The 56,178-nt window shown below is 50.5% G+C and overlaps 2 protein-coding genes and 1 non-coding gene across 4 annotated transcripts; 2 read left to right on the top strand and 1 right to left on the bottom strand.

The window, feature by feature from the left end:
- Nucleotides 1–1,380: 1,380 nt before the first annotated feature.
- On the top strand, nt 1,381–41,082 carry KCNK5 (potassium two pore domain channel subfamily K member 5). Of its 2 annotated transcripts, none has more exons than XM_012464355.2 (5): nt 1,381–1,925; nt 34,105–34,216; nt 35,310–35,476; nt 35,721–35,889; nt 38,288–41,082. In XM_012464355.2, the coding sequence occupies exons 1-5, from the start codon at nt 1,740–1,742 to the stop codon at nt 39,157–39,159; spliced, it is 1,506 nt and encodes a 501-aa protein (XP_012319778.1). In that variant the 5' UTR covers nt 1,381–1,739; the 3' UTR covers nt 39,160–41,082. The 2 variants fall into 2 exon arrangements, with proteins under 2 accessions (XP_012319778.1, XP_012319779.1); XM_012464356.3 differs by lacking the exon at nt 1,381–1,925 and adding an exon at nt 26,691–26,812.
- Nucleotides 41,083–42,937: 1,855 nt separating this feature from the next.
- On the bottom strand, nt 42,938–43,576 carry LOC105725347 (large ribosomal subunit protein eL14-like). The gene has a single exon (XM_064360382.1). It carries the CDS (start codon nt 43,574–43,576, stop codon nt 42,938–42,940), a length of 639 nt encoding a protein of 212 aa, XP_064216452.1.
- Nucleotides 43,577–55,127: 11,551 nt separating this feature from the next.
- Nucleotides 55,128–55,268, top strand: LOC135268434 (U4 spliceosomal RNA). The gene has a single exon (XR_010336763.1). It is a non-coding gene; the product is annotated as a U4 spliceosomal RNA (small nuclear RNA).
- The last annotated feature ends 910 nt before the right edge of the window (nt 55,269–56,178 follow it).

A 56,178-nucleotide genomic window follows, 5' to 3' on the forward strand; every position in this document is an offset into this window, starting at 1 on the left:
CCCTAGTTCCTCCACTCCAGTTGGATTTGGAGATATTATAGCTACCCCTCTCCCCAAGCAAAAACTGTCCTAACTCTTGATGCCTTGGGGTTCAGGCCACAGCCTGGTTACAGGGTGGGTAGCAGTTGAGAAATGGCTCTCCTTCTTCCCAAGGGAAAGAAAAGGCCTTGGCCAGGGGACAGTGCTCAGGGATTCTGGCCACTCCAGTACCTTCCCCTAGAGAGGCCAGAGAAGGGTAAGGCGAGCCCCTGGAACAGAGCAATGGAAGGAGGGCTCCCCTCTAACTGACTGGTGCTAGTTGAGAGGCTGAACAAACTAACCCACTAAGCTTGTTTCCTCACTGCAAAGTGGGTCGAATGACAGGGTCTGCTTTCGATGCATGAAAAGTATGCAGTACTGCCTGGGGTTTACAAGCGCTCAGAGAATGGCAGCAAGGCAAGTGAGAAATAGAATTGATTCACTCCTTCATTGCACGCATGGTTATTGAGTGTCCACTATGTATGCAACAGGCACTGTGGATGCATCATTACACAAGCCAGATTCTCCATCTCCCCAGCAGGCATTTCCGTGAGTGTCTGTGTGTGGCGGGGAGGGGGCACAGTACAGAGTAAATAAGAAATAAAGTTATATAGCACAGCAGAAGGAATTTAGTTCTAGGAAGAACATAAAGCCAACGAGGGAGATAAGGAGGCGGGGTGGAATTTTAAATCAGCTGGAGCATGTGTATGAAGGAGGTCAAGTGTTTCCTGTAGAATTACTGTGTACTGGAGGGCGCACAGAGGTGTCGCGAATTGAGCTGCCTGCTCCTTCCAGATGCAGGGGTCTCACCAGGGTAGGTGAGAACGGGGTGAGAGGGAGGAATCACGTGTAAGTGGCTGGATTAGTTACTGATGTCCTCTGATTCCCTACAGCTTCTTCAGTCCCGCTCTAACACCCTTCCTCAGTCGTATAGGAAGGTATGTGGAAGAGAGACACAGAGAGACTGAGCATCAAACTTTTTTGGAAGAAACATCGGTAAATGAAAATGGAATTACAATAAAAATAACAAAAGCAATAAACTCCCGACCTCAGTCACAATCACTTTAGTTAACACGCCAGCCCTAATAACAAACACGAGTCCCAGAGACCGCAACCCCTCGGGCACCGCGGGGCGTGGAGGCCTGGGCGGGCGGCTCAGCCTCCCCTGGCGGCTGCCCCCGGGAGCTCCGGGAGCGCCAAGCCCCTTGCAGGGCGCACCTCGTGCTCGCTCCAGCTCTCGCCGGGCTGCCGGCGCGGGGAAGGGGCGGGGCCCGCCTGGGCTCCTCCCACTCCAGGACCCGGAGCGGGCGGGCAGAAAGCGCCTGGCTCTGGTTAAAGAGCCTTGCGGAGGCGGGCGCGGCACACACTGGTAGTGGCGCGCGGAGGAGCGGCGCTTGGGGAAGCGGGCCACGTGTCTGTCCAGAGTCAAGCCCTGTGTTCCTCCCGCTCCTCACGCTTCCGCGGTTCAGGGCGCCTCCTCGGCCCCCCTGGTGTTCGCCCACCCCGGGCCGCCTCAGTGGGGCCCCACGCAGCTCCTCGCGCTCCGTGGGCCAATTTGGCCGAGCAACTTTGTCCGGGGAGCGGCGCTTGCGGTGGGGACCGGGCACTGCGCATGCGGAGCTCCAAATTCAAACAGCTGTTTCCAGAGGCTGGAGGGCGAGCGGACTGGGAGCAGCTGGGGCTAGAGGAGGCTTTCTCTAGGAGGCGGCCGCTCGGGAGCCATGGTGGACCGAGGCCCTCTGCTCACCTCGGCCATCATCTTCTACCTGGCCATTGGGGCGGCGATCTTCGAAGTGCTGGAGGAGCCGCACTGGAAGGAGGCCAAGAAAAACTACTACACACAGAAGCTGCATCTACTCAAGGAGTTCCCGTGCCTGGGTCAGGAGGGCCTCGACAAGATCCTAGAGGTCAGTCGCTGCTTGTACCCCCATAGACCTGAAGCTGGCTTGATCTTTAGGGGCTCTGAAAGGAAGACCCCTTTACAACTTTGGGTGACCCTCAGTCCCTGTGGAATGTCCAGGGGGTGACGAGAGAGCATGTCCCATCATGGGTCAGGCTTCGAGGATCTGTCGCTCATCCGAGGGACACGGGGATCCCCCAGGCGCGGAGACCCTTTGGAACCTAGTTTGGCCGGAGATAAATTGGAGTTGATTCCCGGGTGAACTGGGCTCCGCTGTGTGGGTGGACGGTACCTCCCTCCTTGGAAGGAGGCTGTGGGGCGGATAAAGGCGTTTACCTTTCCCTGGAGACGCTCCTGGAGTCCGGGAGCCGAGCCTGGTGCCATCCCCTCGTGTCCCCACCTCCTCTCTCCGGGGCCAGTGCTGCGCCTGCCAGGCTTTTCTTAAGGAACATGAACCCGGCACAGTCATGGGAGGGTCCCCCCGCCCGAGCCTGAGCAAAATCTTCCTGCCCCCAGCAGGGTTCCGGAGAGGAGTGGGGGGCTCTGTGGGGCCCGCACCCACGGGATGAGGGCTAATGCCTGGAATGCTGGGGACGCGCTCAGGCTTCCGGGAAGGCTTATCTCGCAGAGACATCCTTCAAGGGCTTGGAGTTAAAACTTTGTGAAAGTAGCAGGTTGCACAAACGAATAAAACCGGCGTTGTCCCTTTGCGAGGGGGGCGGAGAATGTGCGCGGAATTAGGGTGGGCGGGGGACTTCCCTCCGTGCTGATTGGGAACCGCTTATCTTCTGGTGCACAGCCCTATGGGTGGCATTTACCTCACTTAGGATAAATGGGCTGCCCATCCTGTCTGGAGCCTTGGGGCCAATTTGAGCACCGAGGCCCTCTACCGCAGTTTCTTGAGGACTCAGCTTCATCCATCAACCCTTCTTGGCCTGCTCCCCCAGTGGAACGACCAGGACCGGGGTAAAAGTTCTAGATCGCAGGTAGGGAGTAGGGGTAGATTGTCCAAGGCGTTACATTGCTCTTAGGGTGAAAGATGCCAGAAAGGAGGTCCGATGAGGAGCAACATTTAGTCTACAGCAGCACCCCAATAAATACTATGAGCCTATCTAGCTGTCACTCATTTTCCCCATGTGAGAAATGGGAATGAGCCCATCTTCCTTATTTCTGCCGTGGACTGTTAGGTTGAAAGCATTTGGAAAACTTGAAAACTTGTCCCCAGATCAATGGACATTCACACAGATGAGCATATAGGTGTTTGCTGGCAGCCATGTGTGGGGAGACTTGTCTTTTAAGGAGGCCCGTGGAAGGGGAGTTTTAGTTCAGCAGGCTCAGTGATGGATTTTAGTGGAGGGTGTCTTGCCCTGTAGCAGTTTCCCCGGCTAGAGGCAGATGGGAGGTGATGGTGAGGAGGATGAGCTTCAGAAGGTGGCTGGTTGATTTACCCCCTTACAACAAGATTCCTGGCATAAAGCATCCACAGGGCTTCCTTCTGATGGGTGTCTACCCTAGGGAGGGGGCGTTGTGGGGAGGGAGTCGATTTATGATTTCCCTTGAGGAAACAATTCCTCTGGAGAACAAGTTTTTGTTTAGTTTGTTCCAGCGCTTTGTTTAGAGGGAGAAGAGGGCAGGCAGGGAATGATAAAGCCTTGAGCTGCCCTCGAAGTGTTTCCCTCTAAGCTGTTGCTCCATTACTGCAGGGGAAGGAAGGAAAGAATTCAAGGCTAAATGTGGGAAAATAAACTTCAAAACACAAGGAGAAGGGAAGAGGGGCGGTCCAGGGGTTAGGCAGCCGGGTGCAGCTGGTGGTCGTAGCTTTGGAGGCTAGACGGCTTCCTGAAGGTATTTGAACAAGCAAAATGCCTCTTATTTAGTGATCCTATTAAATCTATCAACATTTACCCCCCAGTCCCCCCAAAAAAATTATGGGCAGGTGATTTTTAGAAAAAGGATTTGGGCATCAAGCCAGTCTGCTTTGGAGACGATTATAGATAAGTTCTTGAACAAGGGCAGCCCCGTCTGCATCCCCTGCCAAAAGACCCCCAAACCAACCCCAACTGGGTGAGTCCCCTCCAGTGACAGGAAAAAACCCAAGAAATCAAAATGGACAAGTAGAAGCATTTGCTGGCATCAGTTTTAATCTGCAGAAATCTGCCTTGCTCTGCTTTCTGATGACTTGGGGTACTGCCTCAGGCCTCAGGATATTGGTTTAAGGAAAAATGAAAACTCAAAAATCTTCTTTCCCATCTGGCTGCTTGGGCATTTTCCACCTCAGGCTCTGTGTTTTAGCTGGTTCTGAATCACCTTTGAATCATGAAGGAGACCCTGGCTAGGAATTCCTGGGGTAGGAGCAGGGGTGGGGCAAGGATTGCTGAGAGAGAAGGGGTGCAGTCTGGGTTGCGGTCTCTCTTACCCTGGAAGTTGTGTGTGCTCTTTCAAATGTGTGAGAAAGGGAGTTCAGCTTTCTTTAGAAATACTCCCCAAATTGTCGGGTACTTCCTCCCCTCCGCTGTGGTTGAAGGGAGGTGCAGGCTGACTTTCAAGTGCTCAGTGACCCGCCAGTCTGGAACCACGTGATCGTCCTCTTTCCTGACTTCAGAACCATCTTGAACCCTTGCTCTCAAACAAGATCTTTTTGTGACTCATTCTCCCAACCTCCTCCTAAATTGCAGAGACTCTTACAAGGAAAATTAACATTTATGGCACACCTACTCTGTGTTGGGCATGGTGGGTGCTATTATCCTTATTTTATGAGAGAGGGCATAGGCTGGTTTTGCCATCTGGCTCGGCCATTTACCCATCAAGCCATGTAACTTAACATTGCCTTCCTTTCCTCATCTGCCAAGTGAATATTTGGTGAGCCTCCAATAAAATAGAAACATTAGGCAAGATGTCTATAAAAAGTCAACAGGTCTCCTGACCTTAGCATTTATTGAGGAAAGCAGCTTTACCTACCTGCCTTATTTCAGGCACTCTTTACAGTGTGTATTCAAGTAAGCAAGCTGAAGCCCAGAGAAGTCAGAATGGCCACAGGGACACCACAGGAGGCACAGCCTGTGGGGTGGGATGGGGAGGGGAAACCAGACAGTCTGCCCCAGGAGCTTGGGCCTATGAAGATTGTCGCTGTGTAACTGAGCTAAGGAAATTGGTTCAACTGGACCCTGATGTGCTGGGAAATTCTATTTTCTATTTCCTCTAGCACAGGTAATAGCATACAGGCGTCTCCTGTGTTGTTGCCTGGCTGACTCGGCACCTCTGTTACTGAAATAATACATCAGTCTACCCCTCTGCCCTTCTCATTTTGGAAGCCCCCAACCCCCGCCCCACCAAAAACAGAGGGGTTGGGATTGAAGGGGAGGAATGACAGCCTTAACCTTCTGCCTCTGGTGGGCAGTGATCAGAAGCAAGGAGGATTTGAGAGCCCACCATGTGCCAGACACTTTGAATAAGCACTTTGATTCTTGAAGACCACCCCATGAATGAGGAAAAGGTGATATAACTTGTCTGGGATCACATAGAGCAGAGTTGGTTTCAAATCTAAGTTTCATGTTTCAAAGTACGTGGAAATTAGCAAGCATTTATTAGCATCCACCATGTGCCAGGCACTGAGCAAGACTCTTGGAATACAAAGAATTGGACCAGGCTCGGAGCTGCTGGAGAAAAGGATACATAAACCCACTGGGAACAAGACAGTGGGTGTGGGCTATCATGGAGGATTTCAGGAGGGTCTCTTAAGGAGGGGCTGGTCCAGCCTGAGGGGTCAGGGAGGGATCTCAGGAGATGACCTCAAGCCAGAGTGGGGTCTTGGATTAGAAACAGCAGCTGGGAACTAGGGAGGTCAAAGCTGCAGTGAGCCTGGATTTCGCCACTGCACTCCAGCCTGGGCGACAGAGCAAGACCTTGTCTCGAAAAAGAAAAGAAAAGACCAGGCGTGGTGGCTCACACCTGTAATCTCTGCACTTTGGGAGGCCGAGGCAGGCGGATCGCCTGAGGTCAGGAGTTCAAGACCAGCCTGGCCAATATGGTGAAACCCTGTCTTTTTAAAAAAGAAAGAAAGAAAGAAAGAAAGAAAGAAAAGAAAAGAAAAACCTAACTGAGAAAGGAAAGGAGAAGAGAGTCCTAACAGAAGTCAGAGACTTGCCCTTTTTTCTAGCCTGGGGAACGCAGTCTGCAGGCTTCTCGCTACTGCTCTAGAGAGTCCCTTGTCTCCTGGGGGTGGGGTAGGGTCACCCCAGTTCCTGCCTTCTGTCTGGCATCTCAGACCAAAGTCCAGGTTTTGCTAGACTGCTCACGTAGCTGACCTGTTCCTGGAAGCTTCTTGGATCCCACTGGCCTCCTTCCTTCCTAAGCTCCAAAGTGCTTTCTTGTGTTCTGAGGTTTTCCACGTGTACCGCCTTTCATTTTCTGGACCCTTTGGACTGATCTATACACACTCCAGTCCTAAGTCGTAAGTCTAGTTACAATGTTGAGGTTCTGACACTCTTAACACCAATCCTGCTCCCCAGATTTGAAACATGAAACCATGGAATATATGACAAAATTACATCTGACCGAAATGCCTAGAATGGGGTACGTTGAATTTTTTGAAAAGCTAAGGGTTAATATGAACACCCTCTTTGTCTTGGGACTTGTTGGAAGTTGCAAAATGCGCTGGTCCACTTAACTGCCTTTGTAAGTAAAGGGAGCACAACAGCTCTTTTGGTTATGGAGGATCTTGGAGGCCTCCACATCCTTGGGTCCAAGCTTGAGTTCTTAATGGCTAGGACTGCAGAAGTGGAAAGTGGATAAGCTGGTTTTTTTTGAGAGGAAATTGAAGAGGTCCCTCTTAATGGCTTGTTTCTTATTTGTACTCCACTCAAAAGTTGAGGACAGCCAAAAAAAAAAAAAAAAAAAAGCCTTAGTCTGCCTTAGTTAACTGCTCTGGTTAGTTTTTTAACAGTGAAAGTGAATTTTTATTAAATTGCTTTGAAAGTTTTACTAGAGCCCTTAGGATGATTGCAGATGGCATAGTATTAGAGAATCATTGAGGGTGGAAATTAGCAAGTGTTGAAAGTTTCTAGTGGGGGTGGGGATGCAAGGGAGGTGATGATTGTTGCTTTTAAATATTTTCCTGGGGTTTTGCCCTATTTATAGTCTGGCGTTTGAAAGAAACACAATCCCCCGGTTTTGGATGCTGTGCTTGGCTGGCCCTGACCTCAGGCCAAAGGCTTTCATCTTGAACTTGGCTGTTTGCTGGCAGCTTGGGTTCAGCCTCTGAACTGTGTGTGTGGCTGGTAGGGGTGGGAGGAGGGAGAGAAGAGCAAGGCTTTAGGGAGCAGAGGAGCCGGGCCCCTGAGTGGAGCCTCCAAGACAGTCTCTGTACAAATTGGGATGCTATATTTGCATTGTGCTGCAAGAACCAGTAGCCAGAACCGGGATGGTTCAGAGAAGTGAGGCAGGTGACCATAGGAGAGCACATGAAATAGGTTTGCCCCCTTCTAATATTCCTTTTAGGGAGTGGAGAAGATGGAAGTGAATCTCTTTGAGATTTCATTGAGTCCCCAGTCCCCTTGCCTGTTCCGTTCTTCCCAAGGATGGCTGTATGTGGAGAGAGATGTGCTGCCCTCGGTAGGGATCTTTCTCCAGCTGCCACTGCAGGGCCTTAGTGGTGTTGCTGAAGCAGTCACCATCCAAGCAGTATGTCTGATGGTTGGAGCGGTGGCCTCTGAAGGCACACCATAGTTTGCTTAGAATAACGTGTTGTACATAGTAAATGCTCACTGTTAGCTGCCATTTCTGCTACACCTAGATATTCCTATGTTGCAATGGAGCGGTCCCTGCACAGGTGTGGTGTGCATCTAATTGGTATTGCAAAGAATCGGAAAGATCTTCCCAGGGCAGAGAGAATGTCAACTGAATTTTTTAAATGCAAAAAAACCACAGAAACATATAATTTGCCATTTTAACCACTTTTAAGAGCCCAGCTCAGTAGTGTTAAGTATATTTACAGTTATGAAACAGAGCTCCAGAACTTTTTCATTTTGCAAAACTGAAATTATATCCCATTCAACAACAATTCTCCCTCTCTACACAGCCCCTGGTAACCACCATTCTACTTTCTGTTTCTGTGAACTTAACTACTTTATATGTCTCATAAGTGGAGTCATACAGTATTTCTTTTGGTGTATACAGTGGTACAACCACTGCGGAAAACACTATGGAGTTTCCTCAATGAAAAATAGAACTACAGAGTAATGCAGTGATCCTACATCCGAGTGTGTACCAACCAAACTTATAAAGAACTAGAAAAGGGATGGGGATGGTGGCTGTTTCTTGCCCATAGCCCTTGGGGAGGCATTCGCAGGATGGACCCACCAGGCTGTACCCACAGGCCAGGGAGGTGAGGGTCACATGACTAAGCTCTTTGGGGTTGCCAAGGAATTTGAACTCCATCAAATTTTTGCAATTTTCAAGTAAGGGAGTGAACAACATTTCAGAAAGTTTCCTTTTCCTCCACAGCCATTTACAACATAAAAGAAATGGAACATTCAACTCTAAATTAACGACATTTCTGTGGGCTGATCCCCTCACTCTGTGGGTGTTCTGATAAGGATACCCCCTCCTTCCTTTCTCTCTTGCTGATGGGATGTAGTGTGGGTTTTTCCAGAAAGTCTGCAGATCCTACAGCTCCCAGAAGAACCCACTGACCTTCACACTTTAGTTCTCTTCCTACTATAAGCCCTTTGGAAGGTCCAGGTATGGGTCCCTGGCCCAGTCAAAGACATTCCCTCTCCTGTTTGGTGACCTTCCCAGATTGCATCTTAGCTGTCCCTTTATGTAGAAGTGGGGGTGGTGTGCTCCAGCTTTAGCTCTGTTCAGCTGCCTAAGGCCTCTAGTCTTCTGGTGAGCAGTTATCCCAATCTCTGGACCTCAGAGACCTGGATACAGTGGAGCTGGAAGAACAGAAGGGACCCTCCCTACTGGCTATCCTTTCTGTGTATGATGAAGCCTCAGATATTGGAGTTTTTAACCCTCTGGAGCTCAGCGTAGCTGAGGAGACATAATTGGGCTGCAGTGGTGAAATGAGAGGAAATACAGTCCAGAGTACTCAGTGGTGGGTTGGAGATGGAAGAGGCTGGAGGGATAGGCAAAGGTTGAAGGGGCTGGGAGGATTCATTTCCTGTTTCCTGATGCCTATAGCCAAACCCCTTGCCCTGTGGAAGATCTGGCTCCAAACAAAACACAGCCCCTGACCTCAGGGGGCCCCTAACACGGAGAAAGAATAAGGAGCTGTTACCAGATTGATGTTGGTAAGTGCACCTGGCAGGTGTGCACCAGGGAGAGAGATGAATTTTTACTCCTGCACTTAGAAGAAGGCAGGCTTAGAGGATGAGGGGCATGGGTAGTGTAGCCCTGTGGGCATTCTGTTGAGTGCCTACCAGGTGCCAGGCATTGGGCTGGGATGTTACCTGTGTCTCCTTGAACCAGTTCTATGGGCTAGGTATTGGTATTTCCATTAGACAGGAAACCAGAGGCCAGGTGACTTGCCTAGGTCTACACTGCTGGGTAGAGGACTGAGATTCAACTCCCCTTGTTGACTTGGAGCTTTCAGTCTTATCCATAAGTGGAGGTAGAGCTAGGGGCTGTGAGTGACAGGCTTTGGCAACCAGTAGTTACTAGGCACTTACATGGCCACAGAATGTGGGAGCCCTTGATATACATCATCTCTTTGAATCATGGCAGCCACCCTCTGCAGTAGGTGCCGTGATCAGCACAACCTCACAGAAGAAGCAACAGAATAGACCATAGAGGTTGAATAACTTGTCTGAGGCTGTGTGACTAGGAAGTGGAAGGACAGGGTTTTGAACCCAGAGCTCACACTCTGAACTATTCTCTTCTATGTGAGGCTACACTGAAGGTGGGAAAAACAGGGAGCAAAGCATAGAGGTGAGAAAGTGCAGGGCATATGTGGTGTCCTCAGAGTCTTACTTAGTGTGCATGGGGCTAACTGTGACCTCACTGAGCGAGCCATCATCTGTGAAATGGGATAATAGTACAGTATCTCCCTCATGCCCATAGAATCTGTTAACATGTTAGCATGTTTGGCACATGTAACAGGTGACCAGCTACGTGTTAGCTGCTGTTCCTGTACCCAGTTTCTCTGTGTACTCTGTCCCTGACACTTCCCTGCAGGACCCACCATGTAGTGAGCTCCTAATCTGGGGGATGGGAACAAGGGAAGATGATAAAACCCATCAAGTTTCTTCTAGTGGAGTCAGTCAGCCACTGTTTCCTATTTCCAGCAAATCAACCACCAAAAAGAATTAATGATCAACACCTAAAAATATGGATGATTTCCTTCTTTCTCTCTTCTAGCAGGGCTCTGCTCAGTCATGGCTTGTCCCAGGCCTTGGTTAAAGCTTTTCTGGAGAATTCCTGGGTCCAGATGGTCTCATGAGTATTCTCCCTGGATGATGGTTACCCAGGGCCTGGGATCAGAGCTGGGCCCTCACTCAGGGCAGACGCCACCCGCCTCCCCTCTCATCTTTGATTGGCTTTGAAATATGCATTCTTTTTCCTCTCTTCCATCTAAATATTTGGATTTCCTGCTGAACTATTTAGGCAGGGCTGTGTACTTCTGGCTCTTGTCACCTCCGTGCCCCACTGTAATCTGGCTGCAGCTGTTTGGCTGGGCCCCTCCTATGAAGCAGGATGCTTGCTCCTGAGTCTGAGAGAAAAGCTGTGCAGGGCAGCTGGTGGCAGGATGCGCTTTGCTCAATGGTGTAGGCTGGAGACTGGCCCTGAGGGCTGGCAGGGGCCTTCTTGGCCACATTTGGTGGGGAGGACACAGCAGAGCCCCCTTCCATTTGTCTGTGTGCTTCTGTGCTTAGCGCTGGGGATGAGGAACCCTAATCTGAACTGCTGTGTAGGAAAAAAAAACTGATTTTAACCTGGGTTCTACTTTTACCTGCAAACTGGTAATGCTGTGTGTCCCTGGCCAGATTTTCCCTCTCTGGACTTGTCCATTCATTCAAAAAAGCTTGGAGTGCTAGTTAGGTCCAGCTGGACCATTTGCAACCTTTGTGAGCAGTGACCATGTCTTCCCAGCCTTGGGCCTGTGTTGTCAGGCCTAGCTCTCAGAGATGCTCAGTGAGCATGTGGGTTTCAGTCTTGCTCAGTTTGTTGTGTCTGTCTGTCCAGCAGTGTGCTAAGCTCAGGGGGACGCCAAAAGCTGTGTGGCCCTTTTGGTTGGAAGTCTAGTCAGTGCAGTCAAGCCTTTTGCAAGGTCACAGCAGAGTGAATTAAGCCAGGTGCCCCAGGCCCAGACTCTGGTCCTTGGTCTCACAGGCTCTGAGTCATGGAAGTTGTAGGGGTGCCATTATTTTATTTTTATTTATTTATTTGAAACAGAGTCTTACTCTGTTGCCCGGGGTGGAGTTGAATGGCGCAATCTCGGCTCACTGCAACCTCTGCCTCCTGGATTTAAGCAATTCTCCTGCCTCAGCCTCTTGAGTAGCTGGGACTACAGGTGTGCACCGCCACACCTGGTTAATTTGTGTATTTTTAGTAGAGACAGGGTTTCACCATGTTGGCCAGGCTAGAGGGGTGACATTACGAAAATTACTTTCACATCCCCCTTCATGCCACTTTCAGTGACACCTGGTTAAGGACAAGTGTTCAAGTCACACCTGGGGTTTAATAGCATTTCTCTGCCTTTACAAATTGTGAGACCTTGAGCACATTGCATCATCTGAAAATGGAACTAATTATACCCACCTCGTAAGAGTAGTGAAGACAGCATGAGAAAATGCCTGTAAAGCTCGCTTAGTGCAGCTTCCAGTTCGAGGCAGCCTTTAAGACCAACCTGTTGTTAACTTTTCCCCTTTGATGGAGGGACTTTACAGAATAAACAGCTCTCCCTACCTGAGTCTTTTTATCTACAGGAGCCCCTTCTTCTGCTTCCCCTACTCCCATCCCATGTTCCATCAACTTTTCCCAAATTCCTGTCCCCTGTGAAATAAGGCCCAGGCAGCACAGGTCAGCAAGAGCACATTGAGCAGGTCTGCCCTTGGTGCTGGAGGGGAGCCGTGGTTTTTGCTTTCAAGGAACTTGAGATAGAGCAAACCATGCAGTTTCTCATTCAGCAGATATTTTACTAAGCACATACTGTGTGCCCAGACCTGTTCAAGGACTGCTGCAAGAGAATGATCCCTGGTCCCTGCCTCTCTGGAAACCAAGAAGACAAGAGGACAGCCTGGGCAGAAAAAAAAGCCACCCCCCTGCAGGGGCAGCCCTTTCTTGTGGAGACTTCTTTAATTTTCAGAGGCTTCTGAGAAGTGGAGTTGACCGGGAGGCCCACACTGTTTGCAGGGGAGAAGGACAGCTCTCTAGCTGGGGCACCTTTGGCATGACTGAAGCCTGCACTGGACTTTTTCCATTTTTTGGCCCACTCCAGGGGGAAGGAGCAGAAGTGTTTGCAGGGTGTTGCCAGCAGCACCAGGTACACCACCCAGTCCTCTAAGATGCTTGCAGCTACACAGACTGCTTGTGTGCACCCCCCACCTGCCCTTACCATCCTGAGTCTGGAAGGTCTGGCAGCCAAATGGATCCCATCCCATTGGCTAGATGGGAACACCAAGGCCTGGTGAGGATTAGCTGGGGGCAGAACAGTCTCTAAAACCAAGTTCAGATTACTTTAACAGCTCAGCCTATGCAGATCCAGGCAACAGGCCTTTCTCTTCTGGGCCATTCTCACCTTATTTCTAATCCCTTTTAAAATGGCCTTTAAGTCAAAAAAGCTCTTGGTGGTATTTTGGGGTGCAACCCACTTACTTATACTAAACTGGTCTACCTGATTTCCTAACCTGCCCCAACATACCCCTTCCTTTGACCTTTAGCACCAGCGTCCCCTCGCACTAGTTTTCCAGATAAGAGGCAAAAGTTGAAACTGTGTTGAACCCCAGGCTCAGAAAGGAGGATGTTTTTCTGGGCCAGCCGGGGCCTCAGGCAGAAAGGATCTGATGCCTCCCTGCTCCCCAGAGAGTCGCTCCAGCCCTGGACTTTGCTCCTCCTACGTCTGCGCCCAAGGAGCTGTTGGCTGGTTTCTCCAGCCTGTCTTGGAGGTTGGCAGGGGGTGGCTCATCCTCTGGGCACCTCTTGTGGCAGCAAATCATAAAATGTGAGGCTGGAGGGAGCTTAGTGTTTATTTAACTGGCCTCCAGCCTCCTGAGTCAAGGCCCAGACCTTGGGAGGTTATGTAACTTGCCCAAGGTTATTCTGCTCATGGAGGGGGGTGGGGGAAGTACAATAAAGGAGCAATTAGAGCTAAGTGGGGCAATTAGGGAAGGCTTCTTGGAAGCAGTGCCCCAAAGAGGTCAGTCAGAGGGTGATTATCACATCTCCTAGTAGGTCTCCCATCAGATCACTGCCCCACACAGTTAAGGATCCTGTTAGTGAGATCATGACCTCAAAAACTCAGAAAATCCTCCAGGATCTCCCCCTTCGTCCTCGGACTAAGCCAAAGCCGTGGCTGTGGCCAGAATGATTTGGACTCTGCTACTTGTATGATCTTGCCTCTTTCTGGATCCCTCCTGTAGATCCCAGTCAGCCGCACTACAGACAGGAAACCCCAGGGGCCAGCTCCTAGGCGAGGAGAGGCATTCTACACCTCTGCATACTAAAGCAGGTCTCAACTTTTACAAAGAACTCTACTTTTTTTTTTTTTTTTTTTTTTTGAGATGGAGTCTCACTCTGTCGCCCAGGCTGGAGTGCAGTGGTGCCATCTCGGCCCGCTGCAACCTCTGCCACCCAGGTTTAAGCGATTCTCCTGCCTCAGTCTCCCGAATAACTGGGATTACAGGCATCTGCCACCATGCCTGGCTAATTTTTGTAGTTTTAGTAGAGATGGGGTTTCACCATCTTGGCCAGACTGGTCTTGAACTCCTGACCACCCGCCTCGGCCTCCCAGAGTGCTGGGATTGCAGGCGTGAGCCACCGCGCCCGGCCAGAACTGGAAGTTCTTTCTTATCCACTGATAACAGAAAGGACTTTGGGAGGTGGTAGCAAGGAGAGTCACACCAGCCCCACATGTCAGCCCTAATGGGAGCTGCGTGGCCTACATCGTGTCCACTTCCCAACAATGATAAGTGACAGGCACTGTGGGAAACCTGATTTTGCATGGAGACAGAGGCAGAGGGTAAGTAACAGCTAGTTAGTGGCTTGAACCCAGGCCCTCTGAGTCCAGAGCCAGAGCTCTGCAGTCGCCTCTCATGTAGAGACTGTCATGTCCTAAATTGCTGCCAGTCTTACGAATCTTGCTAGGGTACAAGCTGCTCTTTGAGACTGGGTTTTCCACACACACCCTATCACTCCCAGCACCTAGGAAGTGCCTCGTGCATGTGTTAGCTGGCCCCTTTGCCGCCCAGCATTGCACTGTTCAGTCTTCTGGGTTCTGACACCAAAGTGCTGCTGTTTCCTGACCACATTGACCATATATAGTTTTTTTTTTCTTTTTTTGAGACAGAGTCTCACTCTGCTGCCCAGGCTGTGGTGCAGTGGTATGATCTCAGCTCCCTACAACCTCCGCCGCTCAGGTTCAAGCAATTCTCCAGTCTCTGCCTGAGCGGCTGGGATTACAGGTGTGCACCACCACGCCTGGCAATTTTTTTGTATTTTTAGTAGAGAAGGGGTTTCGCCATGTTGGCCAGGCCGGTCTCCAACTCCTGACCTCAGGTGATCCGCCCACCGTGGCCTCCCAACCTGCTGGGATTACAGGCGTGAGCCACCACGCCCGGACCCATATATAGTTTTGTTTGCCATTTTGGCTATGTAAGTGGATGCCACAGCTCAGAGGTGGGGCTGTTAACTCAATCCCCAGTCCCTCCCCGCAACACCTATCCTGACAGCCCTAATAGGCCCCTGACTTTTGTTTACTGCTTCTAACCCCTGCTGCTTGGCAGGCTTGTGGTCAGGGGACCCTGAAACTAAAACTGCCAAGAAAAAATCAGCTTGGGGAGATCTGATTGCCTCTAAACTGTGTTTCTGTCTGACCTCCCCGTCAGCTAAACCCATGCTGGTGTCACATCCACCCACTTGGTTTCCCTAGGGTTAACCTCTAGCTGGACTCTGGTCTGCACATTGGGAGGGAATAGCTTTAGTCTTGCCCGCATGGCTCGGAACAGGTTATTCTGTGGCATGCCAAGGGCGGGGCCCTTTATGGATGTTTATTTTGGCTTGGGTACCCTTTGTGTCTAATGCAAGGTTCTGCTCCTCTTATGCCCCCGTGCAGGATGGAGGTAGGCACCTATTCGCAGACTCTCTGGAGGAGAAAGACATCCATCCCATACCTTCCCTATCACTCCTGTTCAAATAAAATTCTCACCTCCCGGGCAGTGGAATGCATCCTGACACTGTTAGCTTTGGAAGGGTGCCCTTCTCTTCTCAGCATCCCTGCCCCCTTTGGAGCAGTGAGTGGAAGGGCTGCCTCTGGCCAAGGGGATAAGTGCTGAGTGGGCGAAGCGGGGCGAGCCGAGGCTATAGTGTCTTGTCAGCACCCCCCGGGCTAGCAGGAAAAGGGAGGGTGTCCTGATTAACAGCCTTTCAACACCCACCTCCCCCATCTCCCAGATTCTAGCCTCAGCCCTGCAGTCCACCGAATGCCTGGCCCAGAGAGTTGGACTCACCCACAGTTGGGGGACTAGGAGACAGCTGAGTCCTGGCCTGGCTCTGCCAACTTGCTGTGGGGCTAGGCTAGGTCATTGCACCTTCCTGAGCTAAGCACTTGTTCAATAAGGTCATTTCAACACTTAATGAGTGCCAGCTGCATGCCCAGTGCTGGATTAAGTGTTGTAGGAATGAAGTACCGGACATCATTTCTGTCTTTGAGGTTGGTGGGGCCGTACTATGGTGGGAGGGTGTCACCATGCAATGCCTTTTATGGATTGAGTGGGGTGGGGCATATTGTGAGGGCCTGTGCGCTTCAAGGTAGAAAAGTTCCTGTCGGCTTAGGCTGTCAACTTGGGCTATTGAGGTGGCTCCCGACCCTGACTTGGGGATGACCCTGGCTTGGGGGTGACCTGGCTTGGGGGGTGACCCTAGCCTGGGGATTGCCTCCTTTCTAGCTCCATCACTCTCTAGGCTCCCCTGCCCCATGTCAGAGGACATTGCTCGGAGAGTGTTGCCTGGTCTGCAGCCTCTCTGCCCTCCCTCCCCACAGGCCCTCGGCTTGTACCCCATTGGATCCAAAACCTAGCACCAAGCATGAGGGTAATTATTAATGAATGTCCTGAACTGTGAAGCTGTTTTTCTCGCTCTCCTTTGGCCTCTTCCAGCAGCCCCCAAACCCAGAGGCAGCACCGACAGAGCCCTCCTCTGCCCTTCAGCTGGGCCCAGCTCCTGGGAAACAATCTGGAAAACTGTCACTAGCCCCTGCAGTGGGCGTTCTGCCCGGCCAGATTCAACCCCCAGCCATTAGGCGTGCCAGTGCTGACCACACCCCTCTGCCCCTCATCCGTGCAGTGCCCTTCTAGCTGGGGACACTTCGCTCTGTTTGGACAGGTCGATAGGTTGCCTGGTGAAAGCGTATGTCAGCATTGCCCTGGGAGTGTCTAATCTGGACCCAGGGCAGGCTCCCACGATCGAGGCAGGGTACTTTGGGTCCTGTTCTGGAAGATTCCTGTTGCCACCAACCACACTGGAAATTCAGAGTTCACAGAACTCAGTTTTGGCACAGCCTCTCTTTTTGGAATGCTCCGAGACTAAGAGCTGCTCCATGTGGTCAAACCCTCCATCTCCACCCACCTTGGATTGGGATCATTGTGTACACATCTTAAAATTTCCCGTAGACTCTAAGCCTCCTGAAGCCGGCTGCCCACCTGTGTCCACACACTCTTACACGCCTCTTCCGCTGCTCTGCACACAATTTAATCAGTGCTTATTGAATTGGCGGACTCTGGCCTGTGGCATGGGAGACCCTTAGATAGGCAGGAACAGGGACCTGCTGCTTCCATTTGGTGTTTCTCAAAGTGGGCCTGAGGCATGAACCAGACTTCAAGTTATACAAAAACAAGATGCGGGGGGTGAGGAAAGCAGGGAGATGCAAGTTAAAGTGTGTGGTTCTCTCTGTTAGCATTGACTCATAGAAACTCAATTTAAAAACAGAAGCCAGGCAGGGCCCAGTTGGGGAGACAGGATTATTGATGACTTTTTCTTTCTCTGCCTCTCACACTTTCTGTAATGTGGTTGTATTGCTTTTATAACAAAGAACTCAATTTTTTAAGGGACAAAATATATGCATGTACCATTAGCCACTTCCATACTGGTTAATTTTAATGTACGAGGTATACAAACGTCGGGTTTTAGCAGAACGTACTCTGAAAACCAGTATCACTTCTGTAATCACTAACAGTGTATAGTTGACCCTTCGTATCTGTGAGCTCCAAGGGACTGACTGTGGGACTTGAGCATTGCAGATTTGGGTATCCACAGGGGGTCTTGGAACCAATCCCCCTTCAAGGATACCAACCTGGATCGGTTCCCAGGGACTGTATTGAACACCTGACTTGGAGATGCTCTGGTCCTAGTCCATTCATGTCTTTCGAGCCTAGCTCATTCTTATCTTTCAAATCTTTAAATTCAGCTAGCAGACTGCTAGCTTCCCGGGCAGCAGTGCTATGGAATGCTTTGAGGAGAAGGGTCTTGGACAAGAGAAACTAGATGAGCCTTTGGTCTGCAGACCAAGTTGGAGATTGCATACCAGGACAGAGAGTCACCAAGAAGAGAGTGTGGCAGGGCCAGGGACACCCATTCGGCTGTTCCCAGCGATGATCTGTGTCCCACACAAAGGTGGTGGTGGTGTGGTCCACAAGGGGAGTCCTGCAGAGGCCCATGGACAAGTGCAGCCTTGGACCCAGTGTGCTCTCAACTCTACCCAGTCCCATGGGGGCCCAAGAAGCCTTGCCCTGTCCTTCAGGTGAACTGAAAACACGTGCATAGACAAAACCAGAAACAGCACAAGACTGTATGTAATCCAAAGTCAGGCATGTGCTACGGACAGTGGCCCATGGCGTGGGTCATCCTGAGGGTCCAGGGGAGACAGGCTCTGCCTAGGGAGGTTGCAGGTAGGATGTGCTTGATATAGTCTTGGTACTAGTGTGGTAGTCACTACCCACATGCTGCTATGCAATTTTACCTTTTTGACTTGATATTACTAATCATTATGCCTACTTATTTATTTACTTTTTGGGACAGAATCTCTGTCTCCCAGGCTGGAGTGCAGTGGTGCCATCTCGGCTCACTGCAACCTCTGCTTCCTGGGTTCAAGCCATTCTTCTGCCTCAAGCCTCCCAGGTAGCTGAGATTACAGGCATGCACCACCACACCTGGCTAATTTTTGTATGTTTTTAGGGACAGAGTTTCACCATGTTGGCCAGGCTGGTCTTGAACTCCTGACCTCAAGTGATCTGCCCACCTCGGCTTCCCAAAATGCTAGGATTACAGGCCCAAGCCACTGTACCCAGCCTGCCTGCTTAATTTTTTTTTTTTTTTGGGGGGGGGACAGAATTTCGCTCTTGTTGCCCAGACTGGAGTACAATGGTGCAATCTCAGCTCACTGCAATCTCTGCCTCCTAGGTTCAAGCAATTCTCCTGCCTCAGCCTCTGGAGTAGCTGGGACTACAGGCATGCGCAACCACACCAGGCTAATTTTTGTATTTTTAGTAGGGATGGGTTTTCACCATGTTGGTCAGGTTAGTCTCGAACTCCTGACCTCAGGTGATCCACCTGCCTCAGCCTCCCAAAGTGCTGGGATTACAGGCCTGAACCACTGTTCCCGGCCTGCCTGCTTAATTTAAAATTAAAACTAATAAAATTCAATATTAGTTCTCCAGTCTGGCTACATTTCCAGTGCTCAGTAGCCATGAGGGACTGCACAGATACAGAGCATGTCCATCATCGGAGAGTTCTCTTGGGACAGTACTAGAATATTGGGTCAGAACCTGAAATTTCTAATGCCACACCTGGCCTCCCTCTGAGCCTTGTCAGCTTTCAGTCCTGCTCTGGTCCTGTCCACTGGAACACTTGTAAGCACAGCCGCGGCAAGCGCACCCCCGGTCCAGCTGACAGAAAGCACATGTTTGTGCAAGCCATGTGATTGCCTTGCCAGGTCAGTCCTTGTGGATTCAGATTGTTCAGCAGTGGCTCCACTGGAGGTAGACCAGGCTATAGAAAGAGAGTCCTTGTTCCTCAGAGTCTCCAGATTCCTTCTAATGGCCTGCTGCAGCTCAGCCTCTCAGCCTACCCACTCTGCAGGGAAGCACCAACTATCCCTCAGCCCTTATGGTTCACAGTGTACACTGATGAGGTGACTTGACCAGCTAAGCAGGTATTTCTCTCCTTAGGGATGAAAACTATGCATGTATCTTCCCATGACAAATCTAGAAAGAATGGAAGAAAGGGAAGGCTAAAATTTGCAGGAGTTTTCCAGGTTATTTCTAGGGCCCATGGTGGGGGTCCCGGGTCAGGGAAGGTGGAGTACTCCAGGGTCGGGGTAGGGGAAGGGTAGGAGGGGCGGGCACAGTTTCTAGAGTGGGTAGAACCTCTAACTGGGAGATTGCTCTGGTCCTGGTTCACATGTGTTTTGAGCCTCAGTTCCTCATCTGTGTTTGGACTTCTTGCCCTGCTTCATGCTCTGTTGCTTGGGCTTGAAAGGGGCATGGAGTGAGCCCCTGGAACTGTCCTGGTCTCACTGTTGGTTTGTTCACTGCTTTCTCTGCCATCTTCTGCTGTCATGTACTGTTTCCCTGACTCCCTACCTGTCTCTTGTTAAACTGTGAGATCCTCCTGGGCAGGGTCTGTGCCTTACATTTCCTTTATTTTGCCCAGTCCCTGGGCACATGGTTGGTGTTCAGCAAACACTTAATGAATCAGTTGACCCTGGTTTGAGCTGCATTGAACAAGGGAAGTTTGTCCATGACTCTGGTCCTATCTTTGTAGGGTAAAATAGGTTGAGTGGGTTGCCTTGTGCATGGGTTGGGGAGCTGGTGCCTGGCTAGATCTGGCATTTATAGCAGGTGTGCACAGCTACATTTTTGTGCCTCCAAAGTGGGGAATGGTCCAGGGGACCCTAGGGGGAGTGAAGGTGAAGAGAACCCCTTGTTCTACCACCTTGCTCTCCTAGTCCCCTACCCTTCCAGGGTAAAAGTAGCCAGGAGCCTAATTTTATACCTGGGGAGAGGGCCGAGGGGCATGAAGAGGGCAGGCCATGTCCTGGCAGTCCACTGCTTGGTCAGCTGTTTAACCCTCAGCATGGCAGGGATGAAGGGCTCTGCTTCAGCAGGCTTGAGGAGAGATCGACCTCCCTGGGCAAGTCTGAGAAGTGGCTGCCCCTGTTACCACTTACCGAAAACAGTTCCACAGGGGACAGGGTGCAGCTGTGTAAGGCATAGAGCCTGCTCCCTGCTGACTTAGAGACCTGGCGCATTACTTTCCCTTCTTTCATTATTCTCCCGGTCACATACAAAGAAAGCACTCTTACCCTACAACCTTGGGTGTTTGTAAACAAGAAGTTCATGCATCAGGAGCATCTCTAACTTGCCTGTGCACCAGCCTTCCTGCTCTCCATCGAGCCTTTTGATCCATAACCTTGAGGATTGATGAGGAGGTGGCATCATTCCCATTTTACAGATGAAGAAACCGCAGTCATGACTCCAGGCTGGGGAGTAGCCAATGCTCTACAGGCTCGTCTGTCAAATGTTCTTTCACTCCACTAGGAAGGCTGAGGCCTTGCCAGAGTCTGGTTGGGTGTTGGGGGTTAAACAGGCTTGGAAAAGTCCATGCTTAAAATCCTAGCCCTTGTGGAGGGGAGAAAGGATGTGTGTGTGTCTGAGGCATGGTCCTCGTTCCTTCTGCCTCTCTCATTTCACAATGGGGCTGTGTCTCAGAGTGAAGAGTTTCCATTTCCTGTTGCCTGGCTGTCTCTTGTCTTGGGCCCAGGTGAGGGGAGTTGGAGTTTTTCCAACCCCCACCCTATCCCTCACCTCAGCCTAGCCTCTGTGTCCTAGGAGGGCCTGGCAGTAATTTTCCATACCTTTAGCACAGAATGGCTCTGTGTTTCTTAATCCCAGTCACGTCCCACGCCCCAGTTGGCTGGGGATGGATGGTGGGCGGGGGCAGTGCATATAGGGCAGAAGGGGCAGAACAGCTGTGCCTGGCTGGCCTCGCTGCTTCCTAGCATACCTGGACAGTGAGGGCAGGGACAGTGCATGGTCAGGGGACACCAGCCACATATATTAGGCTCCCTCTTCTTTCCCACACTATTTGGGGATCGTCTTTTAACTGCAGCCAGGTGGCTTCCAAATGGGGGCCTTGGTGGCCAGAGCCCCTGGGAAAACTGATGTGGCCTGAGATCTGAGTCAGGGAGCCTGAACTTGAGGGTAATACTCCTTTAGCTTTTTTTTTTAATTTTTTTGATACAGAGTCTTGGTCTGACACCCAGGCTGGAGTACAGTGGCATGATCTGGGCTCACTGCAACCTTCACCTCCCAGGTTCAAGCAGTTCTCCCTGCCTCAGCCTCCTGAGTAGCTGGAACCACAGGCATTCACCACCACGCCTGGCTAATTTTTTGCATTTTTAGTAGAGATGGTGTTTCACCATGTTGGGCAGGCTGGTCTCAAACTCCTGATGTCAGGTGATCCACCTACCTCAACCTCCCAAAGTACTGAGATTATAGGCATGAGCCACCGCACCCAGCTTCCTTTTGCATCTTGCCCAGTGATTTTGAGCTTGCTGGACATCAAGGTCCTGCTCTTGTCTCTAATTGTGACTCAATCTTCTGGTGGGGTTTGAGTTCAGGATTTGGAGGTCATCATGGCAGAAAGCCCCCTCCCACCCCGCAAAGAATGCCATCCATTCCAAGATGTCTGTTTGCTGGTAGTTTCTTGTACAATTTATTCCAGGGAGGATGGAGGCCAGCTGTTGTCTGTCTCCAGACACAGACTGAACCAAAGGAAATGGGCTTGGACTGCAGCCGGAGGGATTTAGGTTAGAGTCAGACAATAAGGAAGGATTTTGGGACAGGTGGTTGGCTCTCAGAAGGATCCTGCAGGGGGCTTTGAGACGAAGGATGGGGGCAAGATCATGCTCAGAGGCCATGGGTGGATGAGAAGACCAACTCCTCGAATGAGCTCCTTGGGGGCCCGGTTTGGGTGGGAAGGGGAATGTTGTGTATTAAGCAGGCAGGGAGCTTACTTCATAGGGATAGAGAAACCCAGCAGCCCCACCCCTGGTAGACGATTAATCCCATCTCCTGGTTCCCCCTGGGCTCTTTTTTAATTAATGAAGAGGTTTACAGTTTAACCACTTGATCATCTTAAACAAATTATAATAAATGGGTAGGTTTAATAATCTCTTATCATCAGAACCTCAGCCCTTAAGGATGGCAGTTACTTATTACCCCAAGCTGCCAGCCACAGGTGCAGAGGGAGAGAGAGGAGGGGAGAGCAGGTGAGGAGGCCCCTGGGTTGGGGAATTTGCTAGGTTGTTAGGTACATTCTGAAAGGCAAGAGGTGGAATAGTGTCAGGCCATCTCTTTTCAAGGGTACAGGTATAACCTAGAGGGACAAATGTGGCATAGGGTCAGGAGCCACCTTCCTCCCAGGGAGGTAGGAGTCTGGCAATATTGGCAGTGGGGATACTTGTCCTTAGAGCCCCCAGCAAGGGGGCCCAGGGCAGGCAGATGTGTCCAGGGGAACAGGACTGGCAGCCAGCAGGACTAAGGAGCTTCATGGATCAGAGCATCCTTCCTGCTGCCGGGAGGACAGGAAAGCAGCAGCATGCATGGGGAGATCTACGGCCATCAGGCCTTCAACCACCTGACATACACTAGCTCCTCCCCACCCCTCCTCACCTGCCTGCCTCCTTCCTCTGGAATCCTGCCGGTTCCAAAGTCTGCTGGGGAACTGACTCACCAGGGCTAGGATCTCTGGGGGCTTAGCAGGAGTCAGGAGACCCGGGGCCTGGAAACAGTCATCAACCTGCATGGTGCCCGCACCTGTCTGGGCTCCCTGCCTTCTCCAGTGGAGCCAGAGCCCAGCTTCCTGCCCTGGAAAGCACACGTCTTGGAGACTCAGTCATTCATTTGGCAAATACTTGAGCGCGTACTCGAGCTAGGTTCTGTTCTGTGATTAAGGGATACATGGGTCTCTCCCTGAAGGGCTCGTGGCCTATTTAGGGTAGATAACCCAGAGGCCAGAGAAACAGATGAGTGCAGTGAAGTGAGGAGCGGGAGCAGGACAGGGGCTTAACATTTCAGGTGGCATGGCCTCTTTGAGGAGCAGTTGTTGAGATGAAGCCCAACTGAAGTGAGAGTGAGCTGCGGGAAGGCACCTGCAAAGGCACAGGGGCTTGGAGAACTGCTGAGCCGGAGGGACTGGCCCATGCCCAGGAGGTGGTAAATGGAAGGAGAGCATTGCTGTCAGTACCCAGCCCGGCTCCCCAGCTCTGGAGGCCGTGTGCGGCAGACACAGACCCTCAGATTGGAGGCATCCTCCCCAAGCTACTTGTTCTATTCACAGAGCAATAATAGTCACACTTGCTTTCCTTCCCAGCGCTCATGTCTGGAACATCCTCCATGTACCCGGCACTGAGCCGTTCATCATGTTTTGTAATCAACACCCCAACAGTGAGGTAGTGACACTCTTGTTTTCCAGATACAGAACATTAAGCTCAGAGAGGTGATAAGACATGCCTTGGGTAATCCACTAGTGGATGCTGGAGTCAGGATTTCGAACCCAGATGTGTCTGCTCCAAAGCTGGGCTTTTCCCCACTGCCCTCTCCCCTGTGCTGCGCACAGAGGACTCCACACTTGACATTTGCGTTGGAGAGACTGGGCAGCCCAGCTTGTGTGCCAGTGCAGACCTGGGTTGGGAGGAGGGGAAGCAGGCCAGCACGCGAGGGGCAGCTGGGCTGCCTGTGAACTCACCTCCCTCAGGTCATTGGCCTGGGATGGGTAGTTGGCGAGTCAGCAGTTCCCATGGCCGCCTTCATGGCCTGCTCCAAGGACTATCTTTAGAAACCTTGAGTGACTGGTGGCTTCCTGTGCTCCTTGGTCCCACCCTAAGGTCAGGATAAATCTGAGAGGCATCTACAGGGGAATGGGGTAGGGAGCGTAGGCACCAGCTTACCCTAAATCATACAGTCAGGTCAGATCTGTGGATGTGACCACACAGCACAGCCCGTTATCTTTGCTGCGTCACCAGTGTCCACCTGCACCTTCCCTGCTGTTCTGTTGGCGTTTCTCAGCCCAGTTCCAGGTGGGGAGTGGAGGGTGCGTTGTTCTGTGGACAGGGCCTCACCTGCTCTGTGCTCTGTCGCCAGCTTGCTGTGTGGCTTCACCATCTCTCTAGCCTCTCTGTAGATTCCTCATCTGCAGAATGGGAAAAGAATATCCATTTTGCCTGGTTTCCCTTCAGGGTCTATGTCTCAGATGAGCCTGTGGTGAAGAAGTTACGGTATGAGAGGTGCTTGATTAATGTGGGGTTTTGGTGGGGAGATGCTGACTCAGGCCCTCATTAACCGAGCCAGGGAGGAGTGAGCCAGGCCTGAGAGCACTGCAGGCTTCCCTGGAAAGAACAATGGGCCGGGGCCCAATCCAGCGGCAGAGGCTTGGATTAGAGCTCCCTAACCCCACATCAGAAGGAAGGCCTCTCCCTAGTGACCCACAGCCTTATTTTGGAATGAGGGGAGGCTGTTCTGCCCAGCTGGACAGGCTCAAGGGGTCCAAGCTGAAACTTACCTGTCCCTGCTCATACTGTTGTCTCACTAATTGGGAGACACCTCTTGGCATAGGTCAGGGCAGAGAGGTGTCAGACACCCCTGGGATCTGAACTCTGGGGGCTAAAGAAGGGGACAGAGTCACAAATCCAGGCCCCAGTGTCCCAGATAGCACAGAGACACCAGCACAGGACCATTGACCTGGGCCACAGCCACCCCGAGCAGGGCAGTGGCTGTGAATTGCAGGTAGAGAAGCTGCAGGTAGATGAAGGATGTCCTTCTTGTCATTCAAGCCTCCCTGGACACATCCCACCTTCTCAGAGAAGATGAGGTAGGGAAAGATTTTGAGAGCATGGCCTCAGAGGGTCATCAGGTACGTGTGTTTGGGAGGGAAAGGGCTCTTTCCTGCTCGCCATGGTTGTTCTCAGGCACACAGTGGTGCTGTGGGACCAGGAAGGGGCCCTTGAGGTCCCCTGCATCCGCACTCACAGGGATTTCCAGTGTCAGTCACTGGTCAGCTCAGCTCTCCAGGTGCCTGAGAACACATGCTGACATCCCATCCTGAGCCCCGGCCCCACCAGCCCTTCAACTGCTTGCCTTAGCCAAACCTGCAACCTCAGGTCAGCTCTGCCCTGGGCTTGCTCTCACAGGAGGGACGCCCAGCTGCCCCCTGCCCTGGGGGATTACCGTCCTAGCGGGAGAACAATGCGGGCAGGGTCACCTGTCTTGTTTTCTTTGTTCCTCCCAGTGAGGACAGGGCTCCCAGGCCTCTGAAAGTCGGAAGCCCAGAGGTTTCTGCTGAAAACCTGCTCCCATCTGGCAGGGGCTTGCCCTCCTGAGCGTGAGACCTAGCAGTGCTTCTGGACTCTGCAGAGGCTGCTGAGAGATGGCCCAGGAGGGCGGGGTGGGGAAACCCCAAAGGTGGACAAGAGGACAGTCGCGCCTGTGTGCATGCACAGCCCGCCCAGTGCTGACTTCGGGGCGGGGCCGCGCTCAAGCCCCTAACTAGGAGGGAGAATGGTTTGGGTCTAGGACAGTGCTTTTGAAACTTGGATCACCTGGGGGAGCTTTTAAGCATTCTGGTTCTCAGTTCAGCCCCCAGACTATTTCTATTGGCATCTCTAGGGGCAGGACCCAGGCAGGAGGATTTTTCCAAGCTCTCTCAGATGATCTGTGTGCACTCCGGGTTAAGAGGCAGTAGTATGGTGACCAGTGAGCTAAGTCCTGAGGATGGAAATAGATTTTCTTGAATGTGCTGTGGAGAAGTGGGTAGGGAAGGTATCATTTGCCCAGGCAGGGGAACTCCAATAGGCATAGTCCCACCTCCTCATTTTACAGAGAAGCGGGCAGGCAGAGCAAAGATTCTTGGAGGATCTCAAGGCAGAACTGGCAAAGCTGAGCTGAGCCTGGGTCTGTAGGCCCTGCCCTGACATCCTAGCACACCAAAGCCTCCAGCCATTGATTTGGCCCACCTGCCTTCTTCTCAAATGTGATAGATACTCCAGGTAGGTATCGGAACAAATCTGAGAAAACAGATAAGCAGCCACAAGTTAATGAAGTCCACTTTACAACAGCCCAGTTCTGGTCTGCAAGGAGATGGGTGCGGCCCTGCTGCCCCTGGTCCAGTATCTGCTCCTTCCCTGGAAGAGACAAAGCTCAGGCGAGCTGGGTTGGCTGCTGGTGCAGGAATCAGGGTGGCACCACTGGACCCTCGCCAATACCTTGCTGGTAAACTACAGCTGCCCTCCGAGCCACACCCTGGTCACCTGAGCTGGGGCGAGAGGCAGTAAAGAAAATACCAAGAATTCCTTCTCTCTGCCCTGCATACTCCTTTCTAGACAGGAAGGAAGGAAGATGGAAAAGGCCTGAGCCCTGCTCCCTCTGTCAGCTTCCACTAGGGCAGCCTCTGCATATCAGAATTACTTTTGGAGCTTTTTAAAAGCCATGCCAGGTCAACAGAATATCTGTGGCTGGGGACTAGGCATAGTATTTAACCTCCAAGGAGATTCCATTGGGCAGCCTGTGCCGAGAGCCACTGCTGATGTCTTGCTTCATTGTCAGGCTGGGTGAGGGCCGGGAGGGAGTCAGACTAGAGTTCAGAGAAGCCGCCATCTAAGAACTGGCCTCAGCCGCACCTGGAGAGGTACCGGGGGCTGCCTGGGGGGTATGGAGGGGTGGTGAGGATGGAGTGGGACCAGTGGTGGCATTTCTTTCCCTCAGCAGCCTGCTCAACTTGCTTGGTTGGTTGGGAAACTGGCCAGGGTAGCTGGGAGCCTCGGTGGGGAGCAGAGGCCAGGAGGGATGGGGCTTCTGAGGGATGGGGTGAGGCATCTTGGACTTGCCCATTTCCCCCCGCCCTGACCCCCAGCTGTCAGGTGGCCAGGGAATATCTCTGGAGCTACAGTCCCTTCCTCCACGTGGCCTAAAGGAGCTGATGGATCAGACTGAAAATCGACAGTTTTCTCTGTTAAAATGGGGAAACGGGAAGAGGTGGCAGTTGTGGGGAAGGTTAGGGACAGTGATCTCTCCCTTTCCTGTCCTCCAGGCACAGGGCTTGAAACCCCTTGTCCTTCTCTATGACTTGTCCAGGGCATGCCAGTCCCTCTGGTTCAGCTTTGCGGGTGAGCAGCTTTGCTCCTGGGTCTCATGTCTCTGCAGGGTCTTGTTCCTGACTGACACACATGTGAATCATATATTGATTGCAGGTACATTTATCTAGTGCCTACTGTGTCCCAGGTGCTTTTCGTATGTTCAGAGTAGGTGTTATTTTTCAGACAGAAACTAAGGCTGGGAGGCCAAGTTTTTTACCCAGAGACTTGCTGTCAGCCATCGAGAGATCCCTCTGATTCAAATCCAGGTTGGTTCCACCTTTTCCATGAGCACAGGTCTGTATTTGAAAGATGGCCCTGTGGCTTCCTAGGTAGAGCTTAGCCTGAGCTGCAGTGGCCTTGCTGCCAATGGGATTGATTGAGTGTCCTCAGAGAGGTGGGACTTTTCGATTCAGTAAGGAAAGTGGTCAACTGGAAGTAGATGTTCAATTCGTATTGAATATTCTGTTTCCTGCTCTCAGCACATCCACTGCCCTCGTGGAGTTTCCTGAGGGGACAGGCCTCCCTGCAGGAAGGACAGTCCCAGTCACCTGGGGGACCTCTCCCTCTCCACTCCTGACTACTCTCCCACCTTGAACCCTGTCCTCCAGGCTCTTGTCTGCCTCCCTCACCTTGCCCCTTCCCCAGCTCCTGGCCCCCTGCCCTCTCCCCCTCTGCAACCCAAGACCAGCTGGATGCTGGTGGTTTCAGCAGCCCCCGTGAGCCCTGCCGCCGCTGGGGTCTGTGCCTCTCCTTCCTGCCCTCTTGCTCTAAAGGTCTCCACCTTGTTTAACTGATGAATTTAGTTAAAAGGCAATTGCAGCACAATGTTGGAAGTGGTTGGGGATGGAGAGGCACTAGAGGACAAGTTAGTGGAGGCCAGGGTATATACCCTTATTTATTCAAATTTATTTATTCACTCATTCAACAAATATTTGTTGAACAGCTACTGTATGCCAGGCAGTGTCCTAAGTTTGGGGAATACAGCAGTGGAAAGGAAAACAAATAAAAATCCTGTCCCCATGAAGCTGACATTCTAGGGGAGTCTCTGCATGCCTGTGGATATTGCCTGGTGGGCCGTTTCACTTGTACCTAGAAGCCCGCCTGCGTGCCTTTCCCCCCATCTCTATCTAGTGCAGTGGTTAGGAGTCACCTGGGTTCTCATCCCAGCTCCGCAACGGACTAGCTCTGTGACCTTGGGCAAATGCTTCTGTTTCCTTATCTGTAAGAAAGAGTAGTAATAGTATCTACTTGAGAGGGTATTGACATTTTGTGAGATAAGTAAGTTGAAGTGCTTAGATTTAGGTGCCTATCTTCATAAGTGCTTAAATGTCAACATATTACTTATGAAATAAGGATGAATAAGCCACACTCATACCCCTTACAAGGTGGCTGGGAGGGGAGGTGAGAGGAATAAGTTTTTTCTGTACTACCAAGCACCATGCACACAAGAAGACTAGCTCTATTTTATCTTCCAGGGCCTGATTTTACCGTCCCTCCACAGGGCCAAGTGAGCTTTGACACAGTGAATTAAGAATTGATGCAGCCCGGAATGGTAAAGGAGGGTTGGCTCATGAACCACTGACAGTCTAGGAATCTAGCAAAGGCTGGAATTGACGAAGATTGTAAAGGCTGCATCCTGCACAGGAAGAAAGAATCCTGTGATCCTCCAGTGATGGTGGCTGTGGAGCTGGAGGCAGGGCCAGGAGTGGCTCTATGGGTGCCAGATAGCTGCGATCCCAACAGGCTAACATCTTGACTTTGGTTTCCCCCACCCCACCCCATAAAGGGGAAGCCCCACCTTGCCCTACCTGCCCATGTCTGAAGGTGGGCAGCATTTTCCAAAGCCCTGGGTGTGCCCACAGTCCAGAGCCCTCTCTCCAGGAAGGGGATGCCCTACCACTGCTGAGGGAAGCCTCAGATCCTTGGGGGATGAGGGGTGTCTGGGAATTCACAATACTCAGTCAGCACAGTGAGCACCTGGAAAGGTGGGGTCGGGGCAGCTGGACATCTGAAGCTCTGGGCAAGGGCACACATGGCTGTTTCCTCACTGGAGCAAAAGAATGAGGGCTGGATGAGGGCTGGATAAGGGCTGGTCAGAGTGGCTGGACTGGTTTTAGGGCACTGTTTTTTCAGCTGGTTGGAAGGGGCTGGGAGTATACACAAGCCTCTTTCCTGTGGCTTTTATGGGGACAGGGGATAGGAGAACAGCAGTTAGGACCCAGATGGACCTGGGTTCTAGTCCTGGCTCCATTGCTTTTAGCACTTTCTTAACCTCTCTAAGCCTCAAATCCTCAGTTGCAAAATGAAAAAAATTGTAGTATCTTTCCAGCAGGATTCTGTCCTCACTAAATGAGCTAAAGGCACGTAAAATGCTTAGCCCAACCCTTGGCACATAGTAAGCCCTCCGTAAATCACAGCTGCTTTATGATGATGGTGACGGAGGCAGGGAACTCTACTCCGTTCCCAAACAAGAGCTGGACCTGAGCTGTGTGCAGGCTCCCGTTTTCCCATCACTCTCCAGGCTTGTATGGAAAATGAAAATATTGTCTCGTGTGAATTTGGGAGCCAAGTTAAAGAATCCAGCCAGTGAACAGGGGCGGCCTCCTCCTGCGAAAGCTGTTTCCCTAACCCCGGGGACGGGACGCCTTGTCTAACAGGGTGTTTACCTGGCTCTCCCATGTCCCACCCCCTAACCCAGTGATGGCCTCAGTCCTGGGTCAGCTTTTCTGTTCTGGGAGATCGATTAAAGCTTCCTCTTCTTCCTGCATAATCCCAACCGTGATCAGTGAGGAGGCCACAGATACATACAGTGGGAATAGGGGGCCAGCACCCCAAATTCACATCTAGACCTCAGCCCCCTGAACCCAGCCTTCCTCCTCTGCCAAATGATGCCTGGCAGAATGACAGGAAGAGCTAGCTAGGTAAGGTGTGTAAAAGCCCCAGCGAGGGGTGTTTGGCATACAGCAGCACATACCGCTTCTCTCTACCAGCACTTGGGTGGAGCCGAGCTGATTCCCAGGCCACCTGCTTGGGAACCACCGTGGAAAAAGCAACACAAGGGACACTGGGGGAGCCCAGGGGCAGGCAGACCCAGGCAGAGGGAGGCGGGGAGGCTTGAAGTTGCAGACTGGAAACCAGACACTCCACAACCTAGCCCGGTTCTGCCAGGTAACCAACATCTCTCCACCCAGTGGGTATAATTGCCACCACTGGGCCTTTGCAAGGAATGAGTAGTGCTTGCAGCCCCGGGGAGTTGGGGGCTCTCTCCAGCATCTCCTTTGCCTGCCCCTTGCTGGGCAACCACAGAGTGATACTGGAGGTCATGCAGAAAGCACAAGATGCTGTGGCTGCCTGATAAGCCAGGGATTGAGGCTGCAAGCTGGTGCCCAAAGGGCACACCGTCAGTAGAGCGAAGGGTAGAAAGCCCAGCTCTTTCAGTAGGGTGAAGGGTAGAAAGCCCAGCTTTTCAGTAGGGTGAAGGGTAGAAAGCCCAGCTCTTTCACCTATCCCTGCTCCTAACCTTTATGCCTTCTTCAGCCACCCTGTTTTGCCAGTTCTTTTGTTTGATGTCTCCTTAGCACTTAATAAACGATTCCCAAATCATAGGTTACTTTTGGCAAGCTAGTATTTCCCAGGGGGAGCAGTGCTGGCCTTGTGGGTGGGGTTGTCCTGTGAATTGCAGGGCATTTAGCATCTCTGGTCCCCTGCCTACTCAATGCCAGAGCATCTCCCATCACCCATTAGAACAGACATGTGAGGAGGGCAGGGATTCTGTCCATTCACTGCAGTATCCTCACTGCCTAGAACAATGCCTGGCACATGGAACATTCCTCCTTAGAAAGCATTTCTTGACACTTCCAAAAGGCACTACCATCCCAGTGGAAGAACCGATGTTCCAGACATACCTTCAACAACACCCTTGATGGATACTGGCTACCCATGATCTAAATACTTTGCATTATCAGAAACTGATTACTACAAGGAGTAGCGCTTCATAGACTCATTATCCAAAAAAGCCACGCTATCTCCCCTTTGACTTTGGCCTGTTGGTTGGTATATCACGTGAAGTCTGATACCCCAATTGAAACAAGGTGCCCCATACATGGCCTGACCCTGCAAGGAGCAGTGGGCTTGTTACCTCCCAGCTGTGGAGAGACCTGGAGTTGACATAGCCTGATATTTCATGTACTTTTCTTGTGACAGCCACCCTAGTGTTTGTCGATTCATGGTCAGCTAACATCCAGGGACTTTTCCCTTCAGTCCTCTACCAGACTTTTCCAATCCGAAATATAAGACTTAAAAATATAAGTGGATACTTAGATGTTGTTGATTTGGGCCCCTATATCCAGCCAGATGATTTTGAATCTTGATACCGCCATTGCCGTGTGTTAGTTATCTTCCCATCCCATCCTTATCCCCAATTTTGCATCCACTACACATTATATTGGTAAGCCATGTCTGTCCTCACAGTGCTGTGGTTTAAAATATTGAAGAAAGCCAGGCCTTAAGCATGATGGTGGAGACTCAGTCTGGGTTGATAATGATCAACACCTCCTGGGGTTGTTTGTCCGCCTTTGAATGGACCCAATTAATCCTGGCTCCACTGACATTTCTGTGTCTTGTCCACATGAATTTATTTAAGCCCATCTGTTAGCTGCCTCGCTGATATCTAGATGGACTGCATTCCACAGAACTTCAAGGCTTTACAACCTCTTTGAAAAGGAGATGCACTTAGCTGAGCATGACTTGGTCTGGGTGAATCTGTTCTAGTTTCTAGTGCCCACCACTTCCTCTTCTGCATGTTCCAAACATTCTCTTCTCCCCATTTTGAAGTTTGCAAGAGTTCAGGTTTGTTTTCTGAGTTTCTAGAATCCACCCTTTTCCTTTTTGTGAAAAATAGGAACAGCTTGTCTTCTGACATCTTTCCTGTTCCCCACGATTCCATGGGGATGACCAGAGGTGGTGCTGCAGCGTCACCTCTGGTCAGTGATTCAATGATCATTCCAAGATGTTTTTGTATGTTCTGATATACTATTTTCTTGTAGGCCAGTTCAGTTGAAGATCGATATCTGAGATAACAAAGGTAGATGCCAAAGGAGAGCTGAGTGGGTCTGCTTTCTCTGCCATCTGTTTAACATAACATGGCCCTGGAACTTCCTCATTCCCTTGCTCCAAACAGATTTGATGTTTTCAGAAACCCAATTGGATGGTCCTTAGTATTTGTTTTAGCTCTCCTGTCGGTCTGTTAGTATCTAAATGTCCTTTAGCCGTTTCACATTGAAATGGTCTGGCCAGCTAGACAGAGAGCTCTCTGAGGGCAGGGGCTGCCTTGGCCAGAGTTTGATGCAATGGTCCCCACTTTCCACTTGGATGCTGCACAGCCTTCGCAGCCTCTGGGGAGATGCTCTGGAAATGCTGGAGGAGGCAGGGCAGCAAGCAGTGTGCTTTGATGGTCTGACAGACAAGCGTGCCGTCATGGAAAATTCTTTGCAGAATGTGCAGATCCATTTACACAGGCCTGCTTCTGCTTCTGCAAACTGCACATTCCTTCAGAACAATCCACCCATGCCCTTTTCTTCCCACCAAACCTCAGTCATGCCTTGGGTAGGTTAGAAACAAGGTTTTTCTGTCTCCCTCTGTTTCCATCTCTAGCTCTTCTGTCTCTTCTCTCTCACTCCTTGTCTTGGTTTTTATAGGGAATTTGGCTGAATGCCTAGATTCTGGTCTGGATGGCCCACCCATCTTCAGGCCCTCCTTGGGGACAGGACTTGAATCCCAGATTTAGAGCCCTTTTTATGAGGCTTCTGGAGTCCAGGCCTTGCCAGCTGATAGAGCCCCACGGATAGGTTGGGGCTGGTGGAGATGGGCAGAGTTAGGGCCTAGTCAGATGGAAACAGGTTTGCAGTTGTCAGTATTGCAGGAGTAGATAAGTTCCCCACACCCACCCCACCCCCTGCTGTCCCCTGCAGTCTTCAGGGGGACGTCCCATCCCCAGGTGGCCTCTCACCTGCTATCCACAGTTACTGGAAGCTCTTTGGGGATCGATAGCACAGTTATGAGTCACCCTGAAATGTATTCACCTTCTGATCTGTCCCTTCCCAGACAGTTGCTCAGCCTAAAGCAGAGAGAGAAAGGGCTACAGGGAGGGAGGGAAGTGAGAGCCTGTAGAGGAGAGAGTAGATTAGAGTCCTAGGCTGGGGGAAAGAAGGACCTGCTGATTCGCATGCCCTCAGAGGACAAGTCAACAGGGCACTGAGCTGACCTCAGCAGGTATCCTACAGTGGGCTGAAGGGTGTATGGGGGCCCCTTCCCAGCCAACCCTGAACAAGGACCTGGTCTCTGCAGGTAGAACACCCACCATGGAGGACTGGGTGGGGCACAGGGGACCTCCTGTGTGTGTTTGCCTTTGTGCTTTTTTTGAGAGGCAGAATAATCTAGTGCAGTGGTTCTCAAAGTGTGGTCCCTGTCCATGGCATCACCTGGGAATGTGTTTAGAAATGCTCTTTTTAGACCTCCTAAATCAGAAACTCAGGGTAGTAGGGCCCAGCAGTCTGTTGAACAAGATTTCCAGGTGATTCTGGTACATGCTAGTAAGTTAGAGAAGCATTGACACAGTGAAAGAATGAACTTTGGAGCCAGATTGCCTGGGTTCATATCTTTACCCTGGGCAAAACAGGTAACCTCTCTGATCCTCTATACAATGTTTCATCTGTAACATGGAGACACTGCCACCTTGTTATAGGATGATTAAATGAGAATGTTTACAAAGAGTGTAGTGCAGTTCTGTCATTCGGCATCTGTTAAGTGTGGCCTCAGCTCTGACCTTTACTGTTTCTCATTTTAGGTGGTATCTGATGCTGCAGGACAGGGTGTGGCCATAACAGGGAACCAGACCTTCAACAATTGGAACTGGCCCAATGCAATGATTTTTGCAGCAACTGTCATCACCACCATTGGTAAGTCTGGGACCTGTAGGACACCCACATCCATGCCCTAGCTCCTCAGAACCTTTCTAGAAACCCAGCTCTGGTCACTCAGTCTTGTTGGGGGTATAATCAGGCCAGTTGCAGGCTATCCTTTTGATACTTTCTTAGGCATTTAGTAAGTCCTTGATAGCTGATCATGCATGGGAAGGTTTCCATGAGTCTCAACCTGGGCCCTTTGAGCAGAAACAATGATACAGCCTCATTGCCAGAGCCATGCAAGAGATTAAGCAGGTTGCTCATTGCACAAACCCAGATCATGACTACTTACCAAGCTGGGTGTCCAACCAGTCCAGAAGTTTGGCTCAAAACACAGCTTGTGTTTCACCATTCTGTGGGTTGACTGGGTTCAGCTGGCCGGTTCTTGCTTGGGCTCCCCATTGCAGTGGCCGTCAAACAATGGCTCGGCTGGAGTCTTCTTCTGAAAGCCCAACTCATCTGATGGCCCAGATGGCTCCTCCCATCACAGGTTTGACAGTTGATGCTGGCTGTTGGCTGGGAGCTCAGCTGGGGATGAAAATACAAGGCCTCCGCATTTGTTTGGGAGTCAAGGCAAAAAGCAGCAGGGTTCTTAGACCTCACCTGTCCAGTGTCACTTCTGCTGCCTAGACTAATTCTATAGCCAAGTAAGCCACTAAAGCCCAGATTCCAAGGGAAGAGGATTAGACAACACCTTGATGTGAGCAGTTGCATAAGAAGGGAGGGAATTGAGGATGGCTATCTTTGGAGACCATCTACCACAGTGCTTCTGGGGAATCTACACAAAGACCGTGTCTTGTAACTTGCACAGTTGTACCATGTGGACTAGTGGAAGACCTGTTGACCAGGTTTAGTCTCTGCCTTCAGGGAGCTCCTCGTTTCATGGAGGAGATATGGCCCATGTCATCATAATTGCTTTATCAATGATCATGATCAGAGTATGATCAAGGGAAATGTTATTACTTAAGTACTGATAATAGATTAGTATCAATTTATCTTAGAGAATGGGCTGTGTGTGTGTTGGAAGCCAGGCCCCCTCTGGTTCGACCACCCCTCCTGTTCTCGGTCTCACTCTCTCCTTCCTCAGGATACGGCAATGTGGCTCCTAAGACCCCCGCCGGTCGCCTCTTCTGCGTCTTCTATGGTCTCTTCGGGGTACCACTCTGCCTAACATGGATCAGTGCTCTGGGCAAGTTCTTCGGGGGACGCGCCAAGAGACTAGGGCAGTTCCTTACCAAGAGAGGTGTGAGTCTGGTACGTCCCCTACCCTGGATGCTAGCAGAGATGGGGGAACCATCACAGGTGAGGGGAGGACAGGAAGGCTCCAAGAATTGGACCAGGGGTGTAAGAGGGCAGTTTCAGCGCTCCTTGCCCTCCTGGGTCAGGCTGGGTACCCAGCTAGCCTCTCCTCTAGCTGCCTCCCCAGCCCTCTGGGTGCCTTGACTGGGTTTCCAAGTCTCTCCACTGTTGTCTGACTTGACCTCCTGCTCCCCATCAGCGGAAGGCGCAGATCACGTGCACAGTCATCTTCATCGTGTGGGGCGTCCTAGTCCACCTGGTGATCCCACCCTTCGTGTTCATGGTGACTGAGGGGTGGAACTACATCGAGGGCCTCTACTACTCCTTCATCACCATCTCCACCATTGGCTTCGGTGACTTTGTGGCCGGTGAGTCCCCACCTCTGCCTCCTACCTCTTTTTCTGCTTCTTTGGTTTCAGCGCAGCAGACCTATGTTGGGGAGGCCCCTGGTAGGGTTCCGTGTTGTGGGCACTTCTCTTACCCAGTGGGATTCTCAACCCACTCTGCCAGTTGCAAGAGGAAGCCAAGACATGGAATAATGGCCGAAGACTCTTCTCTCTGTTCCCTTTCTCTTCTCAGACATGGCTTTCTTCCTCCTCCTTTCCTTTCTGCTCAGTCTCTGATCTCCTATCTGTTCTCCCCTGACTCCTGAGCTTGGCTTCATGGGGGGCTTGCAAGTAGGGCCTTCTGCCTACGGGTTGGTGCTTGTTACCCAGGGAACCCCTGAGCCCACCAGTGCCCCCTCCATGCCCTCAGCAGCTTTTTGTCTTTCACAAGAGCAGAGGGAGCTTGTCCTGGAGGCATGGCTGAGAGGCCTGGGGCCTTGCTCCTGTTATAGGCAGATTAAAGACAAGGGAGCCCTTCTCCCCAGCTGCCCTTCCCCACCCCTCAGCCCTGACACTCTTCCCCTGCTTAACCCAGGGAAGCAGTGAGGTTCTTTGGCACCTTTGTCTGAAGGCCTGTTACCAGCTGGCCCCATCCATGTGTGTACTTGCTTGTGCTTGTGGCCTGCACAGCATCTTGGTTCTTAATCTTCTTGATACCCTGTTTGACCCTGTTGACCCAGCACCCCAGTGACCTCAACTTCTGCTCCAGAGGCCTCAGTTCTCTACCCCCTCCCTTTTGCCCAGAGGGCTGTGGGAGGCCACTAGCCTTGTGCTTGATTTGATATATGTGGCATCTGGGAGCGGCTGGCTGAGTTGGGGGAGGAACAGGAAAGAGAGGCATGAACACTCCCCCGACCCTGGCCAATCTGGGCCCGCTGTCCTGGATGGTACATATGGGCAAGGCACAACCCTGCCATTGCCCAGCCTTCGAGGCCCAGAGCAGATTAAGGAGATGCCTCTGGTATTAGGGAAGTACAGATATACATTTAGCCATACTTTCTCAACCCCAGCAAGACACCAACCCCCTGCCTCAGCTTCCTCATCTGTAAAATTAGTAAAAATAATAATCACTATTCACGAGTGCTGAGGGTATGGCCTGTCTATATCAGTGTGTGCCCTCATTACTGTCATCATCAAACTCTGCTTTTGATGGACAGACTTGAGCAGGATTCACAGGACCACTCAGGGCACCTGCTATCTGAGCCTGGTCAGGGGAGGAGAGACAGCACCTGGAGGAACCTCTAGTCTGATGAGAAAGGTAGCCCCTTTCCTCCAGGTCCCTTCTGTAAGTTGCCCCTGTCTAGTCGAGGGGGCAAATGGAATACAGGTCACCATGCCTGTACGTGTAGTCATGTAAGATATTTCAAATAATCCTGGGGTTTAGGAGAACCATCAGAGCTGTAGAGGATAATCCAAGAGGGCTCCCTGCAGCAGGAGAGGGTTGTAGAGCAGACGGCCCTCCTCCAGGTCAGGGGAGAGCTGATCTGAGTCAGCCAGGAAGAGGAAGTCAGGGAGGCAAAGCAGACCTTCAAGGAAAATAAAAATGGTTCCCAGTATTTCCTGCCAGGGTCGATGCTTCCTGGGTCATCTCGACCTAACCACCAGCCTCGTTTGTAATCCACCAGTGTGAGTCTTGCTCCAGCTTGGAGGATGCTGGCGGCTCCCTTGTATAATATCCATCTGTTCAGTTTTTAACTGAATTGTACCATATATACAGAACAGCTGGGGATGGTAGAAGAATCAACAGAAAGGCAAATACTCATGAACTATTTCTTGACCCACATGTTGGTTACATTGCCATTGCCAGTACCCCAAAGTCCCTTTAGCTTCCTTCAAGGAGTCACTATCTTGACTTTTTTTTTTTTTTTTTGAAATGGAATCTTTCTCTCTGCTGCCCAGGCTGGAGTGCGGTGGCATGATCTCGGCTCACTGCAACCTTTGTCTCCTGGGTTCAAGTGATTCTCCTGCCTCAGCCTCCTGAGTAGCTGGGATTACAGGTGCCCACTACCATGCCCGGCTAATTTTTGTATTGTTAGTGGAGATGGGGTTTCACCATGTTGGTCAGGCTGGTCTCAAACTCCTCACCTCAGGTGATCCACCCGCCTCAACCTCCCAAAGTGCTGGAATTACAGGTGTGAGCCACCGCGCCTGGCCTGTCTGAGACTGAGACTCAGAGATAGGCTGGAGACTGGGATGGGATCGTGAATGACGGCGGGCCCAAGCCCTGTGGAAAGATGGGATATAGTCCAGGGTCTAGAACAGACCCCTTTCTATCCCACTGTACCCCACTCATGTGCTCTGGCCTGACCCCTGCTAGATCACACACCATTGGCCAGGCTCTGCTAACTCTTCCTGACCTCTGGACTTCCTGTCCACTCAGGTGTGAACCCCAGCGCCAACTACCATGCCCTGTACCGCTACTTCGTGGAGCTCTGGATCTACCTGGGGCTGGCCTGGCTGTCCCTTTTTGTCAACTGGAAGGTGAGCATGTTTGTGGAAGTCCACAAAGCCATTAAGAAGCGGCGGCGGCGACGGAAGGAGTCCTTCGAGAGCTCCCCGCACTCCCGGACGGCCCTGCAGGTGAAGGGGAGTGCAGCCTCCAAGGACGTGAACATCTTCAGCTTTCTTTCCAAGAAGGAAGAGACCTACAATGATCTCATCAAGCAGATTGGGAAGAAGGCCATGAAGACAAGCGGGGGTGGGGAGAGGGGCCCGGGCCCGGGCCCAGGGCTGGGGCCTCAAGGTGGTGGGCTGCCAGCACTGCCCCCTTCCCTGGTGCCCCTGGTGGTCTACTCCAAGAACCGGGTGCCCAGCTTGGAAGAGGTGTCACAGACATTGAGGAGCAAAGGCCATGTATCAAGGCCCCCAGGTGAGGAGGCGGTGACACGGGCCCCTGAGGACAGCTCCCCTGCCCCCGAGGTGTTCATGAACCAGCTGGACCGCATCAGCGAGGAATGTGAGCCATGGGACGTCCAGGACTACCACCCACTCATCTTCCAGGACACCAGCATCACCTTTGTGAATGAGGAGGCTGGCCTTTTGGATGAGGAGACCTCCAAGTCCTCACTAGAGGACAACTTGGCAGGGGAGGAGAGCCCCCAGGAGGGGGCCGAAGCCAAGGCAACCCTGAACATGGGCGAGATCCCCTCCTCCGATGAGTCCACCTTCACCAGCACCGAGTCAGAGCTCTCCGTGCCTTACGAACAGCTGATGAATGAGTACAACAAGGCTAACAGCCCCAAGGGCACGTGAGGCGGGGCCGGCTCCCCACCCCACCTTTCACGGCCTCTTGCCCCCTCACCCTGGGGTGGCCCGAAATGGCCAGGACCCCTGGCCTCTGGTGGGGGACAGCCTTGGAACTGGGAGAGACGGCCAGGGGCCTTCCTTACCTTCCATCATCCCCAGTTAGATGCAGACCCAGGACGGGGCCTCTGTTCTCCAGCTGAACCATACCCTGGCTGTGGGGGCATCTGTCCTGAGCTTAACTGGTGTATCTCACAATGTGAAGACATGCAGGCTGGCCAGACAGGTGGGCAGCACTGACCCTGAGGAGGCCTTGCTTGCAGGGTCTTTGCCCTGGCATTTGGTGGTCACACAGTTCTCTAGGACCCAGGGCCTCAGCTGTTTAAGTTTACCAGTATTACTGAGCTCAGCATTTGGAGAGGGAGCTCTGAAGTGTCTGGGGAGGTACCACTGTGCGTGGGGTCAGGCATTTCCGTACGTACGTCAGCAGGCGCAGGGCCCGTCCCCATCCCAGCTGTGGGCCTGCTGGTCGGGTCGGGCACCTACTACAAACCGCAGTGGGGGTGGAGGCTGCTGGAGGTGAGAGTAAGATGAGGGCAGGGGCTCCAACAGTCCTGACTCAGGGCCTGGAAACAAGTCCCACGTGGGCCCAGGCCGGAGGTCCCCATCCTCCTCATCCTCCTTGTTGGTCCACTCAGGCCCAGCCCAGAGCGCTGTTCCCTGTTTCAGACCAAGCAATGGCAGACACAGGCTTTCTGTGGGCCTGTGCTAGGAGGGAGGGAGAATGGCAGGCATGAGTTACTGGAAGCCAGGACTGCTGGGGTTGCTGGCCAGGGAGCTGCAAGAGTGATGCTCAGCTCTGGCTCATTCTGCCTTACCCTTCCTGCCTGCTGGAGAACTGCACACCCCACCCCCTGGCCCGAGGACCTGCACTCCCCACCCCGCTGTCTTCTCCTTCCCTGTGCCCAGAACAAGGACCTCACCGCCCACCTTCCCCTCCCACCAGCCCACTTGGGCCAGGCAGGGTGAGGCCAGATTGCTCTTGGCCCACAAATGGGCAGTGGTCAAATATGTGAATCAAGCTCCTCTCTGCAGCTACTGTTTGATGTGCATGTGTGTATGTGCAGTGCGTGTGTGTGCACGCACACATGTGTACCCGTGTGTGTTTAAGAAAGGAAAGGATTTGGGCTGGGGAGCGAAAGATAATGTGAAACTGTTCGTGGACTCTCTGGTGAGGGGTGGGCAGAACTCGCTGCTACTGGAGTTCTTGGGTTCTCCGTGATGTTCACCCTGGGGCTGGCCCACTGCGTCCTGAATGTTTTTGTTATTCTTTATTTTTCTATTTTATTTTTTTTAACAAACTGCTGTTTTTATATACCTGGAATTTGTTGTTGGCTTCAGAGCCAGTGGTTAAAGAGCAGGGTCCCAAGGACTGGAAGGTCCGGTGTCTGCCCTTCTGCCCCACAACTCAGTTGGGCCTTGCTCGGTGACCTCAGCCAAGGCCATGATGTCGAGGGCCATGTCCCCAAGCAGAAGTGGAGAAGGGGACACTGAGGTGAGCAAAGGTGGGAGGGGCATCCACTGCAGGCTACTGGATGCTGGGCAGGAGGCAAGTCATCAGACCCTCCCAGCCCCCTTCACTCTGTGCCCTCTGCCCCTCTACTATGGGGCAGTGGGGCCAGCGCCCACCTCCCCAACATGTGAAGACAGTGATGAGCACATGCCCACGCCCCCACTCCTCCTTTAGCCGTTTGTTGAGGCTGCCGCCCGGCAGGGACATAAAAAGGAACAGCCTCGTATTTTTCTGTGAAATGTTTTAATGAACTCATGTTGTTGCTGGTTGTCCTGGCATCGCACACACTGTATGTACATACTGGCAATGATGTCAAATGTAATTTATTTTAACATTTTTACAATAAAACATGAGGCGGACAGGACAGCTTGGTGTGTGCTGTGTGTGGGGCAGGGCAGAGAGGGGTTGGCTTATGGCCTCTGAGCAGCAGGGGACCCTGGGAGCATCCACAGAGAGTAGGGAGGACTAAGGATTGGATGGTCTGGAGGGGAGGAAAAAACAAAAAGGGATGAAGAGAGCAGGGAGAGGCAGACCTCTGGGGGGAGGTAAGGATGCGGGAGGAACATTGCAGTGGAGGTTTGAGATCAGGAGGGAGTCGAAGGAGCAAGGGGAGAGGCAGGGTGATCATGGCAAATGGGTGTCACTCACCACTTTGTCAGGCACTAAATGCTTGCACTGGATGATATGTGAATAGACTCATTTGACCTGGCAACAGCCCTATGAGGCGGGCAGTACATCTCTATTTTATAGATGAGGAAACAGGCACAGAGAGATTGCCTTGCGCAAAATCTCAGTAAAAATAGGAAGCCTAGATTCAAACCCAGGCAGCCCAGCTCCTGTCTGTTCCCTCTACCACCGTGATGAGATGGAAAACACCGCCTGTGGTTTTCTGGCACACCCACCATCTCTGGAAAGGACTCCTGTCTCCAGGTAGGTGACCAGAGAACTTTGGCAAAGCTCAGGCCTTCTGAACTCAAGGGATGGGCAGGAGATGTAGAGGCTGGGCGTAGGCACAGTGGACTGGAAAGAATGTGAAGGAAGAATGGTGCCATGCTCAGCTGGGCGTCTGTCTCCATCTATATAAAGGGAGGCTTTGTCAGGTTTCAACTGTCTGGGGACTGGCCCCTTCTATGACCATTTTCATGAGGGCATGGATGTATGGATGTGTTTACAAAGGATTATATGTATTTACCAGCCAATTATGTAACGATACCATCCCTCCCTCTCTGCCAACATCACATTTCCTCCCTCTTGCTGTCTCTCTGCTCCCCCCCACCACCCTTCTCCCGCCCCCACTGCACACAGGTCCAAAGTTCTCTGGTTTGGCTTTAACCACATTCATCCTCAAGGCAATCACAGTTCCTTAACCCTGTAAGCCCCACCTTTATTCAGCACTTGGCCTGTTCACAAAGCCCCTTGACAAACAGCCCAGGTTATTTGGCCCATCTACAGTAGAGACCAGAGCTTGGGCACCCACTCTCTGTGCGTCTCCTCATCTATAAGGGCACCCAGCTGGACTGAGGCAGTTTTGCAGAACTGTGCTCACAGATGATAAAGCACAAACCGAAGATTGGGTGGAGGTGCAGCCTTGGGTCACTGTGGCCAGGGTTAGTCAGGAGCTTGCTGAGTATGAGGGAGGAGGTGGGGAAGGTGGGGCAGCAGCTAGTGCAAAGGGTGGGGCCCAGGATGCCCCAAGTTCCCAAAGGGTCATGAACAGGGGAAGGGTACCATGTGAGGGCATGGGGAACATCCCATCACAATCTGGGGAGCTGTAGAGTGGATGGGACTGGGGACGGTGGAGGTGGCTGGCAAGTATGTCCCAGGTAGGTGGGAAGTCACTGGAGGTGACACTGGCAGGAAAATCCTGTTAAAGTCATTGATGTATTTTTTTTTTTTTTTTTGGATACCGAGTCTCACTCTGTCACCCAGGCTAAAGTGCAGTGGCATGATCTCAGCTCACTGCACTGCAGCCTCTGCCTCCCGGGTTCAAGTGATTCTCACGCCTCAGCTTCCCAGTAGCTGGGACTACAGGTGTGAGCCACCACACTTGGCTAATTTTTGTTTTTTGTTTTTTTTGATTCTTTAATGTTTATTATAATCCTACTATCAGTCTGCCTCCTAAACCTAGCCTCAACAACAGGCTTTAAATCCAAAGACTTAAATAGATTTGCCAACAAGTCAAAAAGAACCTTTATTATTTTTTATAACTGCCTCTTATGCTTTCTTGCCAGATGCCTTTGGAGAAGGTGCTTTCTGGGGTGGAGCTTTTTGACCCTTCTGAGCTTCTGGAGCAGGCGCTGCCTTCTGGCCTGTGGCTTTCCGGGCAGGAGCTTTCTGGGCTGGAGCCTCCTTGCCCGCAGCAGTCATCTTTTTTGCTGGAACTCTAGCAGCAGCTGCAGCTGCAGCACCATTAGTAGCAGGTGGTTTTTTGGAAGAAGCTTTCAGGAGAGCTGCCTTTTGAAGCTTCTTAACTTCATTCTTGATTATTCTGTTCCTCATTTTCTTTGCCTTCGTAACATTAAAACGATCACAATCTGTCACGTTGGCTTTCCTTTCTCTGGCTTCAATCTCCTTGGCCCATCGTGTGGCTGTCCATTTTGTATTGATGTCTGCCTTCTGCCAGTCTTGTCGGACATACCTCTGGTGGGCACTGTGTGGAAACTTGAGGATGAAATCAGTGAGCTGCATGCATTTGAAAGGCATGGCCCATCTCCTCGCTTGAGTGCAAGGCCCATCAACCAAAGCCCTGTTCTGATCAGTAACATCTACAATCGCTACCAACTTTCTTGCATGAGGTCCAAAGGAGATGTAGGCCACCTGGCCAACCTCCATGAAGCACCTGAATACCACCATGTTGGCGGCGTTAGGCGAGAAGGCAATTTTTGCATTTTTTATAGAGACAGGGTTTCACCATGTTGGCCAGGCTGGTCTCGAACACCTGACCTCGGGTGATCCGCTCACCTTGGCCTCCCAAAGTGCTGGGATTACAGGTGTGAGCCACAGCGTCCAGCCATCATTGATGTATTTCTAATGCAGGGCAGAGATAATTGGATAGGTGAGGCCTGCTGATGCACTGGAGTCCTCGTGGAGGCAGCTCTCCTCCTCCCGTGGGCTCTGTTCCCAGCAGGCTTCTCCCCAGTCCTAGTAAACTAGCACCTGTTCTCCACCAGCATCACCTGGACTCTCCATCATTTGTTCCACTAATGTTTACTGAGCACCTACTATGTACAATTTTTCTCATTTTACAATGAGGAAATTGAGACAAATACAGGATTTTTTCTTTTCTATTTTTGAGACAGAATTTCACTCTTGTTGCCCAGGCTGGAGTGCAATGGTGCGATCTCGGCTCACCACAACCTCCACCTCCCTGGTTCAAGTGATTCTCCTTCCTCAGCTTCCTGAGTAGCTGGTATCACAGGCATGAGCCACCACACTTGGCTAATTTTGTATTTTTAATAGAGACGGGGTTTCTCCATGTTGGTCAGGCTGGTCTCAAACTCCCGACCTCAAGTGATCTGCCTGCCTCAGCCTCCCAAAGTGTTGGGATTACAGGCGCCCAGCTAGGATTTTTTCCAAGCGGAAACAACTATTAAGTGTCAGCAAAGCAGCTTCCCTGACTTGCATTCCCATTACTCATTCTACCCTCCAAGTTTCTGATCTGACAGGGGGACAACCTCAGAGAACCCAGAGTCTGATGGAGGTGGGAGACAGTGTCTCCCCTCAAGGAGTCTAATCCGATAGGGAGGGGAACACAAAGGCCCTCAGGGTCTCCACTGGGCTTCTGACCTCCTGAATGACCCTGGAGGAGGCATTTAGCTCCCTGTCAGAGATGTTGAAGAGAAACCAGGACATCTGGGCTTCACCTTCTGACTGTAAAGAGGCAGGCAAGATCATCATCAGCCACTATTGCATCTGAAGCTCTCATGAGCCTGGGGTAGAAAGGCGGGGAAGGGAAGGACAGGCAGGCTGGGCTGCACAGCTCTGGGTGGGGCCCCCAGAAATGAGGCCCCTGAGGTTTGGTCTCAAGCTCTGTCCTTCAGCTCTCCATTCTTGAAATAACAGGTTTCTAGTTTCCAAATTCATGCACAACTGGTCCAGGAACCAGATGACAACTTGTGAATTTCCAGGATGTGTTTGTGTAACACAGTGAAAACCCCTGCCTAAAATCTCTCCCCGTCTATCCATTGTTGGCCACATCACCAGGGTCCAGGCCACCTGACCCCTCACATGGATCCCCACAACAGCACAGGGTCTGGCACCTGGTAGGGGGTCCACAGATATTTGAATGAATGAATGAATGAATGAGCCCCATCAGCTGGTCTCCCTGCCTCTAATACTGACTTCCTCTTCACCTGGCCATTTCTGTAACCAGCTGCCTAAACTCAAACCTGATCCCTTTCTCTTCTGTTTTAAACTCCTCAGGGGCTCCCCATTGCTCTTCTGCCCCCTACCTCTCTCTCCAGCCTCCTCTCACTCCTTTCCCACCTCTCTGGGCTCCAGCCACTTTGCCCTTGCTGTTTCCTCTGCCCTGATGCTCTTCCTCTTTCTCTCTTGGGTAAGTCCTGAGACCTAGTGGGAGTAGATATGGAGATCAGCTTCTCTGGGAAGACTTCCACAATTACCCGTAGCCCTCCCGGACTTGGCCAGGCACTCTTCCTCTGTGCTCCAGAGCCCCTCCCTCAGCAAGACACCCCTGTCCCACCGAGCTCCTCTGATGTTGTGCCAGCTCCCTGCCTCCTGGTTTCATGCCTCCTCTCCTGACTGGGAACCGCTAAAGTGCACAGGGAGTGGTTTGTTCACCTTCAGATTCCTTCCCAGGAGCCCAGTGTGGAGAAGGGCTCAGCTTTTCCATGTTTACTAAGTGGAGGGTAAATGAACTGAGGCCTGGCCCCTCCCACTGGTAATTTAGTCCCTCTCTTCCTGGGGCAGAGGCCAAATCAGGGGGCAAGGCTTGTTCCACGAGGGCGAGTCCCCACAAGGCCAGGTGGATGATCTTAAGGGCCCTTGTCACAGGCTGAGTTGGCCTGGTGAGTCACCTTATCTCGTGCCAAGTCACTTGAATCTTCAGGGCAGGACTGGAATGCAGCACATCTTATTTCTCCCCACCCCAGGGAGCACTGTCGTTGGCACCCCCTTTTCCACTTGCCCCACCTCCCCATCTTCACTGCTTACTGTTCCCAAATGATTCCGGGAGCTGGGCCTCCCACCCCAGCAGCTCCCCAGTCCCCATGGTTCCCCCAGGAATACCTCTGCTCCCAGCAACCCTCCACACCGGGCCCAGTCTTCCAGTTCATAAAGCCCTTTCACACCCATTCCTGGGTGGGATTGCCAACAGCAGGGAGCCAGGTACAATATTTTACAGGCCTCAATTTAAGGGCCTTTTCCAAATGAGTTAATAAATGTTTTGGTTTGGTTTTCTAGGAAAACAAAGCCTAAGGCTAGAACTGGGAGATGGTCAAAAGAAGTAGCAGAAAGGGATGTAGAGATAAACATGGGGAAAGAAGAAAAGGGCATAAATGTGCATTTTTGAGCTGGTTCAACTGCAGGTAACTGGGGCTTAATCCCACTAGACCTCCCCTGAAAAACCTACAGAATACACCTCAGATTTGTCCATCTGAAGGACAGGGACCTTCTGCATTTATCCACCAATTCCACCCTTGTTGGTTAAGGATGCCCCCAGGGAAATTCATCCCCACCCTCCTTTCATAAATGCTGGGTGCAACAGGTGGTATTATTAAAACATGACCGCCATAGTATCTCCGGACTCACATTCTTATCTGCAAAATGAACTGGCCACGAGCAGCATCTATTCCCTTTGAATATGGGCTGTCCCCAGGACTGTTTTGGTCAATGGAATATTACGGAAGTGACTCCTGTGATTTCTGAACCCATGTGTTAAGAAGGCCTGGCAGCTTCCCCTTGTGGGCTCTGGTGGAAGCCAGCTGCAATGTAAGAAATCCAAGTACCTTAAGACTCACACTGTGAAGAACCCCGAACTAGCCCATGGAGATGCCACATAGAGAGAGAATTGGCCCCGCTGAGATGCCATCTTAAACACTCCAGGCCCAGCTGATGCCATACAGAGTGGAGCCCAGCCAGCCCACAGATTGCAGAATCATGAGCAAAATAAATGATTGCTGTCATAATCCTGGAAGTTTGGGGGTGGTTTGTTACATCGCAATAGATAATTGGGACACTGGCTGGGCTTGCCCTGAGTTATGTGACCTTTGCCAGGTTTTGGAGAAAGCCTGGATGTAGAAAGATAAGGAGACACCTGGGCACTCTGAGGTGGCACTACAGCAGTGGCGAAATGCCAAATGGACTGAGGGATTGGGCCACCTGGCACCAATTTAGCATCTGCTACGTGGAAACTAAAACTCTTTGCCCTCGAACACAATAATTGGCAGAGCTGAGACCAAATGCCGCCAGGTCCTCTAACTCTTCACCTGGGACTCTTTTCCTTATGCAATATCAAAGTTTGTACCTTTGAGTTATCAAAGCCCCTTCTACTTTAGGGTCTCTAGTTCTCCCTGCTATGTTTAAACAGTATTGGGGGCCTGGGGTCTGCTACTGTCCTGTTGCATGACCTTAATGGCCACATCTACCATTGACAGGATACTTACAGGCACTGCCCAGGATACTTTATACACATGATCTTCTGTAATCCCACAACAGTGTTATTACCCCATTTGGAAGCTGAGGCTCACAGTGGTTATACAACAACTAAAGGTGGAGCCTGGGTTCTAAGCTAAGGATCCAGGGCCTCTGCTATTAACTACCATATAAGCTGGCCAGGGCAAAGCTCTCCTGCTCAAGCACAAAGAGTGTACAGAGAGTGTCCTGGCTGCAGCTCCAGCCACTCCCCAGAGTCTGCCCTCCTCATCTCCAAGACCAGTGAGGTGGAGCAATCAGCAGATCCCAGCCATGCAGGGACTACCCAAGAATCACCAGGGGATTTCTGGGCTCCACCTTGGGAAGATTCTGATTCAAAGGGTTCTGGGGTAAAGCCTAGAAATATCCAGGTTCTGGAAACACCCGGCTGGAAATCTCAAACAAAGTTCAGGTCTCTCCAGGAAGCTGGGCTTCCCGAATCCCTGCCAATTCATCCCCACCTGTTTTCATTCTGCATTGGAATCTGTGTTGACATCAATTATGTAAAACTTCCTCCTCCTTCTTTGATTCCTACACCTGCGGCTCTGGCCAGCTGAGCTGCTCTGCTTTAGGTGTTGACATCACACATTATTTAACTCAGATGACCTGTATTTGTTGAGTCTCTCCTAGGTTGCCTAGAGCACCTGATGTTGGTGATGGCGGGCAAATGAACAGCTGCCTGGCAGTCAGGCCTGGAGCAATTAGACCCCTGCCTCTTGCTATCAGCTCAGATTCCCACCCTCAGCAGTTCACTTCGGGGGAAATGTTCTGATCCAGGGGCCTGGAACCCATTTATACCAGCTTATAGGAGCTGGTGGTTAACTTTTCAGAAATTTAAGAAGCCACTATTAAAAATTAAATTATATAAATATGCATTTCGATTGTATTAAGAACAAAGGTCATAATTATGTAAAATTCATTACTTCTTAATTATTTTGCATCTTACTATTATCCATGCTTTTGAGGTGATTTTTCATCTTCTACAGGTATATGGAAATAGTGTATGATGGTATGCTATTGTGTTTCTCTTTCCAACTTGATGTTTTGTGACATCATATTGGTAGCTAAAAACTGCCCATAGTACAAGCATTTACACCCTGGAAATGGGCAAACACTACAAAATAGGAATCTCTGCTCTCCAGAGAACCAGATATTAAACATTCATGAGCACATCACTGCACTGACCTCCTCTGGAATGACTGTGCAGGCTGGGTAGGGTGGGGAACTGTGAGGTTTTGTCCACCTGGAAAGGAAGAAACAGTCTCTGAATTTCAGGGAGAATGTAATTCATAAAATTGTCACTTGCACTCCCTTGGGCACCTCAGACCATTGCTGATGAGGGATGAAGATTCAAGGCCTGTAGGAGCTAACTGCAGGGGTAATGAGTGGGCAAATTCCGTGTGTACTTGCCCCTGAATGTACATAGAAGCTCTTGGGTCATGGTCCAAACTGGAGGCTGAAAGGGACTTCTGCCTTCAGCTGGAGATCTGAGACCACCCAGAGCCTAGTCCACGAGGTGCCTTGCACTCTGCTGAACTGCACCATGGCTTCAGACAAGTCTTCATGTCCTGGGTCTCTTTATAGTTAAAGGGGAGACCCTCTCAGCAAAGACTAGGTTCTGGCAACTGGATGAAAGCTATTGAGTGATTCAGATTCAGACTAATGCTTTGCAAAGATCATATCACTGAGCAGAAACACACAGCCTGACAAGTAGGATAGTGTGCCTGAGGCAAGGAGGGAACACAGGAGGGAATCTAAGGTCTTCCAGAAATTCCCTGCCCTCGAATGCAGAGGAAGGGATGACTCTATACAGGATGTCCATGGTCCCGGTCAGAAGTGGCTGCTACAGAGGTCCAGGGCTCCTCAGTCTCACCCCACAAGCCAGCCATAGTACAAACCCAACCCATCAGGGCAGGCATCATCCTGCAGACCATCGGGCTTGCTCCCAGCATTTCAGCCACATGTGGTGCTCTCCCTCTAACAATTACAGCTCTTAATTGAGCACTTACTTTTTGACAGTCTCTGTGCCTGGCACTATAAAAGGGGGCCCAAAGAAAACATCCCTCTTTTTTTTGTTTGCTTCCACTCTCACACTCATACATGTGCGTCTGAGTGTCTGTGTTTGTGGTAGGAGGTGGAGGAAGGCATTGTGTAGGGTTGGAATCAGGGACCCTTAATGACCCACACAGAGCTACAGTGTGTTAGTTCAGGTTCTCCAAGAAGCAGATGCCACGGCTAAATTAAACCCGAGAGGATTGCACTGAGGAAAACACCTATGAGAGAGAGGCTGGGAACGCTGCCTGCCCATCATGCAAGTTCTATCCCAGTGCCTGTGAGAGGGAGGCACTTAGATGGAAGTAGTCTAGACTGCCATGCAGGCTAAGGAAAGTTAGGCAAGGCTGTCGGGAAATCTTAGAGCCAAAGGGGCTCAGACAAGTCTCCTGGGAATTGACCTGCCTTTCTATTCCTGCTGCACTCCATTCCTGGCAGGGAGCAGCCCACAATCTGGGCACAAACTTGGCAATGGACTGGAGGCCACAGGGAAGACACTTTTCAGCCCTCAGTCCCAGGACTTTCGAGGGGATGCTGATCCCTCTCCTGGATTTCCTTGAGATTTTCTGCTGTATAGTGATCACAAACTCTCTTCTTTCCTTGAGCTAGTGAAAGTGGTCACTATATAAAGTGTCCTCACTGTATCATCCCCAATTCTCAGCCCCAGAGACCCTGGCTACAGGAGAGGCACCCCAAGACGTGCATGAGAAGTATTTTCTTCAAGTCCCTACTCCATTGAGTGGCCTGGTTCTACACTAACCTTCTGGAAGGATTCACTTGGTAGTCCCCCGCCCTCCCAGGTTTTCTTGTCTGCTCTTCTCTGTCTGCCAGGTAACTTCACATCTGTGGCTGCTAACGTGTTCTCTAGATGTTTTATGGGTGCCTGTTCCATCTTCCCAGTGAGACGGGAGGGGAGGAGTTGTTCTTGGACTGCCTCAAATTCCAGTCCCTTTCCTGGCTGCATGACTCAGGCAAGTCACGTCACCTATCCGAGCCTCTATTTCTTCATTGGAGAAATGGGGATTCTAACCTGCCTCAAAGGTAAGAGTGCATGGCATCTCGTTTCAAATACCTTCCCAGGTCCTCTTATGGGGCTATCTTGGTTCAGGTTTCCTCTCCTAGTCAGCTTTGCCAAGGTGGGTCACATGGTTCAAAGACAGCTATCTAGGCTGACCCATCTTCAGTAGGGATTGAGGGTAGGGAACACATCTCAAATATATCTACCACACTTACCACCTTCTCTCCCTCCCACTCCACTTTCATTTATGGATGCCTTCAACAAATATTTACCAAGTATCTTCAGAAAGGGCACTGAGAGTTTGAAGACAGAGGAACCAGGCCCAGACTTGTGTCTTTGGGGAAGGCACTGCCCCTCTATGGGCCTCAGTGTCCTCTGTGACATGATGGAGGCCACATTTCAACTATATCAAAGGTTCTCAACCCTAGGAGAACATCAGAATCATCTAGGGAGTTTTAAAATCAAATGCTAAAAGCCAGCCTCACCCCCACCCCTACCCCTACAAAGATTCTGGTTTCATTGGCTGGAGTAGGGTCTAGATGACACACTTAGAAAAACCCCAGTTGATTCTATTTTTTATTTTTATTTTTATTTTTTTTGAGATGGAGTTTCGTTCTTGTTACCCAGGCTGGAGCGCAATGGCACGATCTCGGCTCACTGTAACCTCTGCCTCCTGGGTTCAGGCAATTCTCCTGCCTCAGCCTTCTGAGTAGCTGGAATTACAGGCACGCGTCACCATGCCCAGCTAATTTTTTTGTATTAGTAGAGACAGGGTTTCACCATGTTAACCAGGATGATCTCGATCTCTTGACCTCGTGATCCACCCGCCTTGGCCCCAGTTGATTCTAATATGCAACCAGGGTTGAGGACCATTGGATTAAAGTTGAATCATTAGATTTTTGTTAATAATTGAATGGCTAAAATGGTGCTTAGCCCGCAAGAGGTGCTCAATAGATGCTCCTCGAAGGAATGAATTCCCTTCAGCTGTAACATTGTGTTCTGAGTTGGGGTACTGGGGAGCTCCAGTTGGACCATAATGAAGGGGTTTCTCAAAACCAGGGGCAGAAAGACACTGGAGGAAAGAGGAACACTGCCAGTTAAGGAGGAATCTCAGAGTGGTTCTTCCTTAGACATGGACCAAGCTGGATTCTCCAACTCTTCTGATGCTTACTGCCAGTATGGGAGCTTGGAGGCTGGAGGACTGCCCTGAAGCAGGGATGAGGCTTGAGGGTCTGAAATCCAGCATGAGATCCTCCTACTCAATAGCCCTGTGACCTCAGCAAGTCAATGAGTGGTCAGATTTTTTTTTTTTTTTTTTTTTTTGAGACAGAGTTTTCTTCTTGTTGCCCAGGCTGGAGTGAAATGGCAAGACCTTGGCTCACTGCAGCCTCCACCTCCAGGAGAACCTTAAGTGATTCTCCTGCCTCAGCCTCCTGAGTAGCTGGGATTACAGGCATGTGCCACCACACCTGGCTAATTTTGTATTTTTAGTAGAAACAGGGTTTCTCTATGTGGTCAGGCTGGTATTGAACTCCTGACCTCAGGTGATCCTCCCACCTCATCCTCCCAGAGTGCTAGAATTACAGGCATGAGCCACCATGCCCAGCCTGAGCGGCCAGATTTTCACCTGCAAACTAGGAATACATATCTCTCCTTCACTAGATTCTGGGAAGGTTGGGAGAGACAAAGGATTGGAAAGCACTGCGGGAATGTAAGAGGTTATTCCTGTTAAGCTGAATCCCTGGTAAATCCCAGATATATGGCTGCCTGGAGTTTCCCTAAGGGAGCAGGAGAGAGAGGCACTACATTGTCCAGATATGACTTAGAAAGTGACCATGGTCCAGTCATAGTTCTCCCTGGAACTTCAAGGAGTCACCCATTCCCAGGAGGGAAGGAATGATGGTACACACTGCCCCACCTAATCACCTCCCAAAGTCCATACCTCTTAATAGTGTTGCATTGGGAATTAAGTTTCAAGATGAATTTTGGAGTGGATACTGTAAGGTTTGTTCTTGGGTTCTTGCCGAGTTTAAAAAGAAGAAACTGAGGCCAATACAAGAAGATGCAATATGAAGGAATTTATTCAGGCTCCCAGGCCAGGTTCTGTGGTCCGACAGGAGGGGCCGGAGAAGTCGCACGGACTCCTCTCAGACATAGGGTTTTATAGGGAGTGAAGGAGCTCGATTGGTTGTGGGAGAGCAGGACTACTATTGGGTAAGGTTACAAGCCTTTGTTTGCATACAGGACTTGGCTGCTATTGGTTAGAATTACTTGGCTGCTATTGGCTAGGAAGCCTTGGCTGCTATTGGCTAGAATCACAAGAACCCGCTTGCATACTGGGTTCTTTAAGGGAAGGCTAGGCTGTGCGAGAAGGGGAGAAGGGAACATGCCCGAGCATGTCTGAGCTTTCAGAAAAAAGAGGGGGGTGGGGTGTGCATCCAAGCTCCCGGTGAGGCAACCGGCCTTACAGATACTGTCAATCAAACCTTGGCACTTGGCAAGAGAGGAAGAGACAGAAGCCAGGCAGGCCTTGGTTCTCTTGAGATTTGTGTCTTAACATTGACCTTCACCTTTTATAACTAATACGTTTATTGGCACTCAAAGAGCCTTGACCCATCTAGGCACAGAGAACATGCAAAAGCCTATAGGTGCAAAAGACCCTGCTGTGCCCCTCACTTTGCCTTGAATATCCAACAACATCTCACTGAGGTATTGAAATCCCAGTCACTGAAAGTGCTCAGGCAAATTGTAGGTGTCTACCTATGGAAATGTTGACAAGTTGATCTCAAAGGCCTGACTCAACCATGTGATTCCAAATTTCCACAATGAGCGGTGAGAGTGATATTTTAAGATTGTTTTTTCTCCTTCTTGGCACCTGGTGCCCCATGCCTGACACTTGGTCCCTGGCAAGGAAGCCTGTATTCCTGGGGATGGGAGTGGAGCAGTGTGCAGTAAACAAAGAGTACAAGAAAGTTCCTTCTGCCCCCTCCCCACCTCAGCACACACACATCCCTGTGGCAGGAGAGCGGTGTGGGTGTGGGAACAATGGGAACCTATGAGTCATGGGGATAATGCAAGGCAGGATAATGTTTCTCCAAAAAGGCTCCCTCCAGCCATGTCCGGAGGAGCTGACGTAGGCAGCTGATAGGCTGTGACATCTGAAATGACCCTTAATTCTGGGCAGTGACTTGCCTTGCTGTGAATGACCTAGGTTTTCTTTTTATCTTTTAATTCAACTTTTATTTTTAGCAAAATGATATATAAAAACACCTTCAGAAAGTCCAATAATACTACCTGGATTACAATGGAAAATAGCAATTGCCTACCTCACGCTTCCCCAACCCCAGTCCCCAGAGGTGACCTCTTTTGGACTTTCAAGTTATTTCTTTTTTTTTTCAAAATATAATCTGACTGTTTTTTCTTATTCCATGATTATTTTTCTCATCCCATTTAGTTAGTATGGATTATCTTCCTACAACAAAAGGTGAGGATTATCCCCTCTCCACTCCAACACACGTCCTTTGCCTATCCTCCTAATACAGTAAGATCTCAATTTATGGTTAAATCTCAATTTGGTTTTTATGTTATTGTGAATGCATAAATATTACATAAGGTTCTTATATTGCCCTTTCTTTCTTGCATGACATTTGTTTTCCATGTGCTTTCTTGGTTTTGTATGTTCCTAGCACTAATTGCTCCCAAACACCCTGCTATAGCTGTAAAGCTTCTTTCAAATAGGTTATCTGTTAGTCCCACTTGTGTCCTTGCCAACATCTCTTCCAGGGTTGATCATCTTTCTGCTCCTGGGTGGATGGTTGCTCTCTAGGTGTGCTGCATACCTACTACCCTGGAGCATTGCTTCCCCATTAATTGGGAATTCCTTTTGCCTCTATCCTACGTTGGAGCCCCTGTTTTTTTAATCCAATGCCATCTGCCTTTTCTTGTTTACTTTCTTGTTTGGTGAAAAGCTTCCTTCAATAGATGCTTCAATGCTTCCTGAGAAATAGTTAAAGGAAGATAAAATTTTTGAGATCTTGTATGTCTAAAAATATCTTTTTTCTACCCTCAAGCTTGACTGATAGTTTGGCTGGGTATCTAAATCTAGGCTTAATTTTTTTTTTCTTTTTCTTTTTCTTTTTTTTTTTTTGAGACAGAGTCTCATTCCGTCACCAGGCGCCAGGCTGGAGTGCAATGGCGCAACCTCGGCTCACTGCAACCTCCGCCTCCTGGGTTCAAGTTAAAATTTTTTTTCTTCAAAATGTTGAGTTTTTTCTTTTGTCTTCCAGCTTCCTTTATGGCTGTGGAGAAGTTCAGTGACATACTAATCCCTGGGCCTTTGTATATGGCTTGTTTTCTCTCTCTCTCTCTCTCTCTCACTCTCTCTCTCACTTGCCCTTTCTCTCTCTCTCTGTATATACATTCTTTAGAATATCTTTGTTTCCAGTGCATTGGTTGGTATATTTTTCCATTCACCATGCTGGTCCTTGGAGCTCCCCTTCAATCGAGAAGCTCATGCCCTTTGCTCCTTTCTGGGCCTATTAAGTTTTATCTTTTTGAGTGGGACCACTTGGATTGGTCTCCTAGTTTTCTAATCATTGCTTTTTGTCTTCTCCTACTTTTGAGAGGATTTTCTAATTTTTATTTCTCAACCTTCTAATTGATTTTTTAAAAAATTCTTCTACCAGCTTTGTGCAGTGGAAGTATCGTAGCCAATGAGGTTTATCCGAGGTGCAATTATTGCTAATTGAAAACTTTTCCCAATACCCCGCCATGATGACTTGAAATATAGTTGGCATTGGCAATTTTTGACAGTCTCTACAGAGACTGAATTTAAAAAAAAATTCTTCTATTTTATTTTTATTTTGTTTCTTTTTTTCTCAACTTTTCATTAAGAGAATTGCAAATATACAGAAAAGTTGAAAAAATAGTATACTTAAATGATAATATAAATATTTCAATAAAATAGTATATTTTTCCTCTCTATCTAGGTTAGTGCTATTCAATAGAAATACAATGTGAGCCACACACATAATTTTAAACTTTCTAGTAGCCACATTAACAAAGTAAAAAGAAACAGGTGATATTAACTTAAAATATATGTTGTTTATGTCAAAATATTATTTCTATATGAAATGGATTTTATTTATTTATTTATTTATTTTGAGATGGAATTTCATTCTTGTTGCCCAGGCTGGAGTGCAATGGTACAATCTTGGCTCACAGCAACCTCTGCCTCCTAGGTTCAAGTGATTCTCCTGTCTGAGCCTCCCAAGTAGCTGGGATTACAGGCACATGCCACTAAGCCTGGCTAATTTTTGTATTTTCAGCAGAGACAAGGTTTCATCATATTTGTCAGGCTGGTCTCGAACTCCTGACCTCAGGTAATCCAGCCACCTCAGCCTCCCAAATGCTGGGATTACAGGCGTCAGCCCCTGCACCCAGTCATAAAATTATTAATGAGATATTTTACATTCCTTTTCTATACTAAGCCTTTAAAATCTAGTGTGTATTTTGTCATCACAGTACATCTCAGTTCAGATGATGTCAAGTGTTAGTAGCCACAAGTGACTAGTAGCTACTGTATTAGACAGTGTGAAACAAGAATGAACAATTAATTATATATCTATATACTGCATGTACACTTTGGAAGAACCATTTCAAAGAAATTTGTAGACAACATTATTCTCTTTTTATTAGTTTTTTTTTATTTCAATAGCTTTTAGGGTTCCAATGG

Source organism: Aotus nancymaae, unplaced genomic scaffold, assembly GCF_030222135.1.
Source record: "Aotus nancymaae isolate 86718 unplaced genomic scaffold, 86718_ANA_hifiasm-v0.15.2.pri h1tg000040l, whole genome shotgun sequence".
Taxonomy (NCBI): Eukaryota; Metazoa; Chordata; class Mammalia; order Primates; family Aotidae; genus Aotus; species Aotus nancymaae.

Bases quoted from the DNA above. Each gene is read 5' to 3' on its own strand.
- KCNK5 (XM_012464355.2), top strand. From the start codon at position 1,740: ATGGTGGACCGAGGCCCTCTGCTCACCTCGGCCATCATCTTCTACCTG. The intron at 1,926-34,104 runs GTCAGTCGCTGC...TTCTCATTTTAG, and splicing joins GCCTCGACAAGATCCTAGAG to GTGGTATCTGATGCTGCAGG. The intron at 34,217-35,309 runs GTAAGTCTGGGA...CTCCTTCCTCAG, and splicing joins AACTGTCATCACCACCATTG to GATACGGCAATGTGGCTCCT.
- LOC105725347 (XM_064360382.1), bottom strand. From the start codon at position 43,576: ATGGTGGTATTCAGGTGCTTCATGGAGGTTGGCCAGGTGGCCTACATC.